We start from the raw sequence: 72,089 nt of genomic DNA, 5'->3' as shown, positions 1-72,089 counted from the left end.
GCAGGAGTGGCATTAAAAGATGTAATGCGTAATATTAGTAGGGGTGGGCGGAATTTGTGAAATTCACTTTTGCAAATTATCGCGAAAATGTTAAAAATCTCCGCAAACACGCGGAAATATCGCGAAGATGCGGAAGTTTTTTTCACGCCCGTTCACGGTATTTTCTGCGTGGTCGCGGCTCCCCAACTTACCCATGCGGTTGCTCGCGGGCGCGGCCCTCTTGTTTTCACTTGTCTCGCGGTGCATGATCGCGAGAAGAAAGACGTGATCGCGCGACGAATTACGTTACTGCGGGCGCAAACTGTCGCGAGCCAGCGCAAATGGCTACCAACAATCCAACATCTCGTGGAGAACGCGACCGGATCGGGAAAACTTGTCGGCGAACGCGGGGATTCAGGTACGGCGATCGCGCGCACGCGAGAATGTATTATTTTACAGCGTGAGCAAGCAAAAAATTTCCGGTAAAATGCGGATTGCGGAAATTTTGACATTTTCACGCTCTCCGCGGAACGCGAAAATGTCAAATTATCGCAATTTCCGCGAGCGGAACGGAATTTTAGCACAGGCCTAAATATTAGCCTCTGTGTCTTTAAATCATGATTCTCTGGTCATTTTATTTGGGGAATCGTGTTCAAAATTGCCTATGAAAATGAACAATGGAGATGGAGGGGGCAAGATGGCCGCTGATCGGCCGTAACGAGCAGTCGCAGTGAAATCCTCTCCCCCCTGATGCAAAAAGGGATTCAAATGGGGTGATGAAATGTTACACTACCCTTACCTGCCGGATCGGTTGATCGGTCGGGTGATCGACCGTAACTCACGGCGGTGTTGGAGTCGGGACCTGACAACATCCGTGAGGATAGTGACTCTGGAGATTGGCCGTGCAGTCCACCTTCTTTGTTGGTGTGTGACAGCCGGGGCAGGATGGTTCCAAGAGCGAACAAGCATCAAAAAGATGCGAAGGCCGTGCAGAAGGATTCAGCCGCCCCTGCATCTCTGGCCGCGGTTGAGCGAGGCTTAGTGCAGCCCCGGCGAGCGCTACTGCAGAAATCGGAAGAAAACGGCGGCTCTGGCGGTAATGGCAGCAAAGGCAGCAACGCTGTGAAACAAAAGGCTGGTAATGAAGGAGGCAGTAAGGCTCGGGAGAGCAACCTCCGGCAGCCTACCCTTACGGAGTCTTTTCTGGCAGTGACACCGGTGGACTCAGCAAGAGCCGGATCATGGGAACAGGTGGAGATCGGTGAAACCTTCCCCGGTACATTGTTGCAGCCTCATTCCGGACCGGCTGACAGGCAAGTGGAGCCGAGCAATGAGAACATGTATGGGCTGGATGGGCTGAGTGAGCAGAGTGAGAGAATCTGCAGGGGGAGCAGGAACCAATAATCTGCACTGCAAATAATGAGCTGCCAGTTAGTGATATGCACCTAAACATGGAAATGACTGGGGGGAATTAAAGATAAATGCGGTGATCAGGTGCCGATTCCCCTTACAGAGCCTCTTTTAGAAAAAGCATCTTTAGGGAAAACAGTGGAGCAAAGACAGGGGCCTAGTCACACTATAACAACAGCTGGCTGTCCAGAAGGGAATTCCTTTTACTCTCTCAATGATGATACAGACTCGTCACTTTCTAGTGATGATAATTATTCTGATGGTTCGGACTCGGTAGAGACCTCTTCATTGCAAAGAGCACCAGCTGCTCCAAGGGCTGCCTTTCACAAAAGTAGGTCAAAATCCAAATCCAGAGTGAGCCCTTCCATCATGGACACAGCAACGGCTCGTAAGCTTACGTGGGATTACTCAGCTACCACTCAGCTTTATCAGGATGATGGGGCAATGCCTGAACATGGTGGGCACAACAGTCCGACTGGCACTGCTCAGGCTTCCTCAATGGATTTAGTATACGCCACGCTAAAACAGATGCAGGTGGAGGCCAGGCTGGAGAGCCGAAGGGCGAAACAAGCAACCAAAAAGCTTCAGGGCTCACTAAGGAAGGTAAACAAATTATATGAGGACATGGCGGACAGGGTTACCTACGTAGAGGAGAGAACTGGCAGGCTCAAGGATGAGGTCAATAAATGGCAGGCCTTTAAGGAGACGCATGAGAAGCTGACAGAGGACTTACAGTGGAAGCTCGAAGATTTCGAGAATCGGCAGTGAAGGAACAACATTAGACTTTTGGGACTGGCAGAAAACATCGAGGGAGGAGATGTAATGGCGTTTGTAGTACACTTGCTGAAGGGGGCATTCCCTGACTTGGCTTCATGGAACTGGGAGACTGAGGTGCAGAGGGCACATCGGTTCCCACTGACTCAAAAAAGAGGGCATGCTGCGGTTCAAGGTGACAGGCCCCGGGCTATCTTAGTGTACATTGGTCATTTTCTCCTCAGGCATGCTATTATAGACGAAGCAAGACCAGATGCTAGGTGAACATTTGAGGGCAGTTCATTCTTCTCCCGTCCAGATTTCTGCCATGCCACTGAGGTGGAGGCTTAGACAGCTGATAACTCCCTTCCAATGGTTGGGCTGTGAGGCCTATCTACTGTATCCTGCCCGGCTTAAAATAATCTCTAAGGGCCAAGTCCGAATGTTCTTCTCAGAGATCAAAGCACAAGCATGTATGACTGAATTGCAAGAGCAGAAGGGGAAAGGTGGAAGGGGTTTGATAGCTCTGGTGCTATGTATGCTGTGTACAATGTGATCTGCGTAAGACGATTATAGTTTTATTATTTTCCACCCCTCGTATATGCATCAGTGACTTAAATGATTATATAACTGTTTGACGGTTAAATGAATAGCTTGTTGAGTATATAGAGCACGGTGGTGTTTTCACGGGGAGCAAGAGGGGTTTGCAACTCAGCTATGAGGGAAGAGGGGGGTGGCCCAGGGGGTCTGAGGGCTGGGAGGGGTGGGAGGGGGATAGGGAGGGAAGGAGTATGGTATAGCACAGCACGACATCTGAGACACATGGGGAGACACACAAGGTGTAATGAAGTAATGGAAAATAAAGAAAGGGAAAGCTTAAGAATAAAGATAGAAGCGGTGAAAATAAATTTAAAGGATAACTGGGATAGACAGCTGTTTGATGTTCATTAATGAGTTTACGAATCGCTTCAGTCAATGTTTGTGGCTTAAATGATCAGGCTAAAAGACAGCGGGTTGCAGATATCTTGATAACAATGCTCTTGGATCTCTTATGCTTACTAGAGACTCATATAGAGGGTACAAGAAGCAGTTTAATGGAACAGCTAGGTTTCCATCTGATTGCGAATACCAAACAGGGGAGTAAAACTAGAGGGGTCGCCATACTCTCCCGATGGGGTGATATAATAGTCAAGAAGAAGTTGGAAGATAAGTGAGGTAGATGGGCTCTGGTAGAGTGCACGATAATGGGTGAGACGCTTACTATCTGCTCAGTGTATGGCTCGACCGAGTATGACCCTGATATTTTTGAATTTCTAGATCTGGAACTAGCCTCCTGGCCTACACCAGTCATTATGTGTGGAGATTTTAATATAAACTTGATGGGGGGGCTCTGGAAGGAGACCGGGGATTGGTATGCGGGGGGAAGAAAAGGACTTTTAGAGCAATCTCTAATTTAGCCCGGAATAACTCGCTGGCGGATATGTGGGCACGATTGAAGCCCGATGATCCAGGCAGCACATATATTTTGGCTCCACACAAGGTGGTTGTTAGACTTAACTACTTTTTTGTATCAAATTCATTAATATCTAGGTGTCGGATCGAGAAACTTCCCCGCATCATCTCTGATCATAATCCTATAGTGTTAACAGTTGATATAGCAAGGGGGGGGAGACCTGAGCGGGTATGGACTTTTGAGAGAGGGTTGTTGAAAGATCCAGGATATGTACAACATATGAAGGAATGGATAGTGGGCTTCTGGGATATCAATAGAGGGCACACCAGCTCAGGGGTAGTCTGGGATGCATTTAAAGCTGGGATACGAGGGGAGATGCTGAGCTATAGTCTGCATCGACAGAAACGAGACGCACTGGTAGAGAAAAAGCTATGTGAGGTAATAATTGATACAGAGGAGGAGCTGAATGCTGCAATTACTATGGGCATATCGCTGGATGATATCTTGCTTAGATTGGCCTTGGTTGAATCTGAAGCTAAGGAGGCTATAGCCACCAAGGCAGCTGCGACTTTCCTTGCAAGAAAGGAGCAATGTTACGAGCTTAGCGAACGGGTCGGGCATACATTAGCGGTGTGCCTGAGACAGAAAGCAGCAACCGGGGAGATTAAGGAGATATCGGATGGAAATGGGAATATAGTTGACGAACCAGCAGGTATCCGAGAGATATGTAGACAATTCAATGGTAAATTATATAATGAATAACAGGCAAAGGATCCTCTGGAAATCCAAAGGTATCTTGATGAAACTCTAATACAGTCAACAACTGATGAAGATAGGGAGGCACTGGAAACCCCATTGACAGCTGAAGAGATTTCTGCCGCCTTAGGCAGCCTCCCATCGGGCAAGGCAGCTGGACCTGATCACATCCCTTTAGAATTTTATAAAGTTTTTTGGGAGGTAATCGGACTTGACTTAGTCAAAATAATACTTCAGGCCCAGTTGGGTAGCTCCGTTCCAGATTCATGGGGAGGGGCAGATATAGTAATCTTCTTGAAAAAGGGGAAACCACCTAGAGAACCAAGGTCTCACAGACCAATCACTTTAATGAATTGTGACGCCAACATTTTCTCTAAAATCATAGCGACCAGGCTCAGCAACATCATAGGTAAGATGGTTAATCCCAGTCAGCACGGTTTCATTCCAGGGAGAGGAACAACGCAGCATGTCTGCAGGGTTGTAACTCTTTTTGACGCTGCTGAAGTCTCAGGGGAACCTATGGCAGTCAGGCTAATGGATGCTGAAAAAGCATTTGACCGGGTCTCCTGGGAATATCTCTGTGTAGCTATGAAGCGGTTTGGCAACGGGAGGGCTATGTCAGAGCAATTCAGGCCTTATATAAAGATCCAACAGCCCGAATTAGAGTGAATGGAGGATATACGGCGTCTTTAACAATCAAGCGCAGTACACGGCAGGGCTGCCCATGCTCGCCATTGCTCTTTGCGATATATATTGACCCCCTAATTCGGAAGCTGGAGGCAAATGGTGGTATTGTTCCTATAAGATTTCATGGCCTAGAATATAAAACCTTGGCATATGCAGACGACATTGCGCTGGTAACCCCAAACCCGGAAAACGCCCTAACTGTAATCAAGATGGAAGCTCAAACCTTCGGCCTTGTATCAGGGTATGCCTTAAACAGGTCTAAGACTCAGACTGTCAAGAATGTGGGGGCTGTGAGTGATGATATACGTGTCACTGATTCAGCTGTCTATCTGGGAATAAATATATCAGCAGATCTGGGAAAGACTGTAGACAGAAACATTGAGCCAATAATGACTAAAGCTAAAAAGGATTTTGATAGAATGCACAATCGACATCTTTCACTAGTCGGGCGGTGTAATGTGGTCAAAAATCCTGTATCTTTTAGGGCTATTCCACTTGAATTTGAGAAAAAATGTTTTTTAGCACTGGAGCACATGATCAATAGGTTTGTTTGAGCACATGGGAAAACTAGGAGGTCACTGCGATTTATGTCTCTGCCAAGGGCAAGGGGAGGTTGGGCTGTGCCTGATTTTAGAATGTATTATTGGGCGACAGCCTTTCAGTATATGAGCGGGCTAATCGGGGGACACGCGACTGATCCGGGGGTTAAGTCTTGATCAATTGATATGTACTCAATCTTGGTCGGAGAAGATGCTTAGAATTGCTTTTTGAAATGTACTGAGCCTAGCTGCTTTAAAAGAACTAGGTTTAAAACCCTGATGGCTGCACATAAGATTTGGACTGCATTTTGCAAAAAAACTGGTCTTGGCAGACTAAACGGGTATACTCAGCTCTTTAGGAACCCCACTCTTCCTGGGGAAATCTTCTCAGACTCAATAATGGCAGAATGGGAAATGTGTGGGATTCGGAGACTGGGTGATTTAATGGGGTCACATGGAATTCGGCAGTTTATAGACATACAGAATAGCTATGGTATTAATAAAAGTTTATCTTCAAATTCGTAGTTTCTTAGGTGGGAAGAAGGGGGGACCCTGTGGATTTGGCAAAAATAAAATTATGATGTTATTAGAGAAGGGGAAGATTGCACTATTAGGAGGATATATGCAGAGCTCTCTCTATTTAAAAATGATGATCTTGAAAAATACGAGAAGAAATGGGTAGATAAACTTGGCGTAGATCAGGATGACTTTAGAGCCTCTTTAGAACTAGGCCAAACTGTTTTATGCTCTGCAGGGCTTCAAACTCAACAGTATAAGACAATCTTTTCTTTGTATTATACTCCTGCAAGGATTGCGCAATGGTGGGGGGGCACACAGGAACTAGATGCCCTCGGTACGACAGAATGGACGCTGAAATAATACATATGTTTGCATTATGCCTCAACTGCAAGCTTTGAGGAAAGCGATTGAATTATTTTTGGATAGAACACTAGAAATTAAAGTCTGTCTAACTCCTTCTATAATTTTGTTGGGGATAAATAGCGAGGACAGGCAGGATACATTTCAATGCTTTCTCTTTATGGCTATGTCGGTACTGCGCATCTGTATTGCTACAGCCTTTTTGGATAAAGCAGCTCCAGCGTTCCAACAATGGCTTGCCAGGTTGTTGTCTACCTACAATCTTGAGAAGGGGATATATGAGAGAAAGGGGAAAAAAGAGAGGCTGCTTGGCAAACCTATCTGGGGGCCCATTTACAGTTGGAAGGAAAATCAGCAGTAATGATTGTCTAAGTGGGTCACCTGGAGCAGTTTTCCGCTTCTTTTCTTTATGTTTTGTTTCGAAGATGTATCTGAATAAGGAGGATAAATTATGCATCACCAATGTTTCATGCCGTAAATGCAATTTGGTTTTTTTTGTTGTGGTTTTTGTTTTTCTCTTTTCCCTTCTGATTTGTGTCTCTCTTCAATGATTTTTTTGTATATCTCTCAGATGATATTTGTATGTTTCCTTAATAAGTTGTTGTGCTGAAAATAAAAAAAATTATATAAAAAAAAAAAGAAAATGAACACTGGAAAAACACATTTTTTCCCCCTCTTTTTTTCAGCCCCCCCCCACTTTAAGGAGCACCCCAAAACTTTCCATGCACAACAAGAATCACTGCGACACTTAATTCCATTAAGATTTGTCAAATAGTGCCAAAGATTTAGGCAAGTCAAAAAATGCTTCTCCTCTGGAAACATGTTCCAAACTATATATATATATAACATGGTCTTTCTGAGCCCGAAACGCGTCATCGTTCGTGGGAGCAAGGTTTATATAAATCCACCTTGCCTGATACTGCGTGGTCTGTGTCTCCTTCATCGCCGCACGGAGGTTTGCGGGAGTTCGAGTCTTCCTGATATATATATATATATATATATGCACATACTGGGAGGTTATATATTAACAACCAATCCCTTTGCACACTTTTTTATTACCTTTTATGCACTCACACTTTATTGGAATTTCAACACCGGTTCTCTTGCTAATTTCTTACATTTTCTTTTTTGAATATTTAATGGATACACGGGTATAATCACTTTTTATCACATAGGTCCTATGCAAAACAATTAGTCAACAAATGGAAAACATAAAGGTTTTTGGCATTTAGGCCATTATTCCAACCTTTGAAGTGACTTCTTAGATATGAAATATTGAAATATTATATCAACAGCAGTCATGACAATCAGGTCATGTTACAATGAGAGGCATTTAGCGATAAAATAGTAAAGCCTGATGTCTTTCTTTTAAATTACACACTTGTAATTTTATAGTATGTTTTCTATGTTGATTGTACCATGTGACCTTGCACTAGCACTTTAAAAATGAATGTCTTCCGTGTAAGCGCTGTCATGTCTATCTGCTGTGATTGCAACAGCGCTCTGCGCTCCCCACTAGCCGGTACCTGTTTGTGTGCTCCTGCACAGTTTAGCTTTTAATTTGTGATTACGACATTTTAAAAACCTTTTGTGATACTTACTGCTAATATTGTGAGAATGTGCTGACTTCCTGACTCTCAGAGGGCTTGTGCTCGATTCTTCCCCTGCCCCGCCCCGGTCCGACACGGCAACCAGTGCCGATTGAGCGGAGGGCGGGACAGGAAGAGCCAGTGACCCCACCCAGACTATCGCGCTGCTAGCGCTCTAGCTGATTGCATCAGGCAGGGCATTTAAGGCGGCGAGGAGCAGCGGGAGCTTGCGGAAGGGAGGACGGTGGCAGAGTCTCCCCGACCCGCTTTACTATCTGCTGTGATTGCAACAGCGCTCTGCGCTCCCCACTAGCCGGTACCTGTTTGTGTGCTCCTGCACAGTTTAGCTTTTAATTTGTGATTACGACATTTTAAAAACCTTTTGTGATACTTACTGCTAATATTGTGAGAATGTGCTGACTTCCTGACTCTCAGAGGGCTTGTGCTCGATTCTTCCCCTGCCCCGGTGCGACACGGCAACCAGTGCCGATTGAGCGGAGGGCGGGACAGGAAGAGCCAGTGACCCCACCCAGACTATCGCGCTGCTAGCGCTCTAGCTGATTGCATCAGGCAGGGCATTTAAGGCGGCGAGGAGCAGCGGGAGCTTGCGGAAGGGAGGACGGTGGCAGAGTCTCCCCGACCCGCTTTACTATCTGCTGTGATTGCAACAGCGCTCTGCGCTCCCCACTAGCCGGTACCTGTTTGTGTGCTCCTGCACAGTTTAGCTTTTAATTTGTGATTACGACATTTTAAAAACCTTTTGTGATACTTACTGCTAATATTGTGAGAATGTGCTGACTTCCTGACTCTCAGAGGGCTTGTGCTCGATTCTTCCCCTGCCCCGCCCCGGTCCGACACGGCAACCAGTGCCGATTGAGCGGAGGGCGGGACAGGAAGAGCCAGTGACCCCACCCAGACTATCGCGCTGCTAGCGCTCTAGCTGATTGCATCAGGCAGGGCATTTAAGCCCTCTCGTCGCCCAAGCGCGCAGCGATTGCGCGCAGGGGGCGCCTTAGTCGCGCCTGAGACGAGCCAGAGAGGAGCCCGTCTGTGCCCGTCCGTGACCGCACGGGGCCAGGGGCCATGACCCCTGTTACCGCGGCACCTCCCGCTAGCGGTTCTGACAGACTCAGGTACTCCTCCAATGACCTACGTAATTTGTGGCACCCGCCGCCGAAAGGTTGCGCTCAGGACCCTGGCTTATGTCCAGGGGGCCCGTTCTCATGTAGGCATTGCCGCTACCAGTCATACCCATGCCCTCCCCTTTCAGGCACATTGACCCCTGAGGACTCGAGCCCCAGGTCCCCTAGGGGCAACAGCATACTATGTAATATAAGATCCCTCCCGAAGCATCACTCGGAGGTTTGGGACCTAATCCACTCGACCCGCCCTGATTTCTGCTTCTGTACGGAGACCTGGCTCAAACCCCATCTGGTCCCTGCCATCACCTTGGGGATCCCTTTGGGGTACAAGATTCTTAGGCTCGACCGCCCTGTCAAAACCGGCGGCGGGGTCGCTGTAATCTATAAAGATACTCTCACTGTCACCTTTCTCGACCAATGCTGTACTAGGGACATTGAAATCCTTGTTTTCAAAATTGGTTCCTTTTCACAAGCTTGCTGGAAGGGAGCACTGGTGTACCGTCCCCCTGGCCCTTGTGGCGAGGCTTCGACCCTCCTTCTGGAGACACTAGCTCCTCATATCAGCATAGGGACTAGTTTTGTACTCCTTGGAGACTTCAATGTCCACAGTGAACTGGTTGACAATGCAGAAGCGCGCAACCTGCTGGCTGATCTATCTGCCCTAGGTCTTAAACAGTGCAACCAAGGCCCGACCCATCGGGCCGGTCACACCCTCGACTTAATCCTGTCCAACTCGCACTCCCTGACTTGTTATCCTCCAACGCAGGTGGAATGGACCGACCACTTTGTAATTAACTTCTCCCTCCCCACCCTCATCAAAGAACGCTCCCAACCTGCACTCCTCCCGTTATGGCGCAGGCAGTGGTACAAGGTGTCCGCTGACACTTTCAAAACTACTTTCGTACCTCCCGACTTTCTCCCCTCTGACTCCACCAGTTCGGCTCTGTCTAAATACAATGATGCCTTGATCACGGCGGTCAACCTAATTGCCCCTTTAAGACGCTGTAATCGGCGTTCTGACCGCAGGCAGGAACCATGGTACTCGGACCTACTGCGTGCGGAGAAAAAGGCCTGCAGGAAGTTGGAGAAATCCTGGAGAATCTCACGCAGTATGACCGATAAAGACCGCTATGGCTCAGCCATGAGACTCTATCATAAAAACATCAGAGCTGCCCGTAAATCCCACATTGTCTCCCAACTGTCTGAGGCTGGCAATGACTCTAAACTACTGTACCAGGTTCTCTGCACATTTACCAAGCCCGTCGCCTGTGACAGTCCAGAAATGCTGACCCAAAAACTGTGTGAGGATACCGCTGGGTTTTTTGCCAATAAAATTGATTCCATTTATCGAAACATCTCCCAAGCAAGCCCACCTATTGAGGAAATGGTCCCCTCTTCTAGCCCCCAGCCCGGAATAGTCAGCACTGTTTCCGCTGCGCTGTCCTCTATCCCCAAGATTAGCTTGGACCAAGTCAACTCCCTGATCGGGACTATTAAATCAGGCAGCCCAGTGGACCCTGTACCTGCCCGTGTCATGCACCTCATTGGGAGTGTCCTCAGTCCCTCCATTCAGACGGTGATCAATCGCTCCCTCTCCGAGGGACTGGTCCCCCGGGAGTGGAAAGAGGCCATGGTCAAGCCTATCAGGAAAAACACCTCCATCCCCTGGTCAGATATGACTAATCTGAGGCCAATCTCCCTCTTGCCGTTCATCAGCAAATTGATGGAGAAGCATGTGAATCACCACCTTTCCAGCTTCATTGAGCAGACCGGCAGTCTGGACCACTCTCAGTCGGGGTTCAGGCCTAGGTATAGCACCGAGACGGCTCTTCTTTCCGTCACGGATGCTATACGCTTGTCCCTGGACAGAGGGATGTCAGTGGTGTTGGTGCTGCTGGACTTGTCCGCAGCATTCGACACCATATCCCACGCCATTCTCCTTACCAGATTAAAGGAGATTGGTATTGATAGATCCGCCTTGGCGTGGTTCACCAGCTTTCTCTCCGAACGTACCCAGAAGGTGAATATGGGCTCCTTCAGCTCCCCCTCGGCCAGCATCACCAGAGGAGTCCCGCAGGGCTCCTGTCTCAGCCCTACGTTGTTTAACGTATATGTCTCCTCTTTGGCTAACATTATGAGGTCTTTCGGGTTTATGCCCATCTCTTACGCTGACGATACGCAGCTGCTGTTCACTTTTAAAAACTTTACCCCGGAGATAAGACAAGCTTTCTCCAACGGCATGACTGCGATCGCCAGCTGGATGGCCCAGAACTTTCTCCAGTGTAATGTGGGAAAGTCTGAGGTCATGCTATTCGGAGAGGCAAAAATCCTGTGGACCCCTGACTGGTGGCCCTCCAGTCTGGGTCAGGCCCCTTCCCCTAAACAGGTGGTGAAAAACCTGGGGGTCCGTCTAGATCATGATCTCACCCTTGCCCATCATGCCAGCACCACGGCGGGATCCTGCTTCCACATCATTAGCCTCCTTCGGAAGGTGTTCCCCCTTCTACCAGACTATACAAGAAAGACCTTGGTCCAGGCCCTCGTTTTGAGCCGCCTGGACTATTGCAATGGCCTATTCTTAGCAGCCAATGAAGGAGTGCTTAATAAACTTCAGGTGGTTCAGAACACTGCGGCCCGCCTGGTGACCAATGCCCCCCCTAGAACTCCATCCTTGCCCCTCCTCAAGGCCCTCCATTGGCTTCCCATCCGGAAACGGGTGGAATTCAAGATTTGCTGTGTGGTGCACAGGAGTCTTCACAACCTCGGTCCACACTATCTGGCCGAGAAATTTGTATACCACCGCCCTTCCCGCATTCTTAGGTCCAGCAATCAGCTATTACTCCAGGTTCCTAGACATAACAAGACCAGACAGGGAGGTCGCGCCCTTTCCATTATGGGCCCGCGTCTGTGGAACAGTCTTCCCCTTTCCCTCAGAGATTGCCCGAGCTATCTAGCTTTCAGGAAATGCCTAAAGACAACCCTGTTCTAGTTGGAGCGCTGCCCTACCTGTTTCTTCACAGCACCGCGCGGAGATACACCTTCGGGTGTGATGCCGGCGCGTTACAAGCCCATAAATAAATAAATAAATAAATAAATGTGATCAAGGCAGAGGAGCTGCCGAAACGCGTCATGGTGGAGAGTGCCTTGTAAATAAAATCAATCAAGCACCTATCTGGGTCCTATCTCGCTTTGTTCCAGCGGAGCGGTATGGAGTTATAGAGCGAGCGTTCATTGATATATATATATATATATATATATATATATATATATATATAGCGTTTGTTTAGAATTTTTCCACCACCGTCAAATTATTAAATTATTATAAGGAACTCACCTTGTTACACACTCTTTTCAACTCGATAACCTGACAACATTAACCATAACGATGCATAATGTTCTCACAAAAAAGGACACTCCACTGTCCAACCCTACACTGTACCAGACTCTCCTTCACTCTACTGTACAACGCTGCACTCAACAACATTGAACTGTACAATACTCTACTCCACTGAACTGCAACTATGCCACTACACTCTAAAACACTCTCCTACACTCTATGCCCGTCTACCACACTCTCTTCGATGTTACTCCACCACACTCCATTTCACGACACTCCATTCAACAACACTCCACTGTACAAGGCTCAGCTCTAATGTTCGACATGCCAGTACACTGTACAACACCCAGCTCAACTCCATGATGCCTCACTCCACTATATCACACACTACACCTCTCCACTGTGTAACACTTTTTTCCAATATATGCTACATCACTCCACTTTACTCCACGCCAATCTATTCCACTCTACAAAACTTCACTCTACAACACTAGACTCTACGACACTCTCCATTATTGTACTGAACAACACTCCACTTTACGACACTCCAATGAATGACAATCCACACTACAGTTTAAAACACATTTTTATTTAAAAATAAAACCATTAATAGACAATGAAAAAAACAAAGGTTAAGGATAATTTACAGTTAGAAATACTATACAAATACTTTCTATACAAACCCAACTTAAAATAGACAAACATTAAAAATTGTAAAGTTATAACTCTAACTTCAAATTAAAATTCATGTAGCCCCTTCAAATGAATATGTCGTGCACCTCTGAAAACAGTTTTCTCACCCCACTCGCCACACAAGATTAACTATAACTCATGCCTTTTCCATGTCTGGTTATACCTATGCATACTACATCACTGACAGCATGTAAAATTATAGCATTCATAACAACACATAACTTCTCAAATGGAAGGAAAATAATTCCCTAATAATAATTAAGCTTTATCCTTTGGTTTTCTCATTGAATTTCAATGTTTTCTTACAATTTTTTATTGAAAATGTGTTTTAAATCGTAGAGTCCAGTGCTGTCCAGTTGAGTGTTGTTATGTGGATTATCGTACAGTACAGTGGAGGAAAGTGTTGTATAGTCCATTGTTGTAGAGTGGAGTATTGTAGAGTGGAATTTAGTAGAGTGGAGTGGAGTGGTGTTTTGTACATTGTAATAAAGTGTTATAAAGTGTAGTGGCATGTTGTTTCATATAGTGAAGTTAAGTATCGTAGAGAGGAGCAGCAGGTTGTATAGAGGACTGGCATATCATAAAATAGAGTAGGGTGTCATAGACTGTCATTGAGTAGAGTATTTCAGAATGGAGTAGGGTGAAGTAGAGTATTGTAGAGTGGAGTATTGTCGTGTGGAGTGTCATAGAGTGCAGTGGAGGAGAGTGTCATAGAGTGGAGTCCCATGTCATTTAGTGAAGTGGTGTATCATAGAGAGGAGTGGACTGGCATGTCATTGAGTGTCATACAGTGTTGAACAGTGGCGTAGAGTGGATGGGAATAGAGCGGAGTAGAGTGCCATGAAGTGTAGTACAGTGCTATAGAGTGGAGTTGCACACAGTGGAGTAAAGTGTGAGACAGTGTAGCGGTGTAGAGTGGAGTATGGTGCAGTGCTTTAGAGTGGGATAAAGTGTAGTAAAGTGGAGTACAGTACAGTGGAGAACACTGGAGTGGTGTAGCAAAGAGTGGAGTAATGTGTCATAAAGTGGAGTGGTGTATCATAGAATATAGTGAATTGGTGTGCAGGAGAGTAGAGTAGCATGGCATTCAGTTGAGTACAGTGTCATAAATTGTAGTACTGTGTTGTACAGTTTAGTGTAGTGGTGTCGTAGAGCATTGCAACATGTTGTAGACTATGTAGAGTAGAGTGGCATACAATGTGGTCCAAATTTTTACACTGGAGTGGTGTACATAACAGTACAGTGTTGTAGAGTGTGGTGGAATGGATTGCCATTCAGTATTATAGAGAACAATGGCATAGAGTGGTGTAGAATGGAGTGATGTACAGTGGGGTAGCGGAGTAGAGTGGAGTATTGTGTCAAATAGTACAGTGAAGTAAAATGGGGTGCAGTGGCATACAAAGAGGTGTGTACAGTGTTGCACAGTGGACTAGAGTATTGTTGAGCAGCATAGAGTGGAGTTGAGTGTTGGACAGTGGCTTACAGTAGAGTACAGTGTTGCACAGCAGGGTTTAAGGGTATAGACAGGAGTAAAGTGTCGGAGATTAGCATGCAGTGTAGTAAAGTGTTGTAGAGTGCAGTTGCATTAAGTACAGTAGTGTGCCAAACAGTAGAGCTGCGTGTGAGATAAGGTGGAGCAGAGTTGAGTAGAGTGGCATAAAGTAGTGTGAAGTAAAGTATAATAGAGAGTATTGGCGTGTTGTACAGTAGAATGGTATGACGTGGAGTATAGTGGCGTAGTGTAGGTAGTAAACTATTACAGTTTGGAGTGGGGAATCTTAGAGTATAGTGGGGAGTTGTGTCGTAGAATATAGAAAAGTGCCATATAGTGGAATAGAGTGTTGTACAATAGAGTGTACAGGCATAGAGTGGTGTATAGAGTTGGACAATGGAGTGTACGTTGATAAAGTACAGTAGAGTGTTGTAGAGTGCCTTAAAGGGTAGTAGATATTTATAGAGTGGAGTTACATAAAGTAGAGGAGAGCGCCATACAGAGGAGCAGCATGGAGTGGAGCGGCACACAATTTAGTGGTGTAATGTGATTGCCGTACAGTGGAGTTGAATACATGGAATAGCATACAGTGGAATACCATCATCATCAGAGACTTTTTTCGATCACCATAGTATAACAACAAGTCAACCACAATACACAAACATAAAAAATATACATAATAAATATCATATTTAAAACTTTTCGGTTAAAAGGACAATGTAAAAGACACCAAATTCATGTTGCAGCCCATATAATAAAAATAGCAAAGGCTAAAACCACAAATTCAATATAAAATATTCCCACCAGCTAGCTTCTTTAAGGGTCAAGCAATTCATATCAAAGATTGGTGACAAATTTTAGAAGGTTGTCTTGCTTAATCCAGAATGCCTTTAAAAACATAGCCACACAAAACACTAACATCTGGCTGGTATCACTCTGTAGTATCCTAAGGTTTCCTTGGGCACCCTACATCCCAAGTTTCTGCATTAGGGAACGATCGAATTTACACATATAGATTTATAAAAGGAACAGAAATACAAAACATGGATAATTGTTTCCAACCATCCTTCACAACCTACACACCGTTCATCTGATAGGGCTCTATGCAGTTGCCATTTGCACGTAAATGATTTTATTGGTAGGGGGCCATATCTGAATTGGAGATAAAGTTTCCTTGCCAGTAGGGGGACAATCTCATCAATGTGGCTTTCGTAGGTGGCTATTGGTTTTCGATCAATAAACAACACTGCCAGGGAGCCATTGCACTCTCTAACACTGTCTAATGCCACACTTTAATCCCTTTAGGTTGGCCTTACCAATCTGACACATACTCTCTGGTGAAGTCCAGTATTAATCCAGTTTCAACTTCAATAATAGAGTTTTGACTGCTCAGAGCCATGGTATTTTTCGTGCATACTCTGGGACCAAGGGATCCTTGATACCATAACGGTAGGACCCCAAAGAGGTGGTTGTCCATAACCTATGCCAATAAATTAGGATTCTACATTCAATGTTATGGAAAATTTTCTTTTGTGCCTTATCTAGATATAAGGGAGTCAATGGTGTAATGACAGGAAGATTAAATGGGGTTCTAAGGGACCTTTGTTCCACCACAGAGAGATATTCAGTATGTGAGTAGCCCCACAATTCAGCAGAGTATAGATCCACACCTAAGGCCTTCACATTGTAAATTTCCAGAGCTGAGCCGCCCTTCTTGATATTGTTTTTCTGTGGATTTTCCCAATTTGTACAGTATACTGGATCAAGGAAAGATAAGCTTTTTCCACCTGTGGCACCCAACATAGGTTCCTAGTCAATTGCATGCCCAAGTAATCAAAACTGGACACTACATCAAAAATTATATCACTCACTAACATCCTCATTTTACAGGGTTTCGAGTTCTGGCTGGTGAAGATCATACATTTTGTGTTAGAGCTATTGAGTTCCAACCCCCGCTTCACGCAAAACAATTGGAAGGAGTTCAGAAGTTGTTGCAACCTTTGCAGTGATTTAGAAATTAACAAACTATCATCTGCAAACAGGAGTGTAGGGACTCTCCGACTTCCTATCCTGGGTGCATCACACCCATCTCTATCTAGTATTTTAATAACACCATTTATGTAGAGCAAGAAGAGAGTGGGTGACAAGATGCACCCCTGTCTGACCCCCTGATCTATCTGGATCGGATCGGTCAGGGCCCCATCCTGCTCCCATCTCACCTGGGCAAGTGTGTTGTCATGTAATCTCATAAGAATGTTCAACACGGGAGTCGGAAGCCCCATATCCTCAAGAACCCTCCATAATTTGGAACGGGAGACAAGATAGAATGCTGCACGGAGGTCGACAAAGGCAACATAAAATTTACCCTTGCGTATGATCACCTCTCTCTAGTTTATACATGCAAAACGGAAGTTCTGATCTAAGGTGCTCAAATTTTGTGAAAACTGCCTGCCTGTCAGAAAGTATATTCATCCCTGATCCACTCCTCTTTCCGTACCAAAATATATTTATAAATTTGTTTTGTTAGGGAGTCAATCAGGCATATAGGCTGTAGTTTGTCGGATTTGCCCTATCCCCCTTATTATAAATTGTAATAATTTCCGCTAGTTTCCAGGAAGGTTGAATCTCTATGCCAGCTAATATTGTGTTGGTGAGCACATTGATATAAGGCCCCCAGATTTCCGGGCATTCTCTGTACAAATCATTGGGCAGTCTGACAGGCCCTGGAGCACGTCCTATGATACAGGGATTAATAGCTGTTACTGTCTCACTAAGCGAAAATGTTAAATTGACACTCTTGATAATAGAACTGGTGTGGGTACATTCTTGTCAATATCACCTCTTTGAGAATAAAGCTGTTTGAAGTGAACCACCCAGTCTAAGGGCTGGATGCAACAATCAAGTGTTTGCTTGCAACCATTGAGACAGCCAAACGCTGTCTTCCAGAATGCCTTATTATCGTTATTACAAAGGGTTTTGTGCAGGTCAGCCGATATGCAACTCTCCCATTCTCTTTTGGCTCTATTTATTACTTGGTTGTATAAGTTTCTTTTCTTAGCTATAACTAGCAGGATTTTTGTCTTAACAGCCACAATTAGCTCACATTTGGCTTCCCTACATTCGCTATTATACCATTTTACAGGTTTGGTGATAGTATTACCCCTACGCCTTTGTTCGCCAAATTTATATCTGGTAAGGGCAATTAGCTTTTTACGGAAGATAGCAAACATCTAGATTCTAGAGGCAATTGGGAGCTTAGATAGAGACTCATGTGTAGTAATAACACTGTTCTTGATCACTTCAAATACCTCAGGGTTTTTCATCACCTTGTCTGACCTGATTGTCTTGTAAATGTTCCTATATGAAAGAGCACCCATATCTTTGTTGTCGTATAATATCTGGGCTCATGGAACTGCATCCCGTATCAACATAAAAAGAACATTGTCATCACTGTCCTGGCGCTCAATTATATCCATGTGCACAATTGCCGGCAAATGTTTTAGATCAACCAGAAAATACTCAATTCTACTACTATGACCCACCCTATGAAAGGTCACTTTACCTTGTCTGTCTGATTGACATCTTCCATTGGTTGCCCTCAGATCAAAGTTTAGTGTCATGGCCAATATTTCAACCACCTTTCTCGTCCACCAAACTGTGGGAAGATCTAGAGAAGGAATACCCCATTGGCTGTCCTGGTCCTGCATTAGATCTAGTAGAGAAACAGCCATGGATTTAAGGATGGCATTGAGATCCCAGGCCACCAAAGTCCTATCTTATTCTGGGCTCTCTAGCAATGCTTGCTCCGAGACACTGATTACTTTAGTCTTCATACTGTTATTTTCCAATCTATTATAAACATCATAAATTCTTAATATCAGCCCAGACCAAAGCACCAATCTAACTGCTAGTATGTCACTGGAGGCAGTGGGCACAGGAGATATTCTGCACTGGAGTCAGGTTTTAATCCATATGCACAAGCCCCTTGGGGGTCTACCCCTTGCAGATTGACTAGCATCCACACAAAAAGATGTCTACCCACTTTTATGGGCAGGGTCTTGGCACCATGCCTCTTGAAAGAGACAGATGCCGAATGTTTCAAAAACATCACCCCAGTCACCCTTCTCCAGTAGCTTAGTCAGTCCTGCTACAATACATGACAAGATTTTAATATGAGGGTCCAGAGGCAGAGAAGACCCAGTTAAAGGTGGCAAATCTGGTTTCCCTATGATGCTACCCCCGCTGCTTATATCTGGAGGTATACTTTCTGAGAACAAAATCTGATCCCTCAATCTATCCCCTGTATTTCATACCTGAGTCTCCCTACCCAGCTGGAGTGGACTAGTCGGTGTTTGAGCTATTAGAGAATAGGCCTGCGCTTCTTTCATCTGAGTACTCGCAACAGACTTAAAGCAAAGAAGTGACTGAGGCTGCAGTCATTGCGATGGGGTACTTAACCCACTGTTGCCTGCCTCCTTCCCAGTCTTAACCTGTGTGGGTTTTAACTCACTCAGTATAAGAGGGATCCTGAAAATTTATTTGGATCTGTGTGTTTGTATTAGAAATGCTACGGGCTTTGACTGCCATAAGACCTTTCATCAACTCACTATTAGCAAATGAGATGCACAATTATCATAGCACTGGGCAGTGGTGTACAACCTTTCTACTCCTATAATATCACCCCTGATTGATGCTTAGCATTGTCTGGTTGTTCTAAACCAATAAAGTACCTTAATAATCAAAGAGTCAAATCTTTTCTGACCCCAGTAGCTAGCTTGGGAACCTTATCAAGGAATATCATGGCTGGCTGACCCCTCACATTGATGAGGTTGTAAATAGCATTTTGAACTTTCCCTCTTGGCCGACATCTCCTTACTTTGGCAAAACTCATGGTGCAGTCATATGGCAAAGGCTGCTGCTGCTGGGTCAGTGTAAATGGTTCCCATTCGAGTTGACTTGACCAAGAGTTAGAGAGTTGAGGCGAGCCCTTCCTGGCAGCTGAGCACACCTTTTACCGAACTACAACTGGCTGTAAGTCAATAGTATTTATCAGTACTGGGGGACATCTAGACAGGAACAGAGATTATTGGGCAGCCTTTTATTTACTGTAAACCTCTACCGAGCCCCTACGGAGGTAGACATCTGATCAATTAATTTTTGCCCTTCAACGCTCTCAACCGTCTTCTGAAGTGTTTTGATTTGGTCTCTCAAATCCCCAATTACACTTATCACATTTTGCATCATATTTTTTAGTAGTACAACAGTCCCACAATTAGTAGTGCATTGGACATCTGCTTTTATGTTGTCATTTGGGGCAGCAACATCCTCAATAGAGAGGGGCAAAAAACGATTGCTGCGCTCAATAGTCGATTCTATAGATAAGGGATTTAACTCAATGAAACTGGAATTTGATTCAGACACACACAAATCATTATGTGCGGCCTGGCTAGGACAAGGTTGGGATTTGGGTTTAGCTTTTTAAAATATTTTGTATACCCTTTTAACAGATGCAACATCATGTGTAATTGGGCTGGGCATTGGAGTATGCAGGTTAGAATTGACCAGATGTGTGCATTCCAATAACGATTATCTATCCTATCCATTACCTCATTTTTTCCTCCCAGGCACTTGCACTTTCTTCCCTTTGGGGGCTCTCTACCCACCCTCCACAGCCTTACATTTGCCCATCCTCAACAAAACATTATTTCAAAGGAGGCAAGGACAAAAAGAAAATAAATGTATTGGTCTTTAATGATAAGTTTTACTCCAAGACATGGGCCCACTTAGTTCTAGATGACCGCAGGAACCTATAAGCCCAGCAAAGAGTTACCTATGAGTACAATAACCTTTCAATCATGAACTCATAGACTTCTAGTCCCTAATTATCGTAGTGGAATAAGAATGTCCAAAAGTAAAATATTAGAAAAAGAACAAGTCAGTGTATTGATGGAGAACAGTCTTTGTAACTAGGTACAATTCAGTTCCCAAAAAAGATTTTCAGTAATGGGGCACAGTACCTTGATGTAAAGCAATTTTGAGTAGAACCAAAATTCCCCAGCCCAGCCTAGACCGGCCGCTCTTGACAGTGCTTTGTAGTGCGATGGCGGACGCCTCCCCCTGTCAGCAGGTGTAACCGGTCAGGAGTGAAGCCAGGTGTGCCCTGGGATAGCGAGTCCCACCAGGGCAGGATCGGGAGCAGCAGCAGAGAAGAGCACACCAAGCTGCGTGGGTTGAGGCAGTGCTTTGTAGTACGATGGCGGACGCCTCCCCCTGTCAGCCGGTGTAACCGGTCAGGAGTGAAGCCAGGTGTGCCCTGGGACAGTGAGTCCCACCAGGGCAGAATCGGTAGCACCAGCAGAGCAGCGCACACTGCGGAGGTTGAGGCAACACTTTGTAGCACGATGGCGGATGCCTCCCCCTGTCAGCAGGTGTAACCGGTCAGGAGTGCCCTGGGACAGCGAGTCCCACCAGGGCAGGATCGGAAGCAGCAGCAGAGCAGACCCTACTATACAGTGAAGTGTTGAGTGGAGTAAGGTATAGTGGATTAGCGTAGGTTGGAGTGGCATACATTAAAGTGGGGTAACATAGAGTCTGGGAATTTTTTATCAATTGAAGTGGCGTCTCATACAGTAGAGTAAAGTGCTGTGTTCTACTGTGTTGGAAACTATTGTAGAGTTGAGTAGAGTGTTTTACAGTACAGGGTATGGTCATAGAGTCGAGTAGACATTTTGATAGTGGAGTGTATGGAGATAGAGGGGATTACAGTGTAGTAGAGTGGCATTTGGTGTTGCAGAGTTTTGTACAGTGGAGTTATATAGAATGGAGGAGAATTCACTGGAATGGCATAGAGTGGAGTAGCGTTTAGCGGAGTAGCATACAGTGGAATAGCGTAGAATGGAGTGGCGTAGAGTGGAACAGCATATAGTGCAGCAGCATACAGTGTATAGGTACACAGTGGTGTAGCGTAGACTGGAATGGGGGACAGTGGAGTGGAGTAGAGTTGATGGAAAGTCCCTCAGGTCTGACTCAATCTTAGGGAGACCCCGACTTCATCTTAGCTCATGGAGGCCGCCATCTTCCTCAGTTTAGACAATGGACACAGCCATATTCCCTGATTTATGCAGAACCATTGTCATGTCTGTCTCTTGGCGCAGTTGGCGTCAGACCTTATCATTCTAGGAAGTGTGACATCATCAAGTTCTTTGATTAATGACACAGATACAATATATAAGGCAACATTTGTCTGGGCCAAATGTCTACTTCTCACCATGTCAAGGTTAAATAAGAACACATACAGACACATAACCAAAATAATGTCGCCTGAATTGACCTCCTTTTTCCTTACAAGTTTTTAAGAAGACGTCTGAAAAGCATACCTTAATGCACATAATCTATGTCAAACATTTCTAAGCTTATGTCAGAAATTCCAATCTCTGATAAGATTTAGGATGTAAGTACTGTCACTTGACCACTTGTCGGGAGAGGTCCTTTGCTTAGATTATCACCTGTGATTCTGCCGGAGATGGTCTCACCTGCTGTCAGCACACATCACTCTTTGTGGATGCTACATCACGCTTGAAGCTGATAAAACCCAGTCCCGGAGGAAGACCAACTGGCTGCTACCACAGTGGGTGTTTGCCCTTCACAGGAAACACTGTTTTCATGCATCTACTTATAAAGATAGGCATTGAGTGTCAACAAGGTATGCAGTACGTCTCTTGTCCCTAAGAAACTCCAGACTGCAGGTTGCTCTGCCTTTCATGCTCTCATAGTATAGCGCATAAAAGTGGGCATCAGGGTGTCAGGTTCTAGATAACATTTTAAAAAGACATTTTAGCAATGCTGGAAATGTTAATTTTGCTCTTGTATCCTTATAACGTTTCTTGTTGCTGTATTTCCAATATTCTGTATAGTTGTTTTAGATGTACTTAGAAACAGATTGTTGCTGTAGCAATAAATACGTTTTAACATAAAAGTGTTCATTCTTTCTAGTACAATGTGTGTGATACTGTAAATAGCGAAATAAGTTTAGTTGATGTTTCCACAGTGCCCCTGATCCCTTTATGGGTTTGTTATTAACCCAAAAGCAACACTTCTATATCAATTACACATTGAGATGTGTTTTGTAGGGATACAATAACTTGTCTTCCACATTCATTATGGTGTATTGAATCAAGTTCACCATTATCACCCATGAGTGGGAAAGCAACCCATGTAGAGTTACACCAAAGTTGTATCTTATGCAGCATATAGAATAGTAGCATATAATGGAGTGGTGTAAAGTGGAGTGGTGTAGACTGGAGTGGTGTACGGTAGAGTGGCGTAGAGTGTAATAGCATAGAGTGGAGTGGAGCGGTGTAGATTGTAGTAACGTTCAATGGAATTGTGTAGAATGAAGTGGCACAAAGTGAAGAGCTATACCCTAGAGCAGAGGTCTTCTAACCTTTTTGCTCTGAGCCCCCCAAAGCAAAATGTTTTGAGGTCGGGCCAACGCCAAAACTTTATGGCAAGGATTGGAAGAGTGGGGGGATATGGCTGCGTGCAGGAGGCGGGGCTTATGATTTCATGAGTACTTTTTCTGCAGTTCATAAACCACACTAAATATGAGACTTATAAAACAGCAAATGCGTCAAACAAAAATATGTATTGTCCCAAAAATACTACTCCCCAGAATTGGGGTGTTTGTGAGCCCCTCGCAACCTTGGACCCCAATGCACTACACCTACTGTACTAATGATAACTGCAGTCCTGAGTAGCAGGTTATCTCCTCTGCATCTTTCACTTCTTTCCCATCATGCCTGACCATCACGCCACTCTTGAATCTTTTCCCGTTCGAAAAAAAAAGCTTCCATATTGTATCCCTTTTTTCTGCAAGGGTGCCTTCTGTTGTAATGCTAAAAAGGAAAATAATCTCCCATGTCCCTTTTTTAAAGGTAGACAGTAATAATTGTGAAGCAGTGGGCCCCTCAAATCCCTGGGCCCCAGCCCTGCTGTATCTGCTTCCTTAATGATAACCAACAGTGGCAACTTACACACATGGCAGCAGTACTTGCTGCACTAATGAATAGCCCTTTAAAAAAAAAGAATAGGCCACTTATAATTTCCCCTTCTTTGGGGTATCGCTCTGAAGAAGCTGTCTCTGGTCATTTGTAAACATAAAAATGAGTCCCCATACAGTGCTCTCTATTCTGGGACATCTATTTGACAACATCCATGAATCTCATGCATTCCTCTTTCTCCTGGACCATTACTCTGAGGCCCCAGGGGTCAGAGAGGATTAGGGCTCTGCATCTGAATGCAACCCAGCCGGCTTTCTACCTGCCTCCCCATGGACTTGGCTATCACAATAAAACTGTCCCTGAACAGTTAATGCTGACTTTGAGGTGCCTCTGCCTGAAAGCAAAAGTTGTGGTGGGAGTGCAGAAAGTTAAAGAAGAAACCAACCTTCTTACCAGCTTTAATTGAGTCACTTAAAGCCAGGGTCACTGGAATTATGAGTTTCTGCAACAGCAGTGTTTTCCACATAATTACCCCATTTGCTACTTAATCCATCATCTGCTGCATAATCTGCAGAATTTAGCCCCAAAAAGTATGATTCCAGCGCAAATGGAACAAAAGTTACTTAAAACAAGACAAAGTGTTCAGGAGCAGTGAAAGGCCTTTTGCAAAGATTGACTGATAAACTTGTAGCTGCTTATTGAAGAATTTGGGTGTTAAACTGGTACTAATGAGGTGAAATATTGCCCCTAACAGCGTAACCATGAGTTAAAATGTCAAAATAATGAAGTAATGGTAACCACAAAATGTGCTGCATTGTGCCTCATCATTTATCTTTTCTTGCTACATAATTTATCCAACCCTGCCGCATAATGTGGTCTTCTCCTGCTGAATAATTCCAGTAGCTCTGCTTAAAGCATCATGGTGGCAAAAATGTATTCTGTTAGTGGTGTAATATTGGGGTGTTATCGGCTGAGTTCTGGAATAATGGAGACAGATAAACATGTCTGCATTAGATACAGTCTGATTGCTTATTACTAAAAACTATATTTTGTAACAACTTGTTTTATCTCAAACACTGCATCAATTTTCAGCAAAAGTAGCTTAGACTATGTGAAATACTATTATAAAATAATGACTTTCATATTTACAGTGCTTTCTGCCACATGCTTTCTGCCACAGGCTGGGACCTCATAGCACTATAAACAGGGCCACTGGAATCATGTGGGAGGAAAAGGCCACATTATGCAGGAGAGTTGACAACATGTTGCAGCAAGAAAGGCAAATTATGCTAAATAATGCTGAACATTTTGTGATACATAAGTCAACGCTGTCCTGGCATATTGCCTCTCATAAGTACCAGTTTAATACCCACATAAGACAATAATGCACTTAAATTATGGTGAAAACACAAAATTAATATTTTATTTAGCAACATATTTCACCCTCCCAGCACACTCAGTGACCTATGACCTCAAGGCACTCCGATCACAGTTCTAATTTCAAGGGCACTAAGTAAATGAAGACTGCCAGCAAATACACGCCGTACTTCCAGGCCATATTCAATCAATCAATCAATCAAGGAATTTGTAGGTCGCACTACTTAACCGTGAGGGTCTCAAGGTGCTAGGGGGGCAGGGGGTGCTGCTACTGCTCGAACAGCCATGTCTCGAGTAGCCTCCTGAAGGTTAGTAGGTCTTGGGTCTGCCGTAGGAGGATGGGGAGGGTGTTCCAGGTCTTGGCGGCGAGGTAGGAGAACGATCTGCCCCTGGAGGTCGCTCTTCGGATGCAGGGGATGGTGGCAAGGGCGCTGTCGGCAGAGCGGAGCTGGCGGTTCAGGGTGTAGAAGGTGAGACGTCTGTTGAGGTATGCTGGTCCGGTGTCTAAGAGTGCCTTGTGTGCGTGGGTGAGGAGCTTGAAGGTGATCCTCTTGTTGACGGGCAGCCAGTGCAGGTCTCTCAGGTGGGTTGTGATGTGGCTGTGTCGAGGGATGTCGAGGATCAGGCGGGCCGAGGCGTTCTGTAGGCGTTGCAGTCGTTTCAGCAGTTTGGCCGGGGCTCCCGTGTAGAGGGTGTTTCCGTAGTCCAGCCTGCTGCTGACGAGGGCCTGGGTGACCGGTTTCTTGTGTCGGTGGGGATCCACCTGTAGATCTTGCGGAGCATGCGGAGGGTGTTGAAGCAGGAGGATGAGACGGCGTTGACTTGCTTGGTCATGGAGAGTGTTGAGTCGAGGACGAACTCCAGGTTGCATGCGCGGTCAGTGGGCGTTGGTGCTGCTCCCAGGACAGTAGGCCACCAGGAGTCATCCCAGGCTGAGGGGGTGGAGCCGAGGATGAGGACCTCTGTCTTGTCTGAGTTCAGCTTCAGACGTCTGTCCTTCATCCATTCGGCGACGGCTTTCATTCCTTCGTGGAGGTTGGTCTTGGCGGTGAGGGGGTCCTTGGTGAGGGAGAGGATCAGCAGTGTGTCGTCGGCGTAGGAGATGATGTTGAGGTTGTGCAGTCTGGCGACGTGGGCGAGCGGGGCCATGTAGATTTTGAACAATGTCGGGCTGAGGGATGATCCTTGGGGTACGCCGCAGATGATCTTGGAGGCTACGGACCGGAAAGGGGGGAGGCGGACGCTCTGGGTTCTGCCGGAGAGGAAGGAAGTGGTTCATTCCAGAGCCTTGTCTCAGATCCCTGCGTTGTGGAGGCGTGTGCATAGGGTGCGGTGGCAGACCGTGTCGAAGGCGGCTGATAGGTCCAGGAGGATGAGGGCTGCAGTTTCGCCGTTGTCCAGCAGGGCCCTGATATCCTCGGTGGCGGCGATGAAGGCAGTTTCGGTGCTGTGGTTGCTGCGGAACCCGGACTGGGACGGGTCCAGAATGTTGTTCTCCTTGAGGTAGCGGGTCAGCTGCTTGTTGATGGTTTTCTCGATGACCTTTGCCGGGAACGGGAACAGGGAGATGGGCCGGAAGTTCTTAAGGTCCCTCGGATCTGCCTTTGGTTTCTTGAGCAAGGCGTTGATCTCGGCGTGCTTCCAGCTCTCCGGGAAGGTCGCGGTCTCGAAGGAGATGTTGATGGCCATGCGGAGATGGGGTGCGATGGTGGCGCTGGCTTTGTTGAAGATGTGGTGTGGGCACGGGTCTGACGGGTAGCCGGAGTGGATGGTGTTCATGATTTTGATGGTGTCGTCGTCGTTGATGTTAGTCCAGGTGAGCAGGTGGTCATTGTGGGTGGTGGTCATGGGGTCTGAGGTGTCGTCGGCTGTCGTGGTGGTCTGGTTGTCGAAGCTGCTGTGGATGTCTGTGATCTTGCAATGGAAGAAGGTGGCCAGGGAGTTGCACAGGTCTTGAAATGTTGGGATGTCGTTGGTGTTGGAGCTGGGGTTGGAGAGTTCCTTCACAATGTTGGAGAGCTCTTTGCTGTTGTGTGCGTTGTTGTCAAGGCGGTCCTTGAAGGAGGTCCTTTTGGCGGATCTGATGAGGTGATGGTGTTGGCGCATGGCGGTCTTGAGGGCTGCGTTGTTCTCCGGTGTCTGTTCGTGGTGCCATTTCTTCTCTAGTCTTCGGCAGGTTTGTTTGGAGGTCTGGAGGTCCGCGGAGAACCAGCTGGCATTTACATGTGTTTGCAGAGGTATTTGCGCCTCCCTGGGAACCCATTCAGGCCCCCCTAGGGGGGCACGCCCCCCAGTTTGAAGACCTCTGCACTAGAGTGATGTAGAGTAAAGAAGAGAACTGTGGAGTGGCATGCAGTGGAACAGCATACATAGGAATGTTGTGCAGTGGCATTCAGTGAAATAGCATAGAATGGAGTGGTGTACAGTAGAATGCATAGAGTGAAATAGCATATAGTGGAGTAGCATCCAGTGGAATAGTGAACAGTAGAGTGTCATAGACTGGAGTGGTGCATAGTGAAAGTACATACAGTGTAAGAGCATAGAGTATAGTGGTGTAGGGTGAAGCTGCATACAGTGTAATAGCGTAGAGTGGAGTGGCGTAGAATGGAGTCTCTTACAGAGGATAGGCATTGGAGTATAGCAGAAAAGTGTATAGTCGAGTGGCGTACAGTGGTGTGGCATTGAGAGCAGTGGCATAGAGTGGAGAGGCATACACAGGAGTGGCGTATACTGGAATACCATAGAGTGGAGTGATGTATAGTGTAGTGGTATACAGTGGAGTGGCTTATGGATGTATGTGAAATATAGCAGCAATGTAGATTATGGTGTGCAGAGTACCACAAAACAGAGAATTGCGCTGCCTTATGTTTCTCCAGATTCACTAATCAATGCAGGGGCACATGTGGCCTTGCTTTGTACATCTGACTTATGTACTGCATTGCCACTATTGCGTGGCAGAAGGCCTGATGCAAGGTTACCGCAATACCAAAAATACAACTAGACCTTAGTTTTATTTTGGGCCACAGTATACCACAGCAACTTTGCGGCATACTGTGGTACATGGTGATGACAAGCCAGTATATAAATGAGTAAGGGCTGTTTTTAGAAAATGAAAAGGCAGCCATGTTATTTTTGCTACACTTTGCTTGCCATGTCAAAATCTGCTGGAATGAACTGGAAAAGGGGCGGTATGCACCTCAAACACTTTGTTACCGCTGATCTTTAGGCGGCGGTTCGACCACCACGGTCAGCTGGTCGCAAAGTCAACTCGTTATACGGACAGTGGTGCTGCGTCTCTGTACCACCCAATGGAGGCTGTCTTCCCCTGACTTCAGCGGTCAGTGGTGTGCTGATGGTGCCAGCAGTCCAGCCCCGGTCTTTGCAAAGTCAATCTGCCCAACTCGTAATTAGCTGGTCGGCTCACTGCCATCGGACCGCCACCGGTACGCTAATAAGGCCCTTAGTTTAAATGTCTAATAACATATAAAATACTTACCCTACTCTCCTGCAGTAGCCAAAAAGGGTCATCTCCACACAATAATTTATAATAATACCAACTTTCATGTAAACCAATTCAGCTGTCTTTACACTTTGTCAAATACAATAGTCTATGAAAAAACACATTTTAGGACCCCACCCCTTTTATCTTTGCAGCAGTTTAACCATTCACCACAAAAATTAACATCATCAGAAAATGTAGATAATGCTATAGGTCTAGAACGTTTTGAGGTAATTTGTCAAACAGGTGGAAGTAAAAACTAGAGGAATTCCTATCAATGGGAATCCTAACTATAACTATAGAGTGACAATTGGATTTAATGTGATTAATTTCTTTTTATCTATTTTATTTGTTATGTATTTGCTTATTGGTTTACATAATCATGTGACCATAAATGTGTCTTTTAGTTGTTAATGTAGTAATTCTGAAAGTTTCCATAAGCGGTCTACTTTATTATTGGGCATCCTTGCTACTTTTAGTAGGATTGTACCACATATGATGGCCAAAGTGAATGAACTTAAATCCAAATTGTTGTTATAAACATTTAGATTATTATGTTTGTTTTTTCTAATGCCCTCCATATAGTGGTTTGTGTACTCAATGCTAGGTCACTTTTTCATTTTGAGCACAGCAGTGCATAAGGAAGATGGTTTTTGTTTGGCTTGTTGGGCTCAGTTTTATTTTGTGAGCCAGAGAGCAGGCAAAGCAAACTTATGTGGATTACGATGTTTTCTATTTGTTATGTATGTGTTTATTGGTTACCAATAGCATGTGACCATAAATGGATCTTTCACTTGTTCATGCCGTACATCTGAAACTTTACATATGCAGTCTAGTTTGTTTTTTATGCTTCCTTGCTGCTTTTAGTAATGCTGTACTGCAGAGCTACCACTAAGTATTTGTCCCTCATAACTAAATAACCACTTCATCACCTGCAATACAAAAAAGGAACATCTATATAGTCTAATGTACATTGCTGTGAAATGTCATTACAATCCGCTCAGCCGTCTTTCCGCTACGCCCAATGCAAAAGGTCTATGTAAAATGCATTTGGGATCAAAATCTGTTTTGAGACAATCCTTTTTTCTTTGCACCCCCTTGACTAAATGTCAAAAAACTTTCCATCCTCCACCAATGTAATGTGGGCAATAGTTCTGGTAAGTTTCCCCTAAATTCGTCAATTGGGGGCAAAGTTATTAAGAGGTAAAAATCTGAGGAATAGTTAACTCTGGTAACCCTAAATATAACTACAGGGTTGGCTATCTATCTATCTATCTATCTATCTATCTATCTATCTATCTATCTATCTATCTATCTATCTATCTATCTATCTATCTATCTATCTATCTATCTATCTATCTATCTATCTATCTATCTATCTATCTATCTATCTATCTATCTATCTATCTATCTATCTATCTATCTATCTATCTATCTATCTATCTATCTATCTAGCTATCTATCTATCTATCTATCTTTGTCTGTATGTCGGTTTGTCTGTCTGTCTATCTATCTATATATATATACATATATACATATATATATATTCACTGAAAAAAACATAGGTTTTACAGACGTTGTAGTTAGGAATTAGCATTTAAAAAACCTTTGAAATTCACTAACAAAACCATAGGTTTCAAGAACGTTATAGTTAGTTGGACATTTGACTCATATAAAACCAGAGAAATTCTCCTGTTATAGTTAGTTGAGCTAACTATAACTCACGCGCCCGCAATGCACTGCTGATGATGTCACATATTACATCACTCATGACATGGTCAGTGACATCACTGATGACATCACTGATGACATCTCAAATGACAAGCAAGCTTAAAATCTTGGTGAGTGCTGCCTTCTTTTCACCTTCTCCCGCTCGTCGCCTAATTTATGTAGTGAACAGTAAGACAGCAGTTGATCCGATAAGTAGATTTATTGCAGTAAAAGAAGACAGCTTAAACAGCCATCAACAAGACCAGACACCAAGGCATCCGTCTTCTCCAGCACCGTGTACAAACTCCCTAAGATTCCCCTCATGACAGCCATACATTCTAACATTACATACTTACATTATAGTATCATTACATACTAACATTGTACTATGACTTACATTGAAATAGTACACAGAGCACATCACTTTACAGCAATGAGCTCACGGTTTAATCCCCGAATCTTCAGACCAGAAGGGGTGAGTAGTTCACTTCCCACTCCCTGTATAGTATAAACACATACTAACACTACTTACAGTTATACTACAGCGGCCAGTATGCTACAGCGCCCACAGCCCATCACTTTACAACAATCCGCTCGGTTTGATCTCCGAGTCTTCGCACCGGTAGGCGTAGTACTTCGCTTCCCACTTCCGGTATAGTATAAATGCACAGTAGAGCTCAGTACTTCGCTTCCCACTCCCTGTATGGTATAAACGCCTACTAACACTACTTCCACAGGTATCCTACAAACACCAGAGCACATCACTTTACAGCAATGACCTTTCGATTTAGGCTCTAGGTTTCATACCCGACTGTAGCACCATCTCATCTCAGCACCATGTCACTCTGAGCAACACTGACCAGTCCCACAATGCTTAGCGTTATACTCACCTGTGCGCTATTTTTTAAAATAAATACTGAGGGGATTTACTGGTGGTCTCCTGTGCCATTTCTTACTGGAAAGCACATGGAGGAAGGGCGCGACGCCCGAAACGCGTCGGCTGGAGCCTGAGGTCCGTGTCCCTGCACGATCCACCTGCCTGCTTGCAGCCAGCCTGTGAGTGCTGCTCAAGAAACGGCTAATCACTAATCACATTATGTGACCCTGGCCTGGGCCATGAGATAGCACCGTCACAGAATCCTGGTGGGTTCGCTGTTGTTTCACTTGGACTTCTATGCGGAGCGGGCTGAATGCTGTGTTCATTAACAGGCGGCAAGGCTGTGGACATTTGAGAGGCGCCTCTTACGAACTGTGCTCCCTAAATTTAAAGACCTTGGTTACAACCCACTGGGGTTTTATTTTTGACCAACTGTCCCACAATGCTTAGCGTTATACTCAGCTGTGCGCTATTTTTTTTTTAATACATTCTGAGGGGATTTACTGGTGGTCTCCTGTGCCATTTCTTACTGGAAAGCACATGGAGGAAGGGCGCAATGCCCGAAACGCGTCGGCTGGAGCCTGAGGTGCGTGTCCCTGCACAATCCGCCTGCCTGCTTGCAGCTAGCCTGTGAGTGCTGCTCAAGAAACAGCTAATCACTAATCACATTATGTGGCCCTGGCCTGCGCCACGAGCTAGCACCATCACAGTATCCTGGTGGGTCCGCTGTTGTTTCACTTGGACTTCTATGAGGAGCGGGCTGAATGCTGTGTTCATTAACAGGTGGCAAGGGTGTGGACATTTGAGAGGCGCGTCTTACAAACTGTGCTCCCTAAATTTAAAGACTTTGGTTACAACCCACTGGGGTTTTATTTTTGGACCACCAGTCCCACAATGCCTAGCGTTATACTCAGCTGTGCGCTATTTTTTTTTTAATACATTCTGAGGGGATTTACTGGTGGTCTCCTGTGCCATTTCTTACTGGAAAGCACATGGAGGAAGGGCGCAATGCCCGAAACGCGTCGGCTGGAGCCTGAGGTGCGTGTCCCTGCACGATCCGCCTGCCTGCTTGCAGCCAGCCTGTGAGTGCTGCTCAAGAAACGGCTAATCACTAATCACATTATGTGGCCCTGGCCTGGGCCACGAGCTAGCACCGTCACAGTATCCTGGTGGGTCCGCTGTTGTTTTCCCTTGGACTTCTATGCGGAGCGAGCTGAATGCTGTGTTCATTAACAGGCGGAAGGCTATGGACATTTGAGAGGCGCCTCTTACGAACTGTGCTCCCCAAATTTAAAGACTTTGGTTACAACCCACTGGGGTTTTATTTTTGGACCACCAGTCCCACAATGCTTAGTGTTATACTCACCTGTGCGCTATTTATTAAAATAAATTCTGAGGGGATTTAATGGTGGTCTCCTGTGTCATTTCTTACTGGAAAGCCCATGGAGGAAGGGCGCAATGTCTGAAACGCGTTGGCTGGAGCCTGAGGTGCGTGTCCCTGCACGATCCGCCTGCCTGCTTGCAGCCAGCCTGTGAGTGCTGTTCAAGAAACAGCTAATCACTAATCACATATATATATATATATAGGAGGTCATGAACTGAGCAACAAAGAAAGCCTACTGGGGAGGTTATTTTTTAAGACTGCAAAGACCATGATGACTTCAGCACACGCCCACTGAGACGCAAGAGCACGCCCACCAGGGCGGGACTTTTTACCAATAAATGCAGTCGTTACAATGAGTTGCTGGTGTCAGTCATTTGCTTGGCTTGTGAACAAGAATTTTGCATTCGAAACGCGTTAAGCCACAGATAAAATTGATGAAGTGGTATGCTGTGATTGCTGCAGACCTCACTTGAAGAAGTCAAGTTTCTGAGTGGACGTTCTCAAGTTGGGCAAACTTGTGGATGGAGAAATATATATATATATATATATACATCAAACACAGTTTGCTTCAGCAAAATAAGGGCGCACTCGAACACAAGAATCATCCATTAAGCACAGCAGACGCTTTAATTAATCCATGCTGCCTGACGCGTTTCGGGAAAACATTCCCTTAATCATAGGCATAGTCCAAAGTCTCGCAATGCTGCAGCATTCAATTTAAATACCTGCCCTCCAATGGGCTACTCAAATGAGAACCCCAGTGTTAGCTGGGATATGTAGTGCTGCAGCCTACCTTTGACCCCAGTGGGATGGCAAAATGTTACAAAACGGCCCTTCAATGAGCCGCAAAAGTGTCCGTCGGTGCTTATAATCCCAAGGCTTGTTGTCCCCACATGTGGAGCGCCAGAGCATTCTGCGCCCCGTGGCCCCATGAAATCCGTTGGGTGGTGCGCCCTCCACGCCCTGGAGCCGGCGCGAATACATCAAACACAGTTTGCTTCAGCAAAATAAGGGCGCACTCGAACACAACGGATTTCATGGGGCTTTGTTCGCCATAAGTTGGCAGGGTATGCTCAGACGTGAGTCCCTTGCTCTCCATGCCACTGGAATCAAGCTATCCTGGCTGACAAGGGCTGAAAGCCCGAAACCGGTCCTAGGATGCTTGTTTCCAGTCCAGGGAGCGCCTGGCTTGGCAGTTCGGGCTGGACTGTTCCCATGGGGCACAGGGTCAAGACTGATTTGCATATGGCTGGGTTCAAACTGGAATGGCATGGTGAGCAAAAAAACGATGGATTTAGGCCCAGATCTCTGTACTGGGGTGAATGTATGACATTGTTCTGCATTCTGTCCTTCAATTGTTATTTTTGCATTTGTCACCCCGAGTGGGAAGGGTATGCTCAGACGTGAGTCCCTTGCTCTCCATGCCACTGGAATCAAGCTATCCTGGCTGACGAGGGCTGAAAGCCCGAAACCGGTCCTAGGATGCTTGTTTCCAGTCCAGGGAGGACCTGGCTTGGCAGTTCGGGCTGGACTGTTCCCATGGGGCACAGGGTCAAGACTGATTTGCATATGGCTGGGTTCAAACTGGAATGGCATGGTGAGCAAAAAAACGATGGATTTAGGCCCAGATCTCTGTACTGGGGTGAATGTATGACATTGTTCTGCATTCTGTCCATCAATTGTTATTTTTGCATTTGTCACCCCGAGTGGGAAGGGTATGCTCAGACGTGAGTCCCTTGCTCTCCATGCCACTGAAATCAAGCTATCCTGGCCGATGCGGGCTGAAAGCCCGAAACCGGTCCTAGGATGCTTGTTTCCAGTCCAGGGAGGACCTGGCTTGGCAGTTCGGGCTGGACTGTTCCCATGGGGCACAGGGTCAAGACTGATTTGCATATGGCTGGGTTCAAACTGGAATGGCATGGTGAGCAAAAAAACGATGGATTTAGGCCCAGATCTCTGTACTGGGGTGAATGTATGACATTGTTCTGCATTCTGTCCATCAATTGTTATTTTTGCATTTGTCACCCCGAGTGGGAAGGGTATGCTCAGACGTGAGTCCCTTGCTCTTCATGCCACTGGAATCAAGCTATCCTGGCTGACGAGGGCTGAAAGCCCGAAACCGGTCCTAGGATGCTTGTTTCCAGTCCAGGGAGGACCTGGCTTGGCAGTTCGGGCTCGACTGTTCCCATGGGGCACAGGGTCAAGACTGATTTGCATATGGCTGGGTTCAAACTGGAATGGCATGGTGAGCAAAAAAACGATGGCTTTAGGCCCAGATCTCTGTACTGGGGTGAATGTATGACATTGTTCTGCATTCTGTCCATCAATTGTTATTTTTGCATTTGTCACCCCGAGTGGGAAGGGTATGCTCAGACGTGAGTCCCTTGCTCTCCATGCCGCTGGAATCAAGCTATCCTGGCTGACGAGGGCTGAAAGCCCGAAACCGGTCCTAGGATGCTTGTTTCCAGTCCAGGGAGGACCTGGCTTGGCAGTTCGGGCTGGACTGTTCCCATGGGGCACAGGGTCAAGACTGATTTGCATATGGCTGGGTTCAAACTGGAATGGCATGGTGAGCAAAAAAACGATGAATTTAGGCCCAGATCTCTGTACTGGGGTGAATGTATGACATTGTTCTGCATTCTGTCCATCAATTGTTATTTTTGCATCTTCCATATACATGGACCTAGGCCACAACACAATGTTGCCCCCTTTATCCGATTGTCGTATTATCACATTATTGCTGCTTTGTAACTTCTTCATCAGGCTCCCATAGCAGTTGTTCTGTTTGTGATACTTCTTTTGGGCCTGCTCAGCTACCGTGTGCAATCTCTTAAGTTGGGTAGTCACTAAATCATTATACACATCGATATTGTCGTGCAGCAAAATAGGATTAAAGGTGGACTTAGGTTTAAAGCCCGTTAGGCCTGGCATGTCTACTCTTGGTTGAATGCCCATATCTGTGATTGTCTCATCAAATGTGCCTTCTCTATGCAGATCCTGCAGATCATAAAGCAGTTCATATTCGCCCACAGAGATAAACGGCGATCCAGTACTGGACATTAAAGTTTGTTCCTGTCCTGTATTGTGTTTGGTCTTGTTCATTAAGTGGAATTTGCGCAGTTTGAGTTTGCGAATATATTTATAGAAGTCAATGCGAGTGCGCGCATAGTTAAAGTTGTTTGGAAGACAATATGATAGCCCCAGTGACAGGATGTTGGTTTCACTTGCGGTGAGGTGCATATCAGTAAGATTGATGATGGAAAGGGATCCACTGGTCGAGCGGCTCATTTGCGATTCCATTTTCTTTGTGATTTTTTGTGGTTCACCTTGCCGTTGGTGTTTGCTTTTGTGGCAACGTCTGCGTTCCCGACGCTTGATGTTTGCTCTTTGTCTTTGTCTTGTTTGCGATTAGGAGCCCGGGCCTTAATGTTTGTCTGCGATCTTGTCGTAGACAGTGTACCTCCTGGGCCAGTGAGAATTTGATAAACCCCAATCGAGGGTTACTCGCGACCTGATCGTTTTCGGACTCACTGCCTGGTGCTGAGCTCAAGTCTGACAAAGAGGTTGATACTTGCAATATATCTTCCACATTGAGACTACTAGATTGTACTTGTGCTGTAGTTTTGGTTTTCTTTAAGGAATCGTACTTTCTTGCAAATGTAATTATCTGTCCGTTCTGGTAATCCAGTTTGTCCCTTTGGAATTTGAACGCTTTGCGTTTCTTGATAATATCTTCTTCCTTAGACAATCTTACATGCATCTCTTCCCGATATTTTTTCTCCAATTCAGATTCACCATTCTTAACTGCTTTAGCTATTTGCTCATTCAAGTCATTAATTTTTGCTTGTAAGGCAGCCCTGTCGCTATCCGCATATTTCACCAGAATTCTTAGTAAGCGACATGATGAATCCAGATTGCATTCTGCCCACTCTAATAGCATATTCGGATCTGGATTCTCATAGCTTGGAGCTAGCATAATGCGGAGGCCACGTGGAATTCTGCCCACCTCCAAATAGCGAGAAAGGGACTTATGTTCCCACCATTTTGACTGTTCTGACCGCATTGCCTTCTCCAATTGTTTGAATATGCCCTTGAGTTCAGAGTCACCAGATCTATTTCTAATCAAATTCACATTGGCATTTAGTAATTCATCGGTGACTGGTGAGTCATCGAAAATCTCAACCGCCGCCTCCTCGCGGCTCCTGACAGTGTCGGCGGCCATGGCACACTAAATATTCTTGGGAAAGTTGATTGCGAGCGCTTCCAAGAAAGCAAACTGAATAGTTTTTATACGTTGCGCTACACACACTCCTTCACCGGCAAATCCCACCAAAGCTCCTACCTGCAAGCCTTTCAGGACTGGACTCAATCACGGCCGTGAGAGTTCTCCGCCCACAGCTTGCAGTCGAAGTAGGTCTGGCTGTCCGGGGGCCGCCGCGGCTGATCCACACAGGAACAAAAGGATGCTTCCGGGTGAGCGGATGCTGGCTTCCTTCCATTCGGCCCGTGCGAAGGAGGGGTCCGCTTAACACCGGGGAAGCGAATCGGTGTAAATATGCAGGAACTTCGTCACAGCATCAGAGCTTTGCAGAAAGGACAAAGCGGACCCAATAATTCAGTGCAAGTAAATTTTTTTAATCCAAAAGTGTGTCGTGCACCGCCATGACGCGTTTCGGCCTCAGAAAGGCCTTGATCACATGACGCTAGTACAGGCAGCCAAAGAATTGAAAGTGACATAGTGCAAACCATGTGACCAATGGGCCAATAGACATAGAAAACATGTTTCCAATAGCAACTTAAAATGCTAAAATACACGGATCTCAATTGCAGACTGGTTAAAATACATTTACAATAAATTGCATTAGTGCAAATACCACGCGAGAGTGCAAAATCTGAAATTGTGCAAACTTTAGCAAAAGAACGATATTCGCCATAAATGGGCAATGAACATTGAAAGTACAGCAGATGCAAGAATTCCCCTGCCAATAAATACAGGGTAATTCATAAGTGTCTACCCCTGTACTGGTGCAGAGCTTCATAAATGTGCAAATTATGCAAGTGCAAAATTAAGCAAAACCATTCATAAATATCCCAGTCAGGACTGTCAAACGGACCCATCTTAGCTTTTAATCCGAAAGTGCGATTCACGCCACAATAGCATGTTACCACAACTGCTCATCATCTGTTTAATCCAACTGCTAACCACAATATTGTATTGCACCCGCCCGCCTAAACTAAATGCTAAGTCTAACCCATGAGAATCCTGTAGATAAATGCAAATTATTGTTGAAAATTAGTCTAGGCTGCCCTAATTGGTCACCATCATAAAGTGCAAGAGGAGGAGTATGGTCAAAAAGAGGGAAAAAGAATGAAAGGTTTGTTTAAAACCTAAAAATACATATATAAATATGATAAGACCCTAATTAGAGCTCAGATTGTCATATGAGGTCTAATTTATAGGTGTAAAGAAGTAAAGCTATATACATATATATATACCTTTATACCAGTGTCCGAGACCCCGAGAGGAGTCGAAACACGTCTGTTTTTGTGCCCAAATAAACTGGATTAACGGAAAATCTGCAACCGGAGTGGCTTGTTTTTCACCAGGAACGAGGTGAGAATTGTTTGTGCATACGTATATATATATATATATATATATATATATATATATATATATATATATATATATATAAATCGAAACAAATCCCAACTTCAACATGAAAAAGGGGACACGCACAAGAGAATTCATTATTCCAGCCAGTTTAATGAGGTATGGTCCCACCACACTCTGCAGAAAAATCACTGAGACGCGTTTCGGCTGTGAACAGCCTTTCTCAATCAGTGAGTCATCAAATTAAATACTGCATTTAAAACCACCCTGCTCATGAACATAGAAACAGTACTAACATCGATTTCACCGAATGATTCTAATGAGCTGGAAGTGTACAAATATATACATTTTGCAATCACGCGCGTAAACCACATTTTGGCATGCATATTGTAATACTGATCTTGAGCCACAGTGACCTTTCAATGAAATGGCGTTGCCTGACGCTGATGCAGCGGAGTTTGCCAGCTCTAGTCACACACAGACACACAACTCTTGTTTGGGACCATATACATTCATACATTCAATGAACTAGTAAATATCCGCTGGTCATCAATTTTGCTTTACCTTAGAGACCTGTTACACCAGTGATATTACCATTCCCTGTCTCCTTGTGTAAATTTACTTTGTCGAAAGATCTAGTTGTAGATTAGAATAGGAAGGAAATAATAACACATTTAACCTTTAATTCAAAGAACCACAGACTCAGTAGGAGTTTTAAGGATTTATCTGAATTAATAATTTTTTGAGTCAAATCAGAACACACGTAGATACACGAAAACTCTCCATCAGGAAAAATTGTACAATTCGCTTATGATCAATTCATATTAGTTAAATTCTTGTAATGACAGTACCTGAGGAGAGAAAGAACAGAGAGCAAATACGGAGCATAACCCCACAGAACTATATTTACCTAGAATGGTGTGAGGACCTAGACATCAGAGTTTTAAAGATTCAGGACAGGTTCAGGACCAGGAAGGTGACCTCTTCTAGTGTAAAGCCAGCGTTAGACCCCTCTCTGGTGCTACTCTCTCCAGCTCGGGCTCGTCCGGACCCCTTCCTATATGTGCCTCCTCGGTTGTTCCGTGATTCTTCCCTAGTGTTGGATTCTTCAGTCAGATTTCAGCAAATCGGGCAGCACCTCAGCATAGCATCAACATCTCGGCATCAAGTGTGTCTATCTAACTAAACCTTACCTCTGTTATACCAATTCAAGTGTATGATCCACCCCCAAATGTTTCAATTCCATGTACACCCCTCAATTTGATTGGGCCAAGCAGTGGGTGAGGGCATCACACCATACTAAGTACAATAACTTTCTTTAGTTCTATTGTCTAATTTTCCCGCCCCTTAATTTTAATACCCACAAGCTTTATTGCCACAAGCATTTCATATGTGGATCGATAAATCTGTAGTACAATGTTTCAGCTTCTTCCTTTCGTAGGTTCAAGAGTTGAGCTTTTCATGTCCTTGCTGGGCACATGTTTTGGCAGCCGTTCAATGACTATCACACAAAGAGGGGGGGGCCTAGGAGCCATTAAATGTCCAGTGTCCATGCTCCTAATGCATACATTTAAACCAACAAAAGGACACTGTTCCTAAAGCAGGGTGCATAAAGTAACCCATACTTAAGGGTGCAAGAAGTCACCCGTGCATTTAAAAAGAAATGTGAACAAAAAAAGAAAAGAAGAAAAGAAGAAGAGAAGAAGAAACCCTAGGTAAAGAGTTCCCACAGGTGAGGGGAGAACACTTTTTGTCCTCTTATGCCCTCACACACCCCGAGGGGTGTCATGCTTCATCATCGGGCAGTTGCTCCTCGTAGGGCCGGCGCTGAAATTCCCTACGGGCGCCCCGAAGGGTCACTTTATCGGAGATCTTTTATAGGACTGCCGGATGGTGCATGAGGGTGTGTGGGGAGTGGATCCAATGAGGGTAAAAAGAAGAATGTGTGCGTGCAAAAAAATGATGAGATTAAAAAAGGGTCAACATGCAGCGACATTGTAACTGTTGTACCCTTCGCAGTCCGAAAACCGCTGAATAAAACATTGCCCCAAAGGCACACTATGCCCGGGTGTCAAGGGTCATAAGTCACCATGTTTCGCACTTGTCTCGCCCAAACAGGGTCGTTTGCGCTTCTTCAGGACCAAAACAATTCAAACAAGTGAAGTGCATGTGAACAGTGTCATTAAGATAAAATACCCTCTGTCTCAATCAAGGCGGAACAGCAACCTGTATACCCTCAGTGTGGCAACAGCTGTATGATGGATGCTGCTCGAGATTAATACCCTCTGTCTCAATCAAGGCGGAACAGCAACCTATATACCCTCAGTGTGGCAACAGCTGTATGATGGATGCCGCTCATGATTAATACTTTTTTGGTGTCTTGTGTGCTGATTTCAAAGCTCCAAACGGGGTAAGCCAATTGTATTGCCTGCGACTTCTCTAGAAGGTCTCTTTTAGGTCAAACACATTTTCCACTTTAATGCACTGCCGAGAGGGAGCTGCATTTGCGTGCCACTGCTAATGTAATCAGGGAACGGAATACAGCTTATCTTTGTCTCCCAGACGGCTCCAATTACGCAGGTGTTCTGTGATGTTTGTAAGGGTGCAGCAGTTGTGGCGCGCGGGCGCGCGCTGAGGCTACGTCATCCTCGTAGGGAATTGCAGCGCCGGCCCTACGAGGAGCAACTGCCCGATGATGAAGCATGACACCCCTCGGGGTGTGTGAGGGCATTAGAGGACAAAAAGTGTTCTCCCCTTACCTGTGGGAACTCTTTACCTAGGGTTTCTTCTTCACTTCTTCTTTTCTTCTTTTCTTTTTTTGTTCACATTTCTTTTTACATGCACTCTGCTTTAGGAATAGTGTCCTTTTGTTGGTTTAAATAGCCGTTCAATGACCTCATTGGTCTCAGAACAAGGATGTAGCACGCATGCGTAGTTGTCGCAAAGGGATAGGGACATCGGTCACCCTCCAAGGCCCAAATACGAGCTATTAATAAAGTCAGAGAGAAACATGTTAGAATATAAAATTAAATGAATTCACTGTATACCACTTACTTCTACTCTAACCCCATTTACCTAATATATCCTTTGCATTAATAGCTTAGTAAAACGTACACAAGTTAGTTTCAGCACGGCATGTGCGTTAATGCAAGGGTTTTGAGCAGCCATGTTAGAGGCTATTGCGCAGCTGCAAAGATTTCCCACCAAGCGACAGGAAACGTCATACTACGTAGATACAATAGACGCATGCGCAGAAATTTCCCGCGTTTTTGGCGGTCATTTTAAGGACACTCGGGTTACTGGTTAGTAAAATACATAGAAAAGCTTCCCCTAGATACAATATGTAAAATGTGGTGCAATGTTAGTACTCACAAACATGTTGGTTATGGTATTACAGGTTATTTGAGAGGATTGCATACAAGCAAGTTTCTTTTTATACGAAACCTTGCTCCATCAATCCCCTCTCTGATGGTATTTTCTGCCATCACTAGCTTTTATTAAATCAGATGCCAACTTTAGCATTCTACCATTTTGATTTCTTCAAATCTTTTATTCCCTCCTTTATCCTTTTTAAATTGTGATCCTTTGATTCTTTTGTAGATATTTCCCTTCAATTCTTCAATTCGTATTTCATCTAATTTTCTTTTTCTACACTTCTCATTCACTTTGTACCTTTTTCTTTTTCCACTGCATTTGTGGCAACACATTATCATTAGAACTAACAAAGTTATGCCCATGATCAGCAATAATATTTGACCTAAGATACTTTTACCTATGTTAGAAAACCAACCACTGATAGTGGAAAAACTATTGGTTATTTTCTTCCATACACTGTCAACCTCCAGTGGTTTCAGTTACTCTTCCAAATATGTAATATTTTTAATATACCTTCCAATCTCTACACTTTTGTCAGGAATATACGTGCAACAATGTTGCGCTTTCAACATTTTACAGACTCCACCCTCTTTTGCAAATAGGATATCAAGGGCAAGGCGATTTTGCAAAACCATAGATCTAACAGCAACTAATTCTGTATTGACCAATAAAAATCCTCCAGCAGTGTCAGTAGATAACCGATCAACTACTGTCAACAATTGACAGATTTTTCGAGAATTCAGCAGAACCCCCACTGAAGGTATCAATGAACCAAATATATCACTTACTATTTCAGAAAAACTAGCGCTTTTATATCGGGTTAGTCCATTACTGTCATTATTGCTTCCAGTGATTATTTTAACATGGTGAACTTTAGGGAATACTATTCCGAAATAGCAACTCCCATACCAATGATCAAGCAGCCTAAAGTAGGCTTTCTTTCCACAAATATAATAAATTCCAGGAAATACTGGATCAGTTCCTCCTTTTAGTCCCCATCCCCCAATTACTAAGAAGTTATGTTCACACTCACTGAAACCAATACATGCATTGTTATATTCTGTGTTTAGTCTATGCAGACAGATTTTCCCTTTCTTTTCAAAATCCAGAGACATAGCAGCATGAGTCTTGCCAGTTACCAAAAGGTCTTCCTTCTCAGCCCATTTAGGTATCTGAGGTTTCGGTTCAGAGGCCCTTCTTTGGAAATCCTGTCTCCTCTGTTCTACTAAATTTAAAAATATCTTTTCTTCTTCATGTAATTTACATGTTAGGCTGCATTTGTGTGCATCAGCTATATCTATTGCCTTCATTGTTAGGAAATATTCACCCATGAATTGCGAGTCTCTAGTACTAAGGACGGGGTTCATGCTCTTCCGCATAGGGACCTCTGGAAATATTACATCTACATTTGAATAATAATATTGCAGTTTTCCAGTTCTATAAAATAAACTAGCCAGTACACTACATGAAATACCATAGGTCAAGGGTAAGTGATGGTAAGTTACCCCTTCAGCTACTGAGGTTGGTAATTTCATACAAACAACAATCACTAACTTCCATTGTTTCTACATAATGTACTAATAGGTTTGCAAATACATTTAAATCAGTTTCATTTTTATTCACAGTATTGTGTAAATCTAACTCATCTTGTGTTTCTAAGTCCACTCTAACTCCTTTAATGTGTGCTACTTTTGTAGGGATATTAGTACTATTCTGTTTGTTCAAAACCATCAAATAAGGAATAGCTATTGCTAATATTACCCACATTATGAGGACTAATAGTAAGCTACAGCACTTCTTTATACAGCTTTGTTTTGGATTTCCAGTAACATCAGACATTTTGGACAAGAAGATGTATCTCTTCTTTAAATTCAGAAACTTGGTATGAGATAACACCTTAAGCGTCTTCTCTCTTTCAAGTCGGTCTCACTTCTTCATCAATTCGTTCAACATTCAGTTCTTCGTCACTTTTTTCATTTAAGTCGAGATTTTCAAAATCTTCGAGAATGACATATATCCATTCAGGACCCTTGAACAATGTCTTCAATCTTTGGCTCCTTCTTTTTGGTGTTGCAGTGGAAGGTCCTGATTGACTGGATATTTCATTTACTTGATCAGGAACTTCATTAATGGTCTTAAGGCGGTATTTGAGTCTCTTGATAATTCTTGGCCAATTATCACCCTTTGAACTTTTCTTAGTTCTCACTGCACTATTAGTTTCTTCAAGGCTTCTTTTATTTTCTCTTATTTGCGGCACAATTTGATCATCTTCGTCTTCATATTTCCTCTCTATCTGACCTTGTCCAGGGCTTATTGTTCTGGCCTGTTCTGCCTGGATATGTTCATCTACCTTAATCTGACCCTTTTCAGGATTGGTGATGTTTGGTTTTTCTTCTGTATCCTGAACCTGTGTTTCTATGCCTATCTGGTCCTGTTCAGGTCTTCTTACCCCCTGACCTTCTTCTTCCTGAACGTTTTCTCTAAAACTTACCTGTCCCTCCTCAGACTCAGGAAAGGGGCTTTGTTTTTCTTCTGTCTGAGTATATTGTTCTATCCTTAAATGTTCCTGCTCAGGTTCCCTAATAGTTGTATCCCTATTCTCCTGAGTGAGTTCTTCTACACCTAACTGATTCTCACTCTTTTCCTGTCTATCTAACTGTGTTTGGCTTCTAGTTCTTACAATTATTTCAGGTATGTCAACCACTGGGATCCAGTCGTCCTTATAAGTGCTTGGTTGTTCTTGGGCAGCTACCTCAGGATCTTCTATAGGAAGTTCTTCAGCTGTGCAACCTTCAGCAACTTCAATTTCTAGAGTCAATTGAAACTCTTCTTCTTCAGGAGCTGGTACCCTTTTGGTATGACTTGCATGAATCCAATTAGGTAATTCTGCACACTTTACAGCTGTTGAAGTAGTTAGTATAACCTGATGCGGTTTGTCCCACCTTGGTGCTAGGCACGATTCTCGAGTGTGATTCTTCACAACTACCCAGTCACCGGGATTCAGATCATGCGCTTGGCTCAGCTGTCTGTTGACTGCGTCTTCCCCAACCTGATGAGAGATAGAATGCACTCTGTCAGCCAACTCTTTGCAATACTCCAAAACCAAGTCATCAGTTATATTTAACAGTGTGTGTCCTGGTACACATGCTTGTCTCATTGCTCTTCCCATGAGTATTTCATGGGGACTCAATCCAATATTTTTGTCTGGAATACTTCTGAGTCCCATCAGAACAAGAGGTAAAGCATCAGGCCATTCCAGTGGGGTAGATGCACACACCTTTCCGAGTCTTGACTTGATTGTGCCATTTAATTGTTCTACCACCCCAGAAGCCTCTGCACGGTAAGCGCAGTGCAATTTTTGTTCGACTTTGAATGCTTCACATATTAGTCGAATTATTTCATTATTAAAATGAGACCCTCTATGTGATTCAATTGTTACTGGAAAACCAAATCTAGGGATGAGTTCTCTTAATATGAGTTTGGCCACTGTCAAGCTGTCATTTCTTCGGGTCGGGTATGCTTCTACCCACTTTGAAAATAAACAAACTATGACAAGTACATATTTCAACCCTCGACAAGCAGGCAGTTGAATAAAATCTAATTGAAATCTTACAAAGGGGCCTTCTGCCTTTCCAATATTTCCCATACTAACCACAGTTTTCCTGCCAGGATTCATTTGTTGACACGTTAAACATCTTTGGCAAAGACTGTCTGCTACATTCCTGAACTTTGCGTTAAACCAATCGTGTCTTAAAAGTCGAATCATTGCATCTCTGCCTACATGTGTGTCTCCATGATACATCCTAGCCATAGGTGCAATCATACTGTCTGGCATTACTGGTCTGCCATCACAACAAACCCACACACCATCTTCTGTCCTTCTTTGACATCCTATTTTCACCCAATCTTTCTTTTCTCTCATTTCTACTGCATCCTGCAGATCTTTCACCTCCTCCCAGGTTCCCACTCCTCCAAGTAGCATAAGTTGGCAGCTGATTCCACAAGTTTCAATTTTGTTGTTTAGTGCAATTTTATGTCTTGCACAGTGCTGGGCAACCTGGTCAGCATATCGGTTACCGGCTATCACATAGTCATCTCCTGATTGGTGAGCAGCACACTTAAACACGGCTACCTCTTTTGGTAATTGAATTGCCTCAATTAATTATCTCACAAAATTTCCATTTTTAATGGGAGTTCCCGAGGAAGTAAGGAAATCCCTCTGTATCCATAGCTGGCTAAAATCGTGCACAACCCCATAACCATATTCGCTGTCAGTAAATATGGTTATTCTCCAATTTTTCCTAATTTTGCATGCTTTAATTAAAGCAATTGGGGGCATATTATCAAGGACGGTGTTAAAAATTATCGCCGGTTTAGCGGCAGAAAACTGCCGCTAAAGCAGTGATAATGGGCTTGATAATATGCCCTTGAGAATTCCAATAGAAGCCCATGATCTGGTGTGAACATGGGCTTCTATTGGAAACAGGGAAACCTTTTCTTTGCCTCTTCCCTGTTCAATCTTCCCCGTGACTTACCCCCATTATTTTCGCTTTGACCTTGTACCTTTCCTTGATTTACTGACTGTTTATTCAGTTGAAGCTCTTGCTGTTCAGCTAATTTTACTTGAGCACACATTACTTTTTCTTTTTGTTTGTTATCAATTTCATCCCCAAAATATTTGGCATACATTAAAATTTCGTCTATGGGCTTTGCTTGCCAACATAACATGTGCTGCTTAATCATATGCGATACATCCAATCTTAACCCTGTCACAAATCGATACACAAAATGAGCCATATCCTTGTTCTCTATACTTTCAAACCCACTATACTGTTGGAACACCTGTAAAAGACGTTCATAGTATGCATGAACAGACTCATTTTTCTCTTGGGTTGTTCTGTCTATTTTTACCCAATCAGTTTCTTTCGGGGGAATTTTACTCTTCAGAAAAGTGATCACCTGGTGATATTTTTTCATTACATCTTCTGACGGGGCTCCTGTCTTTGAATTTCTTGGATACTCCTCACTAGGCCAGTCTATAGTAATTTTACACCCCGTCCACAAATCCGCAGGTACTACTATGGCAAACAGACCATTCAGATCTTTTAACAAAACCTATGAAACTTTCACAAACCTCTCAACTTGTCTGTACCACTCCTCTGGTTTCTCTCTCAATTTAGGGAAAGCATTCGTGAACAACAAAATGTCCTGTCTAGTTCATGGTACATGTACGTACCCCCCTCCGGGTACTTCCCTCATCGGATACAACCTCTCAGCCTTTTCTGTTTCTCTCATTGTATATTCAGATATCGTTCGATTTACCTGTGCTTCTTCCTTTTTCTTTGCCCACCTAACTTTCCATTTTTCAAGATCTCCCCATTTTTGTAACAGAAATAATAACTCCCTGATCTGTAATTTTCTTCCAGACACATTCATGTTTTCCAAATCTGTGTCGGAAAATTCTGCTCTATATGGGTTCTGCAACACCTTTGACTTCCCTAAGTCAATTCCCATTTCAGATGCCAGATTTGTCAGTTTTTCATGGAATGTTTTTGTGTTTCGTGTAATGTTTCTGCAAATATACAGCAACCCTTCCTCACTGTATGTGTTTAATCTGTCTAGACCCACATTTCCGGCTACCATTTCTTCCAATTCTACTCACAATTTGAATTTCTTGGATACTCCTCACTAGGCCAGTCTATAGTAATTTTACACCCCGTCTACAAATCCGCAGGTACTACTATGGCAAACAGACCATCCAGATCTTTTAACAAAACCTCTGAAACTTTCACAAACCTCTCAACTTGTCTGTACCACTCCTCTGGTTTCTCTCTCAATTTAGGGAAAGCATTCGTAAACGACAAAATATCCTGTCTAGTTCATGGTACATGTACGTACCCCCCTCCGGGTACTTCCCTCATCGGATACAACCTCTCAGACTTTTCTGTTTCTCTCATTGTATATTCAGATGTAGTTCGATTTACCTGTGCTTCTTCCTTTTTCTTTGCCCACCTAACTTTCCATTTTTCAAGATCTCCCCATTTTTGTAACAGAAATAATAACTTCCTGATCTGTAATTTTCTTCCAGACACATTCATGTTTTCCAAATCTGTGTCGGAAAATTCTGCTCTATATGGGTTCTGCAACACCTTTGACTTCCCTAACTCAATTCCCATTTCAGATGCCAGATTTGTCAGTTTTTCATGGAATGTTTTTGTGTTTCGTGTAATGCTTCTGCAAATATACAGCAACCCTTCCTCACTGTATGTGTTTAATCTGTCTAGACCCACATTTCCGGCTACCATTTCTTCCAATTCTACTCACAATTTGAAAATATCTAATAGTTTTGGCTGTGGCTTTGGCTTTTCTCTTTCTTGAGAGCATCTCTATATTTTCTGGGGTTACTATTGTGGCACTTCTAGTTCCTGTTGAGGTTTTCAATCTAACTTCCTTTGAACAACTGGGCAAATTTCTCCTCGGGTTTCCATTATTGGTTCTCTTATGGGTAAATCCATTAATGATATTACTGATTCACATTCACTTGCTTGATCATCTATTATTACCTTTTTTTTCTAGGTTCTATGATTGGGGTAGGCATTACAGGAACTTTGGAACAATTTAACTTTTCGCCATACAATGGGACTATCGGACCTATGGTCACTGGTATGGTCAATGCATCAGGATGTGTATTAATCTGAGTTATTTTCTGGATCAGTTCATCTCAATTCTTATTTATTGCTTCCTTTTCCTTTTCTTTAAGTGCCATCTACTATTTGTGAAACCAAAGGTGTTCTTATCATTGGGGCACTGGGGGTCATTCTATCAAATCCTTCATTATAAGGTGGAGGACTTTTCATCAATATTTCGTCTAAATATCCTTCTTCTGCTTCTCCGCTATCTATCATGGTTAAGTGCTTGATTTCCTCTGTACATTTACCTCCTGTCTGATCATCTGATGTTAGCACAGGATATAAACCTTCTGCCATCATGGCTTGTCTCCATTGCTTCAATTGACTATCTCTAGTCTCTCGGGGAAATTTTTGATAATATTTACTTAGGATCCTGTTACTTCGTGGTCTATCACGTTCAAAGGCTTCCATTTCCCATTCTTCTAAAGCCTCATACTGAGTCAATCTATGTCTGGGTTCTAATTAATTCATCCGTGTTCTTAAATTGTACAATATTCTCCCATTAAAGCTTCCGTATTCAGGAAATGCTAATATTCCATCATCTTTTGTGTATTCTACCCAATTTTCTAACCATACACAGGTATGATAGCCTCTTTCCACCATCATGTATGATGCAGGCGTATTTGGGGGAGGAATGAGAATCCCTTCTCTACTCTTAATGGGTTTGTCCTTTTTAAAATAATTTACCTTTTGCATAAATGACATTTTTCTCTTTTCTCCGTACATTGCATGCTTGTGTTTGTTAAGGTACTGTTCGTAAGCAAACCCTATAAATCTTCTGTCTGGACGAGCCCCTGTTAATATTGGATTGTACATGCAAACTCCACTATCTATTATTATTCTTGGGATTTCTATTTTGATAACCAATTAGACGCTTGCTTTAATTCTAATAATTCCCCAATACCAGCGCATTTTCTAGTCTAATGACCAATCGGCTTCTACTTTGCTCGCTCACTCAGCCAATGCTTGCGCTGCTTTTTCTATGATGTCAGTATCACTCCTTACTTCTGACCCTCCTTTACAATTTCACATCAACTACACGCCCGCTGTTTCAACCAATCCCAGCGCGGCTCTTAGTGACGTCAGTGCAGCACCCTCAACTGAACCCTCCTTTACAAAGTAATTTGAAAACTTTTTTTTCTCACAAAATTCACACAAAATTTAATTAATTAACAACGTATAAACATTCGCTATTGTGTCTGACCCACTAATTCAAAGGATAGTAAAATTTCTTTCACTGCGAGTAAAACCCTTCCGCTTACTCTTCACACACTACGAGTAAAACCTTTCTGCTTACTCTTCACACAAGCATCAGAGAACCTGCTACTCCTTCAGTATTACCCTTTCTAGGTGATATAATACCACATTTTCACCAGCGAACTCCTCGCTACCAATTATTCTCACTAACATACAAGAAATTCTTCCCTAACTAGTGCTTCTGGTCCTGCATAACTTTCAGCACTTTCTCGATCCAGACCAATAACCTCACTGCAGTGTGGCTTCCATTCACCACCCGCTATTCAATATTCCCGGGAATTTCCAGACAACATAAAACAGTACATAACAGGTTTGGTTAAAACATAAATCAATAATTCAATTTACAAATACAATCCACGCCTAACTAACTAAACTAACTATGCCTCTGCTACCAAGAAAAACTGATGCAGCTGAGTTTACCAACTCTATTCACACACATACACACAACTCTCATTTGGGCCCATATACATTCTTGCATTCAATGAACTTGTAAATATCCGCTGGTCATCAATTTTGATTTACCTTAGAGACCTGTTACACCAGTAATATTACCATTCCCTGTCTCCTTATGTAAATGTACTTTGTTGATAGATCTAGTTGTAGATTAGAATAGGAAGGAAATAATAACACATTTAACCTTTAATTCAAAGAACCACAGACTCAGTAGGAGTTTTAAGGATTTATCTGAATTAATAATTTTGTGAGTCAACTCAGAATACACGTAGATACACCAAAACTCTCCATCAGGAAAAATTGTACAATTAACTTATGATCAATTCATATTAGTTAAATTCTTGTAATGACAGTGCCTGAGGAGAGAAAGAACAGAGAGCAAATACGGAGCATAACCCCACAGAACTATATTTACCTAGAATGGTGTGAGGACCTAGACATCAGAGTATTAAAGATTCAGGACAGGATCAGGACCGGGAAGGTGACCTCTTCTAGTGTAACGCCAGCGTTACCACCCCTCTCTGGTGCTACTCTCTCGGGCTCGTCCGGACCCCTTCCTAGATGTGCTTCCTCGGTTGTTCCGCGATTCTTCCTTAGTATTGGATTCTTCAGTCAGATTTCAGAAAATCGGGCAGCATCTCAGCATAGCATCAGCATCTCGGCATCAAGTGTGTCTAACTAACTAAAACTTACCTCTGTTATACCAATTTGAGTGTATGATCCACCCCCAAATGTTTCAATTCCATGTACACCCCTCAATTTGATTGGGCCAAGCAGTGGGGTGAGGGCATCACACCACACTAAGTGCAATAACTTTCTTTAATTCTATTGTCTAATTTCCCCGCCCCTTCATTTTAATACCCACAGGCTTTATTCCCACAAGCATTTCATATTTGGATCGATAAATCTGTAGTACAATGTTTCAGCTTCTTCCTTTCGTAGGTTCAAGAGTTGAGCTTCTCATGTCATTGCTGGGCACCTGTTTTGGCAGCCGTTCAATGACCTCATTGGTCTCAGAACAAGGATGTAGCACGCATGCGTGGTTGTCGCAAAGGAAAAGGGACATCGGTCACCCTCCAAGCCCCAAATACGAGCTATTAATAGCAACCTGTATACCCTCAGTGTGGCAACAGCTGTATGATGGATGCCGCTCATGATTAATACTTTTTTGGTGTCTTGTGTGCTGATTTCAAAGCTCCAAATGGGGTAAGCCAATTGTATTGCCTGCGACTTCTCTAGAAGGTCTCTTTTAGGTCAAACACATTTTCCACTTTAATGCACTGCCGAGAGGGAGCTGCATTTGCGTGCCGCTGCCAATGTCATCAGGGAACGGAATACAGCTTATCTTTGTCTCCCAGACGGCTCCAATTACGCAGGTGTTCTGTGATGTTTGTAAGGGCGCAGCAGTTGTGGCGCGCGGGCTCGCGCTGAGGCTACGTCATCCTCGTAGGGAATTGCAGCGCCGGCCCTACGAGGAGCAACTGCCCGATGATGAAGCATGACACCCCTCGGGGTGTGTGAGGGCATTAGAGGACAAAAAGTGTTCTCCCCTTACCTCTGGGAACTCTTTACCTAGGGTTACTTCTTCTCTTCTTCTTTTCTTCTTTTCTTTTTTTGTTCACATTTCTTTTTACATGCACGGGTGACTTTTTGCACCCCTTAAGTATGGGTTACTTTATGCACCCTGCTTTAGGAATAGTGTCCTTTTGTTGGTTTAAATAGCCGTTCAATGACCTCATTGGTCTCAGAACAAGGATGTAACACGCATGCGTAGTTGTCGCAAAGGGATAGGGACATCGGTCACCCTCCAAGGCCCAAATACGAGCTATTAATAAAGTCAGAGAGAAACATGTTAGAATACAAAATTAAATGAATTCACTGTATACCATTTACTTCTACTCTAACCCCATTTATTGAATATATCCTTTGCATTAATAGCTTAGTAAAACTTACACAGGTTAGTTTCAGCACGGCATGTGCGTTAATGCGAGGGTTTTGAGCAGCCATGTTAGAGGCTATTGCGCAGCTGCAAAGATTTCCCGCCAAACGACAGGAAACGTCATACTACGTAGATGCAGTGGACGCATGCGCAGAAAGTTCCCGCGTTTTTTGCGGCCATTTTAAGGACACTCGGGTTACTGGTTAGTAAAATACATAGAAAAGCTTCCCCTAGATACAATATGTAAAATGTGGTGCAACGTTAGTACTCACAAACATGTTGGTTATAGTATTACAGGTTATTTGAGAGGATTGCATACAAGCAAGTTTCTTTTTAGTCAAAACCTTGCTCCATCAACGCGCTGCACAATTGCAATAAACTCAATCCTGCCAATATTACAGTCCAACTGATCTAGATATATACAAATGGAAAATCAGTCGTTACAGTCTGTTCATGTGGGGTGTTCCAGCAAAATTCAAAAAAGTATTAAACACATATTTGCGCTACTTCAAATGAATGTTCCTGTTGTGTGAAACAAAATGAAAATAACAAAATATATACGGACAACTTGACAAAAGCAGAAAGGGAAGCACTTACATGTCTCACAGAGGATAATCAAATTGAAATAAAAATTGCGGATAACATAGTGATTTGGGACCGAAGTGCCTATGTAATAGAAGCACATCGTCAGCTAAAAGATGTTGAATATATGAAAAATTAAAATCTAATCCAACCGCAGATATAAAAAGACACTTGGATAAAAAACTTTCAGCATGGGCCTCAAACAATTTGATTGATGAAGATGAAGTAAAGTACCTTACAGTCCAATTCCCTGTAACAGCAACAATTTATTTCCTCCCTAAACTGCATAAAGATCCCAAGAGACCACCACGGAGGCCAATTCTATCTGCAAAGGGTTCCTTGTTGGAGCCCATAGCGAATTATATTGACTTTTTTCTAGCACCATATGTATGCAAGTTGAACTCTTACATAAAGGACACGACAAATTTATTGAGAAATTTGCAAAATACCCCCTGGCAAGAAAGTTATCACCTTATCACAATGGATGTCATAGCCCTATATACCAACATTGACAATGAAATGGGCATGAAGGCGTGTGAATCTTTTCTAAAGGAAAGAAATATACACTATAGTGATCACAACAAGATGGTGTTAGAACTGATATCAATTTGTCTCACGCAAAACATCTTTGTTTTTGGGGAAGAAATCTACTGCCAAAACATGGGTACGGCCATGGGTTTTTCCTTCAGCCCGAGCTACGCCTGTCTAGCGATGGGCTGGTGGGAAAAAGAAGTGGCCTGGCATCCAAAACATGATCATTATGTAAACAAAATAGTAATGTGGAGCCGCTTCATAGATGACCTACTAATAATCTGGGATGGCACTAAAGCAGAATTCAAGGAATACTTTCAAATTCTAAATTCTACCATGACAAGACTCAAGTTCACCTATGAGATAAGCAATGAGAAGGTAACCTTTCTGGACACGCAAATTTACATAAAAAAATGGCCAGATTGAAACAACACCGCATCGTAAAACTACAGCTACAAATGCTACACTGGAAGCATCAAGTTTCCATCAGCCCTCCCTCATTGCAAGTATACCCTATGGGGAATTCCTAAGAATCCGCAGGATCTGTAAGGAAGAAGAGGAATGGAAAAATCATAGTGAAGCAACGGCAAAAAGATTTGAACAAAGAAAATACAATATAACCATGATCAGAAAATGTTGGAAAAGAGCGGATGAAAGATCAAGAGAGGATTGTTTAAAACCCAAACTGGAGACAAAGCCAGATAAACCCGAACCCATAAGAATGATTATGGATTACTCTAATGACTCCAAGAAGATAACCAAAATATTAAGAAAAATTTGGAAAATCTTACAAATGGATAAAACTGTGGGCAAAGTCATAGGGAATCATCCGACGATAACATATTGAAGAGCCAGGAATTTGAAAGATCGATTAGTGCATAGTCACTATAAAGGGAAAAAGAGCACACAATGGCTAAAAATAGTGGTTTCATCAAATGCCACAATTGTAAAGTGTGCCAAATCGCAAAACCGACAAAGGAAATGAAACTTGCCAACAACAAAAACTGGCTAATCAAAGAACTAATCTCATGTAAAAGTCAATTTACGATCTACGTCATCGAATGTCCATGCCAATTAAAATATGTTGGTAGTACTACTTGCGAATTAAAAAAGCGTATATTAGAACATGTCCGGTTGACAACTAACAAGGACAAAACAAATGCAGTGGCCAGACATATGGAACAAGCCCACATGAGCAATTGGAAGCTTTTGAAATTTTATGGCATTGAAACAATTCCACTAAATAATAGAGGTGGAAATAGAGAAAAGATTCTGCGCCAAAAAGAATCACGTCACATAATTAATCTCAGGACACTGACACCTAATGGCCTTAACCAGAGGGAGGAACTGTATAGTCGCCTCTGAATAAAATGACTCACAATTAATGACACAGAATTTCTTTTATGACTTCTCGTATTATATGTTCATTGGTGCAATCCCATATATGAAAAGAAATAAGTTAAACGAATAGAGGAGAGATACATGAGAATACTAATGGCATCCCACTAGAGGGATCTTATTCTCCTTGGAGTAAAACGTCTTTTGTATATACAAGAATACTAAAAACTCTTTAAAATAATGAGTAACTTGAAAAGCAAAACGAGCGAAAAAGAAAAGCTTAAAATCAATGGTGTGCACCAATATCCAAAAAACATGTTTTTAAATTATGATTTGTTATCCTTAATCACAAAACTTCACATGTATATAGGTTTATCACGTTTTGTTTCACCAATGGTATTATACAGTTGTATTTTTCTTTTAAGGACTACAAATCCCATAATGCTCTGCTTTAACCATCTGACAGGAAATGACATGTCTTCAAAAAAGTATTCAAATGTTTGGAATTGTTTGCTTAGCATTATCGTGATCAAGGTCTTGTGCCAAGACCGAAACGCGTCGATTTGTGGCTTTCACATAATAATAATGAGCTGAAGCATTGAATAAAAATATCTTCACATTACCAATTTTGCGGAGTGCTATATATATCTTGCACACACAAATAAAAAACATTAAAAATATAAACTATTCAATAACTAAATATAATATAAACTATTCAATAACAAAATAGTTGAATTAATTTAACCGATATATTAAATAGTAAAATATTAAAACACCGAAAACACATTTACTAAAAATAATAAAAACATTAAAATAAAATAAGAACAAACAGTAATCAATATAAACAAATAAGCAAATAATAATGTATATCCTATTTTACCAATATTCGGCGAAGTGTTGAATGCTAATTCAATTAGATATACTATTCCCACTTGAGTTTAAGCAACAATAGAAAAGGTTTCAATTTATTATTCTCACTCCAGTCTAATCAACAGTAGGGAAAGTGTTGGGCTTCGGAGGAGTTAGATTTACTATTCCCACTCCAATCGAAACAACAGTAAAGATGAGTTGAGGACTCCAGGAGGGGAGGGGGGGGGGAGATTTATAAATATGAATATAAAGGCATTTGTATAGCGCACAGCTACTCAGTCGAGTGTCCTGGCTCATCAAAAGGCCCCCTGGCATAGACCCGCCCATTGACCTCCAAGCACACGAGGACACATATAAGGAAACCTAAACGCGCAAAAGAAGTCCTCACAGTTTTTGGTTAAAAAGCAGGGTTTTAAGACGCTTTCTGAAAATGGTAAAATCCATAAGCGCTCTCAGTGAGGCGGGGAGCGCATTCCAGGCCTGAGCGCCTAGAAGCCCAAATGAGGATCCCCAGACCGCACGCGAGAGATTCTGGGTACCTAAGCTAGATTCATTGAGGAGGATCTCAGCAATCTAGAAGGGACATAATGAGAGATCCTTCTACACACATACTTGGGCCCTGTCCCGTGCCAACCTTTGAAGAATAGTACCATCGCTTTAAATCGGATTCTGTTTTTTACCGGGAGCCAATGAAGTTCTCTAAGGTAGGGGGACATATGTATCCTCACCTTAAGCCTGAGAATGGCTCTAGCTGCGGCATTCTGTGCCGCCTGCAGATGTTTAAGAAGATATTCTGGAAGGCCGAGATAGAGTATATTCACATAGTCCAATCTTGAAGTGATTAGTGCATGGACCACCGATTTCCTGTGTTCAAGAGACAGGAGAGGAAGAAATTTCCTCAACATCCTGAGGAGACCAAAGCACGTTCCTACCACTGATTGGACTTGGGCCTTCATTGATAGAAGATCATCTATCAAAACGCCTAAGTTCTTAAATTTTTGTTGAGCCGAGGAGGGTGGCGACATATCTTCAGGCCACCAAAGTCTCCAGTCATCTGACGATTGAGTGCCAAAAAAGATGATTTCCGACTTTTCAAGATTGCATTTCAGCTGGTTAGATCTTAAATATGTAAACACTTTAAAGAGGCAGGTTTTGATCACGGTATCCTCAAAAGTAATCACTTTGTCATAGGAGAAGAGGAGCTGAGTATCATCAGCGTATGAGATGATTATCGCTCCATAAGACTCAGTCAGTCCAGCTAAAGGGGACATGTAGAGATTGAATAATGTGGGGCTCAGAATGGAGCCCTTAGGGACTCCGACCTCCATTTTAGGAATTTTGGCTGCATAGGGAGGACACCAAACCTCCTGTTTCCTGTCTTTCAAATATGAGGTTAGCCATTTTAATACAGAGCCTCCGATACCAAGATCCTGAATCCTGTCCAGTAGTTTAACATGAGGCACGGTGTCAAAGGCCGCTGATAAATCTAATAAAACCAAAATGGCCTTCACACCCCCGTCCAAGGTTTCCTTGATGTATTCAGATACTTCTAAGAGGGCGGTCTCGGTGCTATAATTCGGTCAAAACCCCGACTGACTATTGTGGAGAAGGTTGTTAGTTTCCACGTAATTAGTAATCACCGAGTTCACATATTTCTCCACCACCTTAGAAAAGGCGGGGAGAAGAGAGATGGGCCTATAACTTTCCGGCAATTTCTAGTCCGCGGTCTGGTTTTTAATCAGTGGCAGGATTTTTGCCTGCTTCCATCTCGTTGGTATGTGGCCAGATTCTAATGAGGCGTTGCAGATTTTATTTACCTCTGGATTAATAACTTGAGCAATGGACACTAGCACCTTTACAGGACAGGGGTCGGAAGGGGAGCCCGACTTCAGGCCTTTAATGTTAGCTAGGGAAGTTTCCAGAGGCATCGGGGGAAATTGCTGTAACAGGGGCATAGGACTATCCCCTGACTCCACAATGTGACTAGATGCTGTTTCGTCCGTCCCGGACGATTTTGCCCTCAGATTGTCTTGAATCATTCTGATCTTTTCATGAAAAAAAGTTGCTAATAGTACCGGCCAATCAGCAATGGAGGGAGCGACCTTCATCTCCAGAGCCAGGTTAGTAAAAGATTTTACAATTTTAAACAACTCTTTACTTTTATATATGGACGATTCTATTTTGTTTGTAAAATAGTTTTTGGCCTCATAGACTTTCTTATAATGGCTTTTCAGTGATTGTTTATATTCTCTTTTGGTGTCTAAATCATAGTTTTTTTTGCCATTTCCTTTCCAATCGCTTACAAAATTTGTTGCTATCCTTGAGCAGTTGGTTGTACCAGGGAGCTGACCGTTTAGTAGTTCTAGATGATAGTGACTGCAAGGGGGCTAATTGATGGACTTTTTGTAGTAACCAGTCATCAAGCAGCAACGCATCACTTCGGTGCTACCCTGCAGCTGGGGGGGGGTGGAAGATTCAAGCAGTTCCCCCAAAACCCCGAATTTATCCGGTGGAACGCTCTGAATTTAGTATCTTTTTTCAAAGCTGTCATCGTGACAGCTCTTCCCAATTGGGGTATCATAAACTTAATAAGGAAATGGTCCGACCATACCAGCTGGAGAGGAGCCTCTACCTCCAAAGGTATATTTGTAAAAATCTGGTCAAGCGTGTGACCTTTGTTATGTGTAGAATGCATAACAACCGGATCTAATTCCAGAGCAGACAATGCTTCCATAAGAATCATGGATTCCTTGTCCGTAGGGATATCCATATGCATATTAAAACTCCCAAAATCATATAGTGGTTACACCGGGGGACCAGAGGAGCCATCATCTCACTGATAGAATTCAAAAATGATTTACTCGGGCCAGGGGGCCTGTAGATGAGGGCACCAGCTAATGTTTGTTGAGCTGATAGGGTGCATTGGACGCCAAGGCATACCGCTCTCTCCAGTTCTCCAAGATTAATCTGATTGTATACAAATGTATCCTTATAGATAGTCGCTATCCCTCTACCTTTGCCAACCTGGCGATCTACTCTCAAGATCTTATAACCGGGTGCAATTGCTGTGGCTATATTCGGGCTTGAATCATGTGAAAGCCAAGTCTCCATAAGAAACAGCAAGTCAGGTGCGGTTTCTTGCAATAGGTCAAAAATCTCAAGTTCATCTTTCTGATCATTCCTACTCCAGTCTAATCAAAACTAGCGAAACTGTTGGACTTCTGAGGAGTTCGATTTACTATTCCCACTCAAGTCCAAGCAACACTATAAAAAGTGTTGGATTTCATAAGATTTAGAGTTACAATTCCCCCTCTAGTCTAAGCAATAGTAGGGAAAGAGCCGGACTTCAGAGGAGCTGGATTTACTATTCTAACTCCACCCTTAGACAACAGTGGAGAAAATGTGGGACTTAAGAAGGGGTTAGATTTACTATTCCTATTCTGGTCTAAGCAACAGTAGGGAAAGTGTTGGACCTAGCGGGATTACATTTACTATTCCCACTCCAATCTAAGCAATGGTAGGGAAATTGTTGAATTTTGGAGGGATTCGATTTACTATTCCAACTCCAGTTTAAGCAGTGTTAGGAAAAGTGTTGGACTTCAGAGAGGGCAAAATATACTATTGCTACTCCAGTGTAGAGTAGGGAAAGTGTTTGACTTCAAAAGGATTACATATATGAATACAAGTCCTATTAATTTACCCAAAAAAGTGAACACTCATTAGAAAACATTGTTAAATTACAATAAAATTACAGTATACAGAAATAAATATTGATATTTTTAACAAAGAAATATAAATTAAGATAGAAAGGAAAAAATTAAGAACATTATGATATTCTTACCTATTTATATAATTTCAATTAATACATAAAAAACAATTACAATTTGAAAAACAAAAATCATTCCACAAGCAAAATTTCACAAACACTTACCATTAAATACATTAAAAACTATTTAAAAAGTTAAAGATACATAATCAGTTACTGATTAATACCGTACATAAATAAAATCAATGAATATAAAAATATTATACATGTGTCTTGTTCCCAACCTACTCACCCACAACAGATATATCCGAGCATTAAAAAAAAAGTGTAATAAATATACAAAAACTAAAATACATATTAAAACAATAAAACAGTACTACAATTGTACAATAATTGATAAATTAAGAAAAATATATTTAATATTACATTAAAACACATTAGGTTTTATTTAACTTCCCACCCTATTCCCCAACAAACCCAGGATCTCAAAACTAAACATAACCTGAGTAAATTACTATTAAGCTAGTTACATGATTAACGATCAATTAAATAATTAAGTAACAATTATAAGCTAATTAACAATACTTTTTCATTATTTATAACTTAATTAACTTCCCATCATATACCCACAACACAACAATCTTTTACTAAAATATAAATTACTATTACTAATAATAAAACTAAAATAAAAATGTAAATTACAATTTTAAATTCAAAAATAAAATAACACAGATTTAAATAATGAATAACAAATTAAAAATATAATTAACAATAAAAACTAATTTCTATTAAATTAAAAATATTTCTGATATAAATAACATCTTATCTTATTTCCCTACAAACCTAACAACCCTCTATGATATATTAATAACATTTTTAAAAAATGACTATATTATTAAAATTACAAACATAGAATTAATAACAATTATATCAATAATACTAACACCTACAATTAATATATTAGTTAAAACACAATAAAATAATTATAAAACAATATTTTTACAACTATATAACTGATAACGATATTAAAAACAAGGTATATTCTTGAAAACCATATTATTTTCCAAAAAAAAAGATATTTCTTACAACACAATTCTGTACCATGATGCTTTTGAACCATTGCTTAAGAGCCTTCACTGGCTCCCCGTTACTCAATGCTGTCTTTTCAAACTAGGCTGCACGATCTACAAAGCCCTTTGGATAACGGACCGGTTTTTATCGCCACAAAAATACAGCAATATGTCCCTTCCCGTGAGTTACGTTCTTCAAATATGAACTTACTGACTCCCTGCTCATTCAAACAGTAAAAACACGGCGGTCTAAGATTCTCGACCCTAGCACCACAATTCTGGAACTCCCTTCCTCCTGAATTGCGCCTGGCCACCCCCTATTCCAACTTCAGGAAATCCCTCAAAACATGGCTTTTTGCCCAGGCTTACAATTAATTCCCCTGTTTTTGTCCAAGCATCCGTCTCCGCTCAGCGCCAAGAAACTGTTGGTGAACGTGCGCTTAATAAATTATTGGAACATAACATAACATTATTTTTTTACAATATTTTAAACTCACATTTTGTACACACATAAGGCACAGCAGCATCCAGGTGAACTAACAGGATGGTCTTGATGTTCTATGGGGCATTTTCTCAAGGACTTATCGCCGAGTTATCGGCACTTTATCTCAGCCTAAGTGGTGATACATTTATCGTCCCATTCACAAGCTGGTGGTAACAGCCCATGTCACCACTTTCCCTGCGATAGCAGCCGCAAAAAACATTGCCACAGACGACACCGGCAACTAACGCTAATGAGATGCAGAGAAGGCGTTCACGCGCAAAAAGCTGCAACAACACCACTTTGCAACATTATTAATGACCAGCCAGATCGGCGATGAGATCACAAAACATGCGATAAGGCGCGTTAGCAGCTGGGATTTAACACCTGCTCCTACCTGGTGTTAAGTCGGACGACTACCTGCAGTATGAAAGGGAGCCCAGCCCAGAGCCACACCTGAAGAACAACAGATACCATGGAGCTACTGATCATTCAGCTCAGACACCCGAGAAGACCACAACACCCACCGCCACCATACCCAGGACCCCCCCACCACCGGGGTCCTACCCCAGGCATTCCCCCCCACCTCGGACAAAGATATCTCACAGCAACTTCCCAAAATCATTAACAAAACAATTCGCCTGATGTCGCACAATTACAACAATTAACACTCATGTGTGGCCAGAAAAAGGAGAATCATTCATTCATCTTTGAAGTTCCAAACAAAATATTGCAATCAACTTTAACCCAAAACAACTATTAGGAAGAGTCATGGTGGGTCTTCCCTAGACAATCTGTAAGTCACAGCCTGAATGACAAAATTCAAGATAAGAAGGTGTGTCATGCGCTCATCAAAGGACAGAGAGAGAGAGAGAGAGAGAGAAAGAGAGAGGAAGAGAGAAAGAGACAGGGAGAGAGAGAGAGAGAGAGAGAGAGAGAGAGAGAGAGAGAGAGCGAGGGAGCGAGAGGAAGAGAGGAAGAGAGAGGGAGAGAGAGAGAGAGAGAGAGAGGAAGAGAGAGAGGGAGAGAGAGAGGGAGAGAGGGAGAGAGAGTAAGAGAGGAAGAGAGAGAGATGGAGGGAGAGAGGGAGAGAGAGAGAGAGGAAGAGAGAGAGGGAGAGAGGGAGAGAGAGGGAGAGATATTGTACAAGGAGCGCAAGGCCGCTTGGCCTCTTGGCTCATACATGCCAACTGTTGTGTGTGCATCGCCATTGGTGCACCATAAGCCTAATGCCTAGCTTCAATGCAGCGTGAAAGCAACATCACATTTCCAGAATGCAAGCAGTAGTCAGACTTACATTAGGGATGAAAGCTCCTTTGTCTCAATACATTAGGCGGAAGGACATCTGCACCTCTGACCTTGGTCTGGCATGCAGCTTGCACCCCCTGAGAGAGATACCATTGCAGATGATGATAACTCCCACACCACGCACAGCTCAAATGAAAGACCAACGTATCCACACCCAACACACAGAAGTCCTTGCTTGAGGTAGTCCTGCATGGGATGCCCTTGACACTTACGTACACAAAAACCCATTCTTCCAAACGTTGCACACACATACGACTCAGTGCTCCAAGCTGTGGCATATCATCCACATAACTTCCGCAGATCAGAAGAGTGCCGGTTCTACGAGAGCCACCAACGCAATGACGGGACATCCGGGGCACACGCACAACCCCAGTCACGTGGAACTGTACCGTGCACATATGCTGCATTTGTTGGGAGCACTGCCACTGGCAGTGTTGCACATCAGTTATCATCTGAGCTTCTGTCTTGCGTACGTCACCTGCGTCCAGCCCTGGTTCCACTGTCGATCATACTCATTCGAGTGGCCCATAGATGTATGCCTATCCAACACAATGGTAGCTGAACTGGATTATGACTTGCGTGTACTGTTGACCCACGACCAGGAGTGTAGCCATGATACCCTTGCATGGGATGCCTTGATATTTGGCGTATGTGCTGGCAGTTGGGCATGGGACATTGCACAAGTCCTCGTGTGCAGTCACCACATTGAGGCGCTCCCCTATTGGGCTGTTTTGCGGATTGGTGAAACGGCATCGACGGAGCACCTCTGTCCGGGCCAGTTAATGGATTGGCTCCCCCTCGCGTTTGTTGAAGTCGACAACGACATACTCTTGAAACTGATTGACCATGAAGCTGTGCTCGCATTCTTGGACGAGTAACTACGTTCCTGCAGCCACAACTGATTGTAACCCAGAGCACAAGTCACAACACCTTGTTGCATCTCGGAGGAATGGTCACATATCCTACCACAACAGTGGACATGTCTGCATTTGCCTGGACTCAGAATGCATGTGCATGCACCTACGCTTGTTGACACACACCTGTGCAAGGTGAGGCAGTCCCATGGGTGGTGCTGCACAACGTTCCTAAATCTGACATACTGCTGGAGGGAGAGTACACACATGGCAATGTAGTACTACATGTGACCTTGTTGGGCCCATTCACCTGCTCACTGTCAGCAGAGCAGACAGTCAGCGCAGTCAGGTGGTACAGCACCATGCAGATCCCATGGGCTGTGAGTCTTATCCCCTGACACGGGGCAATGGGCATACGACAAACATCACATGACTCGTCCAGCAAGGCAAGGTGGGCTGAGACCGTTGCAATCCGTAATGATTTGTGTTCATTTTTGCCTCACCATTTCTTGCACCTCTACATGTTCCTATGCTACCTGTTATTGTCTGAAGCATTGGTCTGCATGTTGTGGTCCTTGTCTTGCCTGTACTGACACGCACATGCTAATAAAGTCTTGGCAACTTCACTAGTGTTCAACTAGGATGAGTGTTGATTAGAATGACAAATCGTGTGCCTCAATGAGCATTGTCCGTACACAGGGAGGGACTGACTGATGCATTTCACTTGGGGGTGAGTCCCTATTGACAGCTCGACCTCTGTGAGCCAGACATTGTGGTTGGGATAGTTGCTGGTAGACCTGTGCTCTTACTTGTCTTCAGCAATGTGAGTATGGTGTCCAACTTCTTGCCATGTGGATCAATGTTATCCATCAAAACAGGCTGTGTCCACACAGTTGAGTGTGAGTAGGTATACGAAGAGATTTTCTGTTGTCACATGTGATGGGGGACACTACTTTGGGCCTGCTCTCGAATTTGACATTTTTACACACAGCTCTATTTAATACATGGACGTGGGGCTATGTTGGGGGGGTGCGAGATTGTTGTTCATGAGCAATGAGGCCACAGCTAGTTCACACCTTCACAGTCATCTAACTGGCCATGTGGGTCAGGCTCCAACATGCGCTTTGATGTCATTTCACAGGGTGTACCTTTTTGTGCAATCAATGTCCATACATTCATCCATACTTTTATACTTGATTGAACATAGACATAACACATCTGTGTGATTTGGAAAGTTTTATTCACATTCTGTGATGTGTTGGAGCTGGAGCAGTACATGGCCATGCAAACCACACATTACATGGTTGCCCAGTGGAGGGCCAACCAGAGTCCTTTGGGGAATGATGAGTTAATCAGAAGAGGAAGAGTTCAGTCCACAGCCTGATTGCTGTGTCATTAGTAACCAGAGCAGATATGGCAGTCCATGTCGGGGTCCAGGTGAATGTCGCAGAGTGTTTTTCGGGGGACAGTGGAAGGTGTTGTTCCAGGGCATGATGCAGAGGGCTGAACCAAGCAGGAACAAGCCATATGGCGGGGATGAATGCTACAACCTCCTATCGCACACAGAGTCATTACCATCCACATCTTAGTCATCTGATATGTCTTCTGTGTCAGGTGTGTGTGGTAGTGTTATGGCTGCCTCACTGGGTGCCACTGGCACATCAGGGGGCAAGAGGTGGTATGGATGCTTCACTGGGTGCCACTGGCACATCAGGGGCGGAGATGGCATGGCTGCCTCACTGGGTGCCACTGGCACATCAGGGGCGGGGTGGTATGGCTGCCTCACTGGGTGCCACTGACACATCAGCGGGCGGAGGTGTGTGTGTCGAAGTTCCTGCAGCAGTCATCTGGGACAGGCTCTGTGGCAGCAATGGCAAGATGAGGTTCTGCAGGGCATGGAAGACCCCAGCGACATCTCGATGGTGTACATCCGTGGCAGCCATCCTTCCAGCCTGCATCCGCTCCATGTTCTCCATTGTCCTCCGCATGTGTCCCAACTCCCGGCTGACATCGCTGGAGCCTGTCTGACTTGACAGTTCTTCTATCCAAGTAATGGCTCCAGCGCTGTCAGCCAAGGAATGTTGTAGAGCATGGTACGGACTGTGGGTGTCTGTTAGGGACTGTAAGTGGTCCCTGATGGGACTCATACACCCATGTATGGCCCCAAGTTTGGCAGCCATGAGGTCGAAACCCACCCGCACCTGTTCAGCCAGCCCCCTCTGACAGTCTAACACACAGTGTTGGAATGCCATTTGTTTTTGTGCGAGGTGCTGGGAGACAGACATGGTGGTGGGTGCTTCCTGCTGTGTGGGCTGTGCAGGGGGTGGGTTCACCTCGATGCAGCTGGGCTGCCCTGCTCCTGGAGGTGGGGTGCGGAGGCTGTCCACGAGCCATTGGAGGGTGTCGGGCAGATGGCCAGGGGGTCCTCATCATCATCACTGAAGAGATGTTTGGTGTGCTCTGCAGGAGGTGTTGATTGTCCCTCTGCAATGTAAATGGGGGGTGCAGGTTAACAGTGTGTTCCATGTATGTTGACGCATTGTACATGTTTACATTCAGACTGCATGACAATGTACATTGTGACTGTTTTGGAGGAGCTGGATATTTGATGGGAGACAGTGGACATTTCGACTACATGACGGATGTGAGGTTGTACTCGTACATTATCATCTCACAGTTTCCTGCTATGGCAGATGTGATTGGCCAGTTTCGACGCACAAGCGGTACCAGTTGTGTCCTCCGTTCTATAGTGAAAGTGTTGCACTTTGTACCACATTGGCGTCAATGTTGATGTGCTGTGATTGCTATGTGTGCGTGCTGCATTGTGGGAGAGTCGCACCTGCAGCTCTGATTTAGCGGCGCCTTATCCCTTTGAGGCGGTGTGCCTTTGACTTGTGTGCTTTAACGGTGCAGAGATGTTGGCGACTTGGGTCATTTGTGCTCTTGGACGGTTTTTGTACTCTTGTGCGTTGTTTGTCTGCAGATGTGGTGTTGACGTCAGGGGTTGTATGTGCACGTGGATGTGTCAGAGTGTGACCTGCTCCTTTTAGGATGTGATCCACACCGGGTCATCTCAGTGTTGTGTCATGCACCATGTCATGTATTTTGACTGCAGCCATGCTATTGGTCATGCAGTGTCACTTGCATTGTCAGTGTGGCTCAGAGAGCCGATGCTTTGCTGGAATCAGCACATGTGCATGGGAGGTTGTGAGATTGGTGATAGGGAGGGGGCCCCTTTGTGCACTTAGTGGACGGTTGCCTACTTGGTGTTTCTATGTGTGCTGCAGTGTGCCAAGGGTAAACGGGATATATTCCACAATCATTGTGGGTGTGCAGTGTGCTACACATAATTGTGCTTGTGTGCCCCAGTCCCTGGTCGTTACTCACCCTGTTGCTGTTGGGTCAGGTCATATCGAGCTGTGTCCGGACCCCCAAATCCTGCCACCGTCTCCACACTGATGACTGTGGCCACCATTTCCTCCAGCTCATCCAGCTCCTCCTGTGGCGCAGGACTCCCACCTCCAGTTGCCGTTGCTGCCTTCCGGTTGGCAGCACGTTTCTGCTTGGTTTGGCTATTCACGTCATGCCAGCGCCTCTTGACCTCCTCCAGTGACCTCCTCGACACTCCGACTGCATTCACGTTGTTCATGATGGACTGCCATATTTCCGTTTGTGTTGCCAATGGCACAGTGGAGGTGACAAACAGTTGTTGGTGGTGTTCTATCACCTCCGTGACGATGATCCTGTTTTCCTGCGGACTGAACCGCGTCTTCCTCTTCGTTTTCTCCTTGCCCTTCCCCGAGCACGGGGTTCCTGGCTGGCCCTCCATGGGGCTTGTGGGGTTCGAGTTGTCCTCTACACTTGGTCCGGGTGCATCCATGGTGCTACGCAGTTTATTTTGGTTTTGGTGTGTGTTTTTGTTGCTTTTATAGTACATTTTCCCACATGACGCGTGGGAATTGCAGGCCTGTCGCTGGTTATCGCTGATTTTTGTATCGTGATTGGCCACATCGCAACTTTTTTCACTTTCCAGTTTCACGTTTTTTCGGCGTCGCGTTGGTTTTTAACGCGGTCATTTGATGCGTTATCGTGAGACTATCGCATGGTGCCACCGGGTTGAGAATTCTACGTTAACACAGTGTTGTTTACCCGTGATAGACTGCGATATGCAAAGTTGCGTTAAGCTAATTTTGCGATGATTAACACACGGTCTTGAGAATATCCCCCTATGTTTTTAGCAGTCACAAACCCTCAAACTTGCTACATTTAAGGTTTGGTGACCCCTAAAATACTTTTTCTTATTTACTTAACCAATTTAATGATTCTGAAACGTTTTTCCAAACCACGAAATGGGTTTAGAAATGGTTTCCGAATCACAATTTGATACTGGTGTGTTTTGGACGTCCCTTCCAAATAAAGATTCTGATCCTGATGCATCAATGGTTTTCAACCATCACTCTGATTGCAAACCATTAAAAGTTACTGACTCCTCAAAGGAGGTGGTAACTGATTTGCTTTGGATAAAGGACCCTCTTTGGACCCTTTCTCCTTTGAGAATCATCACAGCAGCTTCAGGGGGAGAATGGAGATCATTGCCAAGCCTCACTGAAGTTATTCAAAACTGAAAGTTTTTTTATCTTAAAAGTTTTCAGTTTTGAAATACAAAGGACAGTGTTCTGCTGAGCCTTGCAGGCCCCCATCCCTGTCTTTGCAGCCAATCGGAGTGAGTCAAAATTAGGCCTGGGCGTAGTTCGTGGAGTTTTGCTAAGCGGAACTACGCGAAGTTACAAACAAACTCCACGAAGTTCTGCAAGTGGCGGAGTGCAGTGCGAACTGCAGTTTGTGCTGGTATTCCTAATGCTCTGGTAACAATTCTACCCGAGCGTCAGCTCACCCTCGCGAACTGACCTTTCGCGATTGCGAGCGGGGCAAAAACTCCACTGCACATTGCGAATCTGAGTTTTCTGCACTCCGCGACCTCCGCGGAGTGCAGTAAACTCACAAACTACGGGAACGGAGCGAAGTTCACCGCCCAGGCCTGGTCAAAATTTGCCACTTTTCAGTTAATATTCATTAGACAGGTCCTTCTGTGTCCGACTACAATTCGGTATTTTGCGAACCAACCTACCAGTACATAGATCGGTGCACAAAATCAGATTGCATTGGCAAAAAGTCAGTGCGCAATTTGTGACTGCTTTTTGCATATCCAGTCTTAGTACATCTGCCCCAAAATCTGTCATCCTGTTGTAGGAAACTATAGGGACTCCTCATATAAACGGTGGGCTGAAAAACAGTTGTTGAAATGGCAATTGGGTTAATTACACGTTTTTCTATAGTTCACCTGTGGAGTGAAATTGAGTTACAAAATGCTAATAACAACTCAGTAGGTGAGCTTGGGAAAGGGTATGAATTACAATATCCATTATTTCTATAGCAGTTTGCGGATCAATACGAAATTACTGTCTACTGTTTGTCTTTTTTGCCTGTTGTAGGCAGGTATAAAACAGGCGAAAATTGCAGACTTTCAGTTTTCCTTGAATGCACTTTGGGATTTCAAACCTGTTTGCCATTCTCCTACTGTGAGTACTACTCTTCCCTGTTTAAATCTTGCAGCTTGGTGTGTAGCATACTTTTTCCTTTGTAGTTTATGGTGTAAAATTTGTCAAAGTCCTTCTTCCTGCCAAAGACAATTTGGCCACCGACTTTACCTCTGTGTGTTATCAAAATGACTAGTTTGACTTTTTTCAAGAACTTTCCCCCAGTTTGTTCTCAGCACTTGCCTTCCTGAACAAGCATCCTGTCCGTGGTCTGGTCAGTGGTATTGGTGGTTGTGTTATATGTTGTTGCTGCATTCATTCTTGACATTTTCAGGGGAATCTTAGGGGCATATTAACAATCCCCTATCGCCACAGGATTGTCACTTTTTTCGACGTTCCTGTGACAATAAGGGCTTCGCCTTATTTACCAGGCAGTGTTAAGCCACTTAATGTGGCTTAACGCTGCCTGGTAAATGAGGCATCCTTTTACACTATACTTAGCGAGAAAGTGGTGGGCAATGGGTGTCGCAGTGGGCGTTCTGCAACAACACCCATTGATTTTGATACTGCCACATATTTACAAGGGTGACGTAAATATTGGGCAGTGCCAAAATTAAGACCAAAACAACCTGGTCTTAACATGGCGCAATGAGGAGAAATGCTTTATTTCGCCTCGTTTTGGCTGTTCTATGTGTGCTGCATTGTGCAGCACACATTAAAACAGCAAAACGCCATGCATGATTGTTTATGTGCAGGAAGGTGTCCCTTTCTGCACATAAACAATCATTTAAAAAATGACGAGTTGCAACTTTTTTTTTTTTGAACCAACTTTTATTGATTTTAACGGTGGTGCAAAAATCCATACACAGCTTGTTCGCCTACAACCACATTGGCCGGCAGCAGGTGACTAGTCATTGGCATGAATACAGGCATATGCTTTAGCACCAGGAACATTAGCTATAGCCCAGAAACCGGCCCCCACAGGTACATTGACTTCCAGAGTTTGTTTGCCTTAGTAGCGTTAAACCCTCAGTAGACCTCCCGCCCAGCAACCCTGTAGAGACAGTTCTTAAAGGCTAGAAACCAAGGCGAACGAAATGTCCCACTCGTCCCGGGCCAGCCGGGCAGGTAGCGTTAGGGTAGGGCAGTGGGGTGTCCTAGTTGTGCGATGTTAGGGTCACAGCATATGCTAGCAAATATCACCTAAAGGAGGCGCTGTACAAGTCAGGTACCTTTCATCAATGATGCACAGGGCAGTAAGTAGCGCCCCACTCCCCACATCAAAGATTGCCAATGTGACGACCAATCAACCAGGGGGAGAGAACAAGGGAAGAGGGGGAGGGTGTGGACCATCGCAAAGGGCGATAGTCGTGGCGAGGGAGAAAAGATGCGCGCTCAGCTATCACCAGCAGATGGGGGCCCTCCAGGGTGTAGTCCGCTAACAGCAGGATCTCCTCCCCTCCCTCCGGGTCGGCTCTCACTAGTGGGTTACGTTACATACCCCCTGCGGTGTTCCAGAACCCCCCCGGGTCCGTGGGAACTAGCACGTCATCGAAGAGCTTCAGGGCTCGAAGTCGCGGCGGCTGTAAGCGAGCATGCTCTAGCCGCCCCAGGTAGTCCACCAAGGGCTTCCAGAGCTTCTTATACTTGGCGTCCCGAAGCTGTAGACGCGCCGTGAGAAACTCCATCGCCACCACTTGCCACAGACGGGTAAACCACACGTTTACTGAGGGCGACTCCGGCTTCTTCCAGTGAAGGGCTACTGTTTGTTTTGCAGCGCCCAGCATGTGGAGGCTAAGGTGCCGATCACGACCCGTCATGGCTCTCAGGGTTGTTGGTCTAACCCCCAGAAGGACCACCAGCGGATCCTCCGGAAGAGGGAACCCGAGCACCCTTTTTACATGGCTGAGGACCTCCTTCCAGAAGACTTTCAGAAGTGGACATGTCCACCAAATATGTATGAAGTCTCCCTGCGCCTGAGTACATCGCCAGCACAGGGGAGAGGAATTGGGGAACATTTTGTGGAGTCCGGCAGGGGTGTAGTACCATTGGGTCATTACTTTGTACGCCGATTCTTGTTGAGGGATGCTACGTAGTATTTTAGGGATGTCGCCCCAAAGCCGGGCCCATTGGGCAGGGGTGACGCCCGAGCTAGTAGAGGAGTGCCATCTCGTCTGATAAGGGTGGGGGTCAAGCCGGTGCGAGCGCTGCAGCACCTTGTAGATACGGGAAATGAGCCCCTTATAGTTGCCTAAATCCCGCGCTAGCTGTTCGAACTGTGTGTAGGGTCGCGTGGCCGCCGGCGTCAGGGACGAGCCCTGTATCCAGTGCCGCAGTTGTATATATTGGTATTTGTCTCCGTCCAGGAGCCCAAATTCCTGTTTGCACTGTGGAAAGGATTTGAGAGTGTCACCGCAAAATAGGTCTCGTATCGTCCTGCAGCCCGACTCTGTCCAGTTCGCGAAGTAAGGTGTCTGACATGCTGGCGGGAACTGTGGATTTCGCGCAATCGGGGTGTGTGGGGATGGAAAGGTGGTCAAGCCCCTACTCACCGCCACTTTATCCCAGATCTCCAGGACCGTTTTGGTAGGGACGGCCATGTAGGCGCTGCGATGTCGGGCCGCCCGGGGAAGCCAAGCATGGTCCCACAGCGGCCGGCAGGTGACTGCCCTGTCCATGTGGAACCACACCTTTTCACTCTCCCACGCCCCCCACTCCAGAATACAGCGAAGGTGCGACGCCCAGTAGTATTCGAGGAGGTTAGGGCAGGCCAGGCCACCCCTGTCCCGGGGGAGACTCAAGATTTTATTCGAGAACCGTGGTTTTTTCCCCCCCCAAACAAACGCGTTGAGCTCGCGTTGGAGCCCCTGTATTTGATGTTCCGGAATCGGAGTTGGCAGTGTTTGAAATAGATAGAGGACCTTTGGCAGTATCGACATCTTCACTGTGTTTAGGCGGCCCAACCAAGAGAGCGGTAAGGCCTTCCACGCCCGCAGGTCAGCCAGGACAGAGGTTTTGTAGTCTTGCCAGTTGGCTTGCGTCCAAGTGGCCAGGTCTGGAGTCAAGTTAAGACCCAAGTATCGCACTGACGCGTCCGCCCACTGATACGGGGCCGAAACTTGAATCGCTGGGAGCTCTTCGGCCGGGATTGAGATATTAAGGGCCCAGGACTTGGTGTGGTTAATTTTGAGCCCAGAGGCACGTTCGTAGGTGCGGAGTAGCGAGTGTACCGCCGGCAGTGAGCGCAGGGGCTCAGAGAGGGTGAGAAGGAGGTCGTCCGCGAAGAGAGCAATCTTGTGCTGTACTCCGCGAAGGGTTATACCACAGATATCAGGGGACCGCCGAATCATAATGGCCAGAGGTTCCACCACCAGAGCGAACAATAGGGGCGATAGGGGACAGCCCTGCCGAGTGCCTCTGCAGATGGGAAAAGGTTGCGTGAGCTGTCCGTTAACCCGCACCCTGGCAACTGGCGAGATATACGGGGCCATAATGCGCGCCACCATCTTAGGACCCAGGCCTATTTTCCGCAGCACTGCTCGAAGAAAGGTCCAGTCCACCCTGTCGAACGCTTTTTCCGCGTCGAGCGACAACAGGCAGGCCGGGATCTTCCAGTGTTGGGCCTTCCCGACGATATGTGCAATACGCCGTACATTGTCCGCGCCCTGGCGCTGATGGATGAACCCCACCTGGTCAGGCTCAATGAGATTGGGGAGGTGAGGGCTAAGCCGCTTGGCTAGAATTTTAGTGTATAGTTTTAAATCGGTGTTCAGCAGGGCAATAGGCCGGTAGGAGGAGCACAGCGTATGGTCCTTCCCGGGCTTCGGGATGAGCGTTATGTCGGCCATTGTCATATCTGCTGAAGGCCCTACC

The sequence above is a fragment of the Triturus cristatus genome, chromosome 7 (genome assembly GCF_964204655.1).
Source record: "Triturus cristatus chromosome 7, aTriCri1.1, whole genome shotgun sequence".
Classification (NCBI taxonomy): Eukaryota; Metazoa; Chordata; class Amphibia; order Caudata; family Salamandridae; genus Triturus; species Triturus cristatus.
This window is presented reverse-complemented; position numbering follows the sequence as displayed.